Genomic DNA, 72089 nt, shown 5'->3' with positions numbered 1-72089 from the left:
AGGAGGCAGAAGAGCCGAAGACAAGAAGAACAGAAGACAAGAAGAACAGAAGAACAGAAGAACAGAAGACCGGAAGGAGAGAAGAAAGGAAGATCAGAAGACCTGAAGGAGAGAAGAAAGGAAGACCGGAAGAACACAGAAGAACACAGAAGAACACAGAAGAAGATACAGAAAACGAAGAACAGAGGGCAGAAGACCACAGAAGAAGATGAGGAAGAAGAGTGAAGATGGGGGAAAGAAGAGTACAGAAGATTACAGACGAGGAGCGAGGAGGAAGAACAGAAGAACAGAGAAGAAGAAAAGAAGAAAAGAAGCAGGAGCAGGAGAGAGGGTGAGTAGCGCGGGGCAGAGCGAGGGGCTGGGAGGGGGGGGTACTTACTGTGAGGTGGGTCTCAGGAACTCAGGAACCTGGAGGAGCTGCAGCGGCAGGGGGAGCGACCCACCCTTGGGTCAAGGGTCGCTACCACTGTCGCGCAGCGGCCGCCATATGAGGTAGGAGGGTGGGGGAGGGGTCAGGTGGGGGCGAATGGGAGCTGGGGGGCGGGGGCGTGCAGGAGGTCGCGGCGGGAAAGCGCGAGGGAGGGGGGGACAGGTAGAGTGAGAAGAGCTGGGGGAGGAGGGTTTAAGGGTGGAGGGGGGTGAGTGTTAGGAGGTTTAGGAGATAAGGGAGAAAGATAGGAGTAGGGTTGAGAAGATAGGGGAGGGGGGGTTGTAGAGGTGGGTGAGGGTGAGAGGTAGAGTGAGAGGATAGGAAGATAGGTAATAGAGGGGGTGAGGGAGGGGGGGAGAGATAGAGAAATAGATAGAGAAAATAGATAGGGAAATCGATAGATAGGGAAATAGATAGAGAGATAGGAAGATAGGAGGAGGTGGAGAGTGAGGGAGTTAGATAGTGGGATAGAGAGATAGAGAGATAGGTAGATAGGAGGAGTGAGGGAGGTAGATAGTGAACGGGTTAGATAGGAGAGATAGAGAGGGGGATGCGAGTGGGGGAGGGGGATGAGGCAGGAGCAGGAGGGCAGGCGCGGGGAGAAGAGGACGGAGGAGGCAGAAGAGCCGAAGACAAGAAGAACAGAAGACAAGAAGAACAGAAGAACAGAAGAACAGAAGACCGGACGGAGAGAAGAAAGGAAGATCAGAAGACCGGAAGGAGAGAAGAAAGGAAGACCGGAAGAACACAGAAGAACACAGAAGAAGATACAGAAAACGAAGAACAGAGGGCAGAAGACCACAGAAGAAGATGAGGAAGAAGAGAAGAAGAGTGAAGACGGGGGAAAGAAGAGTACAGAAGAAGATTACAGACGAGGAGCGAGGAGGAAGAACAGAAGAACAGAGAAGAAGAAAAGAAGAAAAGAAGCAGGAGCAGGAGAGAGGGTGAGTAGCGCGGGGCAGAGCGAGGGGCTGGGAGGGGGGGGTACTTACTGTGAGGTGGGTCTCAGGAACTCAGGAACCTGGAGGAGCTGCAGCGGCAGGGGGAGCAACCTACCCTTGGGTCAAGGGTCGCTACCACTGTCGCGCAGCGGCCGCCATATGAGGTAGGAGGGGGGGGAGGGGTCAGGTGGGGGCGAATGGGAGCTGGGGGGCGGGGGCGTGCAGGAGGTCGCGGCGGGAAAGCGCGAGGGAGGGGGGGACAGGTAGAGTGAGAAGAGCTGGGGGAGGGGGTTTTAAGGGTGGAGGGGGGTGAGTGTTAGGAGGTTTAGGAGATAAGGGAGAAAGATAGGAGTAGGGTTGAGAAGATAGGGGAGGGGGGGTTGTAGAGGTGGGTGAGGGTGAGAGGTAGAGTGAGAGGATAGGAAGATAGGTAATAGAGGGGGTGGGGGAGGGGGGGGGGGTGCCCTTACCACCCCAAAACTCATACCCACCCTAAAACCTAAAAATTCCCTTTCCACCCCAAATCCCATATCCACCCTAAAAACTAAAAATGCCCTTCCCACTCCAAAACCCATACCCGGCCTAAACCAAAAAATGCCCTTTCCACCCCAAAGCCCATTCCCACCCTAAAACCTAAAAATGCCCTTTACCACCCCAAAATACTGAGGGCCTGATTACGACCTTGGTGGAGGGGATCACTCTGTCCTAAATGTGAAGGATATCCCGTCCGCCGTATTACAAGTTGCATACGGAACTATATATATTGGATAGCCAAGGTCGTAATCAGGCCCTTAATCCACTTAATACTTACCTGTATTTCCCTGCAAAACCTTCACCACAAAACACCTTTACCATTCATGCCTTTATAAAATAAAAAAATAATATTTACTTTTAAAACCTTTACCACACATACACATTTACCAGTCATGCCTTTAGAATGAAATTTGTTGTAAAGGCATGCGTGATAAAGGTATAGTCCTAGTAAAGGCATGCATGTTAAAGGCATATTCGTAGTAATGGCATAATTGTTGATGCATTTCGTAGAAAATTCATCGTTGTAAACAATGATTCCCTTTCTGTTACTGTGTGTGTGTGCTTCTGTGTGAGTTTGCACCACGCCTGGTGTCTATATTCAGTGCTGGTGGCATCCCCATCTATGGCCTCTGTTTATGACACCCTCTATTTTGGGCCACCCATGAAATCTGTTGACCTATTCCCCTTGGACTGAAGACATCGCTTGCATGACAGGCTCATCTATTGCGACAGGCCCACCTTTGGCATATGATGTTAATTATTGGCATAATATGATCATCTTTGGTATAATCATGCCCATTCCTAGCATAATGCGTCCACTGGCGTTATGCTCGTAATGCTTGATATTCTAGAGACACCTTTGAGATGATGGTACCCTCTTCCTGTACAAGTCTGGTGCAGGTACAGTGGCAGTAATTTTTGTGTTAGGGTGGTAATTCTTTGCATAATGTGGGCAACCATGGCATAATGGTTCTCACTCTGAGCGTAATGCTCGCCTAAAAGTAAAAATTCCAGGCGTACTGTGGACGCTCATGGCTTGATGGTATCAGTGTTTCACATAATACTAGCCCTAGTTTAATGGTTGTAATTCTTGGCAAAATTTGGACGTCCATGGTTTGATGGTAGTCACTCGTGACCAATGCTGACCATAGCAAATCACAGTATTTTAAATGTTGTGGGCATCCTCAGCATAATGATTCTTATGGGTGCTGTCTCTCAGATAATCTACATGTTTGAAAAGTAGTACCCCATATCAGGGATGAGGACATGGTTATGCTCAAGAATAGATGAGGCAATGCATCCCTAAGATAAGATTCAAAACAGCATTTCAAAGTCAGTCAATAAATAAGGGCTGACTCATAAAGGCTTGAGATCAGTAATTTAGAAAAAAACATGAAGGTTTGATAAAATATTAAAATGCAACACAGAAGGCAAATATGTGGTTAGTTACAATAAATCAGTTATAAGGCTTAGAAAGCAATTGTCGTGAAGGCGCTTGGCATTTAAAATAGATGCAGCAATGAGCAAAATCTGAAAAATAGAAAAATAGGGCCTGATTTAGATATTGGTGGTTATGGTCCGCTGTCGGTTTTCCATCTGAAAACCCATCCACCGCCATGTCGGTATGCCTGCCCTATTTATATGCTAGCAGTAACATAGACAAAAGACTGCCAATGGTCCGCTGTCAATGCCAAGAACCTAAACCCATGTCGATGGCACCAAAGGCAAAAGCAGCTGGCAGCAGGTTTCTAACCCCTTTTACTGCCAATTCAGCTGTGGTGGCTAAATCTCCACACCTGAGTTGTCAGATTGGGAGAGAAAAAGGAATGAAGCACACCTTTTTTAATCTTTTCCCATTTTCTGACACCATGAACCTGGTCATACAAGTCCTGCCATTGCCGGTGCTCCTGGATCAAGAAGAAAATCAACACAGTGGAACAAAAGGAAGTCACTGGTATACCTGTCATCCTCGGAATTGTTGCTGTACATTATCACTGGACTCATGCATGGGTAAAACCGTTTTACAAACAACACTACAATGAAAAGCAGTGAATATGTGTGTAATGTTGTACTGAGAAATTTGTATCATAACACACCTTGAGATATTACAAGTACTCACCGATCTGATACGAACTACCTTCATGGCAATCAACACCTATAGTAAAGTCACAGCAATCACAAATAGAAATGTGTCCACACAAGTGTGTGCAATAATTTCCCAATAAATTCTAAATCATAACCTGAAACAGTATACCCAATAGGAAACACTCAATCCCATGATAATGTAGCAATTGCACTGACATACTAGAAGTTGGTGTACACAGTATGTACTACCAATCTTACCTCTAAACTGCAAACATGGCAAAGATGTATGAAGGTCACATGTCTCCATGGTGTGTGCAATATATGACAAACACTAGATGTCAACTAACTGTAAAGTGCCAGTCTCCCTGTGTAATGCATATGTGCATATCATTGACACATCATATCAGAATAAACACACATGTATTCTCCAGTCACAGTAACACAAACACATATCATTTATATGTAAGTGTCCAGTAACAAGATGAATGTTTGCACCACAGTTAACATATCCATCACAAATGTACAATACAAATGTATGCATTTAAAAACATCTAAAATATACAACCTGTGCTTGTCACTGTCACAAACGAGAGAAGGTACACAGCACACGCTTTAGCAGAAATAACATCATCAGTAAACAATTAGTGACAGTAATTAAATAAGGCCATGATTAAGGTATTCTAAAAAAATTGTTTATATAAATGAAATAACTCTGTCATAAGTAAATTAAATATGACTGTACAGGGTAAACAAAGGCATTAGGCAATTCGTTAATAGTGTGGGTGCATGCCCACAACTTGCCTCCTAATGTCTTTGCCAAAATAAACCTCCTCTGGAAGGGGCATCTATGGGGCAGGAAGCAGGAACCTCAATTATGTTACTTGGTGTGGTTCCTTGGGTTTGGGAGAGGTGGGTAGATTGGGTTTTGAAGGTGTGGGTTGGGATTTGAAAGGAGTGGGTTGGGATTTGGAAGGGATGGATCGGGATGGATCGGGATTTGGAAGGAGTACAAAGATGTTTGGGTAGAGCTTTGGGAGGAGTGGTCTGAGATTAAGAAGGGATCAGGGACAGGGCAAACATAAGGTCCTCTTTAGGGGAACAGGTAGGGTGTTCGAGAGGAAGTTGGGGTTGGGAAGTAGAAGGAGTGTCAGTGGATGTTGTGTATTTGTCTGTTTATGGTGGGGGTGCCTGAGGGTGTGGTGTATGTGGTATATGTTATGCTTTGTGTTTTTACTGGGTGTCTGCAGTATGAGTGAGTGTGGGCATTTGTGTTTAGTATGTGTGTGTGTGGATATGTGTGTTGTGGAGGTGCTGTGTATGGTTGTGGTGTCTGTGGGTGTGCTGGTGCATGTGTGTGTTTTGTCATGGGTGTGGCGACTGCTGGTGGTGTGTGTTGTGTTTGTGTAGTGGTGAGTGTGGTGTCTGCAGGTGTGGTGAGTGCAGATTGCTGTGTCATGGTGGGTGTGATGTCTGTGGGTCTGTTGGTGGCGAGTGTGTGTGTTTCTGTTATGATGGGTGTGGTTTCTGAGAGGATGCTTATGGTGGTGGTGTTGGTGGGGTGTGTGATGTTTGTATGTGTGTGTCTGTGTTTCTTGTGTCGGTGTGAAGATGTGCTCCGTGTGGGTGTTTTAGTGGGTGCATGTAAAGGTGTGTGTGTGTGTGCTTGGTATCGGGCTGGGAAGATGGACTTGAGGTGGGGAAGGGGTGGGAGTTGAGGCACGAGGTTGGGATGGGCGGGAGGTTGCGATCAATGAGGAGGCCAGACCCTGGAATGACCAGTGTATGCAAGACAGAGCACTGTGAATGCCATCCAGGTTAGCCAGCATCTGGGTATTCTGACCAGCAGGCTCCTGGATGGCATTCAATAGTGCGGTCTGGCCCACAGAGATAGTCCTCAAAAGAACTAAAGTTGCCTCATTGAGTGCAGCCTGTGAGATTGGGGTAGGGTAGGAGGTGCCAGTAGGGAAGGTGATGTCACCTCTTTTAGCAGAGCAGCTACGGCTGACTGGGGGTGAGCAGGAAAGAAGGTGGAGACGGGAACATGGGTGGCGCATAATGCAGATGGTGTAGTCACACTACGGTCCACCACTACTAGGGACTGGTCATCTGTGGAGGTCTCAGAAGAATAAAATGAGTTGCTTGTGGCCTCCGTACCACTCATCTCACCCTCAGTGGCACTGGGTCAATCAGTGTCGGTGGTGTCTGCACCAGGGGCACTGAGCCCACTTCTTCTCTGCCAACATGACCGCTGTCACCTTCATATTGCACAAATGATGCTGTCAAAACAGATATAACAGTTTGAGGGTATCTGTGTAATTGAATTTTTTTTGTTTTTTTGTTTTTTAAGTTTCAAAAGTTTTATTAAGAATATATAAGGCGGTACATACAGCATATAAACAAACTGTTTAGCTTTCAAAACATTGTTTTTGTTCGTTTACCACAATTATTTCCATTGTAAGCATATATACATGTACTGTCAGGTAAGTAAAAATTCCCAGTTGCATAGTTGAGTTGTGTACCCTTATTTTGAAGAAGAGTGGAAAACAGGTGGGGGGGGGTGGTAAGGGGAGGGGGAGCGAGGATAGGGTTGTGTAGGAGGGGTTGGTCTTGGTATAGGGGAGAGACAAAATAGTCATATGAAATGGGGAGGGGGAGAGAAGGGAAAGAAAGAGGGAGAAAGAGGAAGGGTAATCGCGGGGGAATGTAGAATGAAGAGACTCGAGGTAGGCAGGGGGTCTTTGTATCCTGAGACTAGCTTGTTCAGGCCTAAGAGTAGATCGTTCTGTACTTCTCCGTCTGTAGCAAGTTATTATCTAGGGGTAGATAATATGTATGATAGATATGGTAAGGTCGGTTAGAGAGTGTCTACGTCTTATATGAGTTGATTTCTCAGTCCTTGTTTGTGTTAGGAAGCGACTTGTATTACTATGTTGGGTAGTTCAGGGTCTCGGGCATGTGACAAAATTAGAGGCCTGTGGATTGATAGAGAGAGAGAAAAAAGAGAGAGAGAAGAGAGGATAGCGTAGCTAGGGAGAGAGAGAGGGGGCAGTAGGAGATTAAATGTGTTTCCGAAGTCTAGGATTCTCAGAGGGTGATTGGTAATTAATATTCCCTAATCATTGATCATTGAACATTGATCATCCGTTGGTCATCCACCAGCCGCTTCATGGTCTCTTCAAGAATGGGCGCCAGACCTCCTCAAATTGTTCTGCTTGGTCCTGTAGGTTATAAATCACTCGTTCATGGGTAGCCGTTTGATACATGGCCGTCATCCATTCCATGGGTGTGGGGGCAATGCTAGATCTCCAGTGCCGGAGTATGCATATTTTGGCCGTGGCTAGCGCCGTGTGGATTAATCGTTTATGTGCCCGCGATAGGGAGGGATACGGGCGAATGTCATGTAGAATGATAAATGCTGGTGGGGTCGGTTTTGGTATCTGTATGAAGTCCGATAAGGCGAGGCGTACCGCGTCCCATAGTGACTGTACCGTGGGGCAGTGGCATAAAATATGAAGTTGGTCGCAATATGGCTCTGTGCATCTCCATGCGTGAGGTATCAACCCTGCCCTGAAGAGTTTAACGGGGGTCCAGTACCATCCCTGAAGGATTTTAAATAGGCAAAATTTCAGGCGTGCTTCACGTACGCCCCTGTCGAGGGCTTCTAGTATGTCTGGCCATTCTTCGTCCGTGTAGGTTATCTCTAGTATGTCCTGCCACTTTAAGCGTAGTCGTTCAAGTAAAGGCTGAGAGTAAAGGTGGTTAGTTAATTCGGCATAGAGGCCAGCCAAGACGCCTTTTTGTCGGCCCCATTTCTGAAGATAGGTGACGATGGGTGAGGTTTTGAGCAGCCACGGGGGGGTTCCTAATGTTCTCCGCATACAGTGTTTGAGCTGTAGATATCGCCACTCCTGGTTACTTTGGATACCGAATTCTTCCTGGAGGGAGGCGAATGTGCGGAAGCTATCTCCATCTATTATGTGAGATATATTGTGGATACCTGCCTCGGACCATTGGGGCCATCTGAGAATAGTCCCTCCTATTTTAATGCTTTTATTCCCTGCTATGGGAGCCTGAGTATGCAGGGAGGGGTGTACTCCTAGTAGTCGATGGGCTCTGCACCACGCTGTGTTTGTAGCCTTGAGGATGGGGTTAGTTAAGGGAACGTGGTCGGCGTATGTTCCTCCCATCTCCGTATACTGTCCATATAGGAGTTTCTCTGTGATCACCCATTGCGGTGGATCGGCTATATCCGGAAGCGTATATATTAGCTGTGAGAGTTGTAGGGCCAGAGAGTATTGTTCTACCGAGGGTAGTCCTAATCCTCCGTAGAGCCGTCGTGCCAGTATTATTGCAGGTTTCAGTCTTGGGCGTGAGGAGCCCCAGACGAAGGCCCTTATGGATGCGTCTATTAATCGGAGTGAGGAAAGAGGTATCTGTAGGGGAAGCATGCCTAACACGTATGTGAAGCGTGGTAAGGTGACCATTCTGACCGCCTGTGTCCTGCCCCACATGGACAGGCCTAGTAGGGACCATTTGGCAAAGTCTTGTTTCATTTTAGATATAAGGGGGTCTATGTTGTCCCTGACCATATGTTCTAGACCTCTGTTAATAAACGTTCCTAAATATTTAAGGCGGGTCGGGGTCCATTTGAATTGAAGGCCATGTATCGCTGCCCTCGTCGTTATGCGGGATAATGGTAGTGCCTCACTTTTATCCCAGTTTACCCGATATCCGGATAGGGATGCAAAGTCTTCTATAGTGGAAAGTAGTGCTGGGAGCGAGGTTTCTAGATCGGACATTGTTAACAGAATGTCGTCTGCGTAGAGATATATTTTGGATATGCCCCCGGTGATATGGATCCCTTTTATTTGGTGAGAATTTCGTATGGTGGCAGCTAGGGGTTCCATGGCCAATAAAAATAGAAGTGGCGACAAGGGGCATCCCTGGCGTGTGCCCCTTCCGATAGGGAATGGGTCTGACATGATGCCCCCACAGTTAACCTGTGCTGTGGGGTGGTCATATAATAAACGTACTTTAGAGATAAATTGTTCCCCCAGGCCAAAATGCTTCATGGTTGTGAATAGGTAGGGCCACTCAATGCGGTCGAATGCTTTCTCCGCGTCTAGGGACAGGGCTAGGGTTTCGTCAGGTAATTGTATGGATTCTAACAGTGTATGGCAAAGAGTTCGCATATGATTTCTGGAGGTACGGCCTGGTACAAATCCTACTTGGGTATTGTGAATCAATGATGGTATCACCTTGCGGAGCCGCGCTGCTAGAACACTGGCTAGGAGTTTGACATCCCCATTCAAAAGGGAGATAGGACGGTAACTGCCGCAAAGAAGGGGGTCTCTCCCTGGCTTAGGCAAGATGACAACCGTGGCTTTATTGGATAGAGCGCCCAGGGAGCCTTCTTGACATGCTTCCGTCAGTGCTTCATGTACTGCGGTTATTGCCTCCTCCCCAGCCCATTTATAGAATTCCGCAGGGAATCCGTCCTCTCCTGGTGATTTATGGTAGGGGAGGCTTGTTATAACTTGGGTTATCTCTTCTTTGCTTATGTTACCGTCCAAGAGGGCCCTGCCTGCCTCAGACAGACGGGGTAGATTGGCCGCGGCAAGGAATGTCTCCATTTGTGTTTGATCTGTCGTTGTTTCAGGAGTGTACAAATGTCGGTAGTACTTGGCGAACTCGTTTACAATGTCTTGTGGGCGAGTTAGCACTGCTCCTGAAGAAGATGTTATGGCCGCAATGGCAGAGGCTGCCTCTCTTTGTCGGAGCTGCGCCGCTAGGAGGCGACCTGCTTTTTCCCCTTGTTCGTAATGGCGGCCTCGCAATTTTTGCAGTGCGTATTCCGCCTGAGATGTATAGAGTTCATTGTGTGCCATGCGGGCCTGTTCTAAGGCGTGTCGCAGCCTAGGGGATGGTTGGGCGGTATATTCTTTAGTGAGGTCCTGTATCGTGGTCTCTAAGGTGGTTTGGCGGGCTATTCTGTCTTTGTTGGCCAGTGCTGCATCTTGCATCATATTCCCTCTTAGGGTTGCTTTTGCTGCCGCCCATAGGATCCTTTTTGAGGATACAGTGCCTGAATTCTCGGCCATGTATGTGGTTACATGAGCTTTTAATTGTTCCTTCCCTTGTGGAGAGCGATATCTGTGTACAGCCAATCGCCATGGTTTACGACCAGAGAACGAGAGTCCAACCTGGATCCGGATTAGTATTGGGGAGTGGTCTGAGAGCCCGCTGTCTAGGATACAGGTGTCTTGTATATGAGGGATTACAGTGTGTGATACTAAGAAATAATCCAGACGCGATTGGGTGCCATGGACGGTGGATAAGAAAGTATATTCCTTATCTTTCGGGTGTTGTATTCTCCAGCAGTCCACCAGACCGATGTCAGTGGTCAGGTCTGTCAGAAGCGCTCTGTCGTGATTGTTACATACATCGACAGGGCCTGTCCTATCCATTATGGCGTCTTGGACGAGATTCCAGTCTCCCCCGATTATGTATCGAGTAGTTCCGATTTCTGTCAGGAGGCGATTTAGCTGTAGAAGGAATGGGCGTTTTGGGCCGGTTGGTGCGTAAACGGATCCCACGCATAAAACAGTGTCCCCTAGTTTTAATTTAGCAAATATATACCTTCCTTCCGTATCATTCCAGGTTTTAATGATAGTGACCGGGAGGGATTTACGCACTAGTATCGCCACTCCACATTTGCGGGGTCCGTTACTTCCAGATTCCCGACTCGTTGGACGGCAGCTGAAGGCAACCCTCCCTACCCAATCCTGTTTAAGTTTACTGGATTCCAGAGTGTCAAGGTGAGTCTCTTGAATCAGAGCTATATCTGTTTTTTTGGATTGAAGATAGGACAGTATCTTTTTCCGCTTAACATAGCTCGTCATGCCGTGTACATTCCAAGAGAGTATGCGTAATGGTCGCGTCGCTTGAGGGTGGGGCTTTGACATATTGGATAATTGTGAGTACGTAAGCACCCTCGATCCGGGGTTGGTGTTGGTGGGGGGGGAGGGAGGGTGGGAGATATTGACTTAGTAGTTAGAGTGGGAGTTGTGTTTCGATATGATACGGTGTTTTATTTTATTTTATTTTATACGGGGGTTAGTAGCTGGTGGAGGCCAAGGGAATCCTCTGGAGAAGAAAGAGAAGAGAGAGGAGAAGGTGAAGGAAGAGAGGTAATATAAGTAGGACGAGAGCCAGATGGAGGGGAAATATGAGGGAAAAAGAAGGCAAGGAGAAATGAGAGGGAGAAGAAAAGAGGGAGAAGGGGGGGAAGGGATGGATGCGTGTGCTGAAGTTGAGATTGAGAGTATAGCAAGAGAGCGTGCAATTTGGGGGAAGAAGTGGAGAAGGGTAGGGATGAGGGAGGTTAGGAGTCCAACCTCCTTCGTTCGTTAGGTCTGTAAACGGCGGGACCGATTTCTCTCGGAGCTCTCGTGCCGTCGGGCGGTCTCGATCGGGGGGGGGGGCGAAGGGGGGAAACAGCAGACAGCCAGTTATCGATATGTCGGTGATAAGGAGGGGTGGGGGGGGGGGCACACAGCAGTGCTTATGTTTATGTATCGGGAAGTGGGTCTGTTCATCGGTGGTTAGTGGCTAGTGTATTAGTTATATAACTAAAGTGTATATTGGCAGAAGTAATGATCGGTTAATAACTATAGTACCTGAGCGGCGCTGGAGAGGAGGGAGAGGGTGTCGGGTGTTGATGGGGTATGGTGTTTAGGATGTTGTGCCTAGTACTTGATGTTGTATGGTATCGTAGGGTGTTTAGGAGTTCATAAGATAGGGTCGTAAATTAAAGTAGGGACTGGGCAGACAGAAAGACCGAGACCGGCTGGCGAGGGGAGGGGGGGGCAGGTCAGAGGAGGGGGGGAGAGAGCTCAAACAGAGTATTATAGTTCTCGCGTATGCATGGGTACATAAAGATACCAATATACAGTATAATATAATACTTCCTGAGCATTTCTTTTCAACTATAACACTGCCTCGTCTCGTCTCGCCTTACAACTGTTCAATTACATATTAGGTTGATCAACATAACATATCCTGGCATCTTATCACATTATCATGTTAGGAGCCATTATGCCAAACGTCTCTCTATTAATCGTAGGATAGGTAATGAGTGTAGCTGAGCCCCGGGTTACGCGAGGATAGTGCGTATCTCATCCTATTACTAACTCCTTGCCATGTATTATTACATCATAATACTGACCTACTAAGGTCTTACTTGGTATGTGCCACCATCATAGTCGTTCTGTTGTTGATGATAGTTTAAGATAGTAATAATGATTAGGATGGGGGTAGGTACGAACATCTGGGGAAAAGAATAGCTAATAGTTTATAATTTACATTGTGATGTTATAATGTGGTGTGGAGTGGCAGTGTAGAATGTCATAATATTTCGCTTTGTTATGCGGTATTATGTTGTATTATGTCCTCGTGTTCTATTTTTTTTTTTTTTTTTCCAGTTTCTTATTGTAGAATAAGGTAAAGTCAAGTAGTGGGAGCTTTGATATGTTTCAGGTTATATCGTATTGTGTGTCCCTGTATTGGAATTAATTTATCTTTACGTGGTCTAGTCCCATCCCTTGGGGTGATAATGGGGGCTAAACGGTTCTAATGTCGGCGCTGGTCGAGTGTGGTGTGTATTAGGAAAGTTTCACATACTTTGTTGTTTACTACCATGAGATACTTTGTAGTGTGTGGAATGTAAGGTAAGTTCCATGATAGTTAATTAGTGTTTATTTTTTGTTATCTGTTTAATGCCCCTGTTACCTTGTTACCTTGTTATAGGGTTATAGGGTCGGGACCGGGCCCTTATTCAACATACAGTGAGTTGGTGGGGTCTGATCCCTGTTCTAGTAATCATCATCTGTTGTGTACTGAGGGCAAATAACGATTTACTGGTAGTTTCCATTATAGGGCCTCGGCTCTAGTCATAAAGAGCATAGATTTTTCATGTATCTGGTTTTAACATTGATACTAGCAGTCTTAGACAATTACAATAGTAATACACATATGATCTGGAAAGGTACTCATCCTTCCGCGGAGTCTATAGTTGTTATTTTTGACTCTCTGGCGATAGTCCCATAAGTCGTCTTGTCGCGTTACCTTCTCAAGAAGACCCAGTTGTAGGCTTTAAAGGGGAGCGGGATTTGTCTCTTTCCGATAATTGGGTGTGGGTTACTACTGCGTGTAAAATCTGACCCCTGTCATCATATGATCTAGTTAGTCTCTCCATGTCTCTACCTCTATGACTGGCTCCGGTGTCGTGTAGAGCCGTCTTCACCTTTTCTATTCCCGAGTGGGGGGTTTCGGGCCTATCACTGCCTCCTACAATGTCATGCTCACTGTCTGTGTTGTAAGAGTCCATAGGCTGGGATTGGAAAGAGTCAAGGAAGAGTCTCAATTCGTCGGGGTTATAAAAGTCCTTGGATATTCCATTTTTTGTAACCCACATTCTTGCAGGGTCAAAGAGACCGTATTTCATCTCTAGTTTGCGAAGCCGGGGTCGTAGGGCTAGGAAAGCCTTTCTACGTTCGTTGGTTTCCTTGGAGTAATCGGCGGTTATTCGGATCTCGTGCTGGTCTTTTCGGAAAGGGCCGTGGTTGCGTGCTACTTGGAGTATTTGTCGGGTTTGATTATGCCGCAGCAAGCATGCGATGATTGGGCGGGGCCTTGAAGAGTTGTCAGAGCGTTTTGGGCCTATCCTGTGTGCCCGTTGGAATTCTAGCGGCGGGTCAAAGTCCAATGAAATCATTTTTGGAAGAGTGGAGGTCAGAAAAGTCTGCATATCCGAGCCTTCTTCGTTTTCCGGGATCCCAAGTATGCGGATATTGTCTCTCCGGCTCCTGTCCTCCATGTCCGTTAGTTTGCTCCTGAGGTAGATGAAGTCTTGTTCTCGCACCTGAGACGTGTTGATCTGCGTCTCTAGTGATCCCATGCGTTGTTCTAGCCCTGTCACTCTAGATTGAAAGCCGGCAACGTCAGATCGCATGGATTTGGTTTCTAGTGTCAATGAAGTTATAGAGGCGTCCATCCCCTCTATGCGGCGGCTGACGGTGGTGATCTCTTGTAGTATCCTGTCCATAGTCGTGGATTGATTTTTATCAGGCATCGTGGTGGACTCGTTTAAAGGTGGCGATGTTTGAGGGTTTATCTTCGTGGGGTTAGGCGTTTGTGTTGTAGCGCTTCTGAGAATAATAGTTGTCGTGCAGGCTTGCTGACAGGTTTATGGTTCGGTTTGTTGCCGGGCATCGCCTCAATTGTCTACAGAGTCTGACCACGTGGGGCCCGAGATTCCCTCCGTAGATTCCGATAAGGATATAGATGTTCGGTGGCTTACACTGGTGTCAGTCCACTCCCTTCTCCTGTATCTCTGTTCTCTTGGCTCCCTCTGGCTCTCCTCATCTCCGGTGCCCCCCCAGTCGCTCACCCCTCTCGTCCCCTCGCCTCCACGTGCCTCCCGTCGTGCCCCTCTGCCCTCCTCAGTATTAGTTGTCTGGAGGGGGGGGGAGAAAGTTTATTATCTCAGCGGGAGGGTTTTTGTTGTCCCTCTGTGATGGAAAAGAGGGGAGAAGTCGTGCCTCTGCCTCCGGCGATGCCGTTCTTATTTTGAAGAGATTCGATCCTACCTCTCTTTGGGTTTCTCTCCCGGCTGTCGAAGGGGCCGCACCCCTTTGCTGCGTCTTCCCGTCTCCCTGTGGGGGGGGGAAGGTCCACGGGTGTTTGTTGGCGTTGTAGGGAGATGGATGCGGGTCGTCACGGCTCCCGCAGTCCCTGCGGCCTGTTCAGCTTGCTCCTTGCCGCTACGGGCACGCCGTCCGCGGTCTTCCGAAGACGCGACTCCGCCCCTTTTTCCAGGCCTTATCGGCCTGGGGCGAGTCGCGAGTTTCCTGCCTTGCGTCCCGCTCCTACGGGGTCCCCGGACATGGTTCCGTGTCGCCGCTGTTGTAGGGGTGGAGGGGCACCGAACCCGGTGTGTTGTCCGGCTGTCTTCTCGCCTCCGTCGCCCCTCCGGGACCGCCTCGGCGCGGAGCTCTCGCTCTAAGCGGCCATCTTGTTTTGTGGCCCGGCCACGCCCCTGTGTAATTGAAGTTTAACAAAAACTTTGCTCTGAAAACATTTGCCAAGTCTGCAGATTAAACCAGTTTCAAGGCACTCAAACTTGGCTTCTTTGTCATCAGTATCATATGCACGAGGGAAGAATTCCACAAACCATCTGCTCACAGTGTAGAGCAGAGGTCTTCAAACTGGGGGGCGGGCCCCCCTAGGGGGGCCTCAAGTGATCCCAGGGGGGGCGCCAAACTCTGGCCAAAAGAAATATTATACAAATAACATGCCTTTGTTTTAAGCAGAAGCATGTTATTGCAGTTTTAAAAAGGTAACATCAGTTAACTGCAATGTTTAAATAGGTTTAGACCTATTTAAATATTGCCATCTTTCTAAAATAATTGTGAAAAAGTCTGAGGGGGGGGCTCAATGATTTTTATTTTTCAACTGGGGGGGCGCAGCATTAAAAAGTTTGAAGACCACTGGTCTAGAGATTCCACAAGCTAGCTCCCTAGCAATGCTGCCTTTTGTCCCTTATCCACTTTTGTTTCTTTGGATGACAAATGGCTTTGACAGCATTAGTAAATACATAGGCCTGGATAGATTCCTAATCCACTGCAGTACAGAGCAAAAAGTTTTCAACATAACCAAAAGAGACATGTTTTGGGCCGAATATTGACTCATCAAGACGGGATAAACCAACATCTATGTGATGGAACCTTCCATCTGCATTTGTCATTTCAAGCATCACTTTGCTCACCATCATTGTTTTCCTATCAGGACAAACTAAGAACACTTACATTTCATTTGGGCTACGTGTAACTCTGTCTCCAATTTGTACACATTCCTGTCTGGTCAATCAATACCTTCTTGCATGAAAAGTCATGTTGGCTGACACAGACTGACTCACATGCACATTTAGGAAGGACTGAGTCTTCATGACAACCTGCTATTGTCTACATGAAATGAAGTGATTTTTGCTATTGAAACATTTCTCACACAGGTTTCAGGTATAGAACAATGCCGTTGTATGCATGTTTCCAGTCCTTTTGGTGCAGTTGCTCATGATCATATTTTCATTGTGCCAACGTACCAATCAGCAGCCTGAAACTGCAACTGTCTCACGAGTGCTTACTATGCCATGTCACTGGTAATTGGGCCACATTACCTACTCACATCGGTGATGGAGCATCACACCGGACTCAATACTCAAATGGGGCATGTTTGGTAAAAATGTTCCTCATAACATGGAGTAAATGCAAGTACAACTTTTTTGCATGCATCAGTGTGTCTGCTCTAGCTAGTACTTGGCTTATAATGAGTAATCTTGTGACAAACGTTGTCAGAAAAATACATTCCAAACACAGCATCAGACACCTTCTGATAAATTTACACCTCCAGATATCCTCATCTGCGTATGTGTGTCAACTGTCATGTTGATGCCAAACTACACTGCTGTAAATTAAAAATGTTAAACAACAAGAATAGCTACATACAATAACTCACCCCCTTAATGTTGTTATTGGGACGTTAACTGCCCATTGAGCTCTGGGTAGTCCACCACAAGGATGGGGCTATTAGGGCGGGTCAAGCTGCGGTGAACGCACTTGCTTCGATGGGAGGCCTTGCCAAGCTGGGCTTGCGCTAGCTTCTTGCTCCAGCCTCGGAGGTCCACTCACCTCTTCCTGCAATGCAGACTGCACCACTTGAAGTCGCTAGGGTCTGCGCCTTCTTCAATATGGCCTCCCAGATGTCCCGCTTCTGATGGGAGTTGAGCTGTATGGGTGAGAACACATGACAACAAAAGAGGTTTTGAAGGATTTTGGTTGTCTGTAGTGCAGTCACACAATTTAGTTGCAGCTGTCACAGGCATTTTCAGAACAGACAGTACAGATTATCTACAAAGTTCATTAGAAACACTACACTAATTTGCAGTGATCTGCAGAGTAGCCTCAACATTTCTTATCTCATGATAACAATACAGGACACAAACACCATCTAAGGCAGGGATAGGGAACTTGTCATGTAGTGAGACCCACTCTAGAATAGTCCAACTCATTGCGAACTACTAGAGGCTGAACAACCTGTACATTATGTGGACATAACCACAGGCACAGCTACATTGGCTTCATGCCTAGCATTCTAGGAGGTTGATACTATGGTTTGCACCATATGCAGTGACTAAGGGCAGTATGGTAGGGCTGCCATGTGTCGGTGAGAGCATGGTCCCGTGTGATGTATGAATAAATGTGTGTATTAATAGGACATACCTAGATGGCTGATTGTGAACCTATGTCAGCACAGGACGTACCTCTGCCCATATGTGGCACCAACAATTTAAAACAGAAAGTTATTCCAATTCTAAATTGTGGCCTGTACATTCACTTGACAGAACAGCATCAGACAACTCCAGAACTCTGAAAAATCTGCTTGGATTTCAGATTTCTAGCATTTTGACCTGGGCTATATGTTTCCACGTACATTAGTGGCACAGTGCCTACTAGCCACCAGGGGTAAAGGGCCTGCCTTTTATCCCATTGAAACTAGAATTGTGGGTAACATGCCATGAAAAGTCAGCTAATTCACACAGATCACTTTTCATTTAAATGTGTAGGCATTTCTAACATCCTCAAACAACACCCTGTAACTAGCTAAATCATTCAGTTCACTACCCTCCAATCACAATACATCAATCATGTACAAAAAAGGGACAAACTAGCCTGTGGACAAAAAGGAAACAAGTTACTTTGGCAAACATTTCACACTCAAACATGTACCTGCTCCTCTGGGGTCCTGTACAGCTGGCTGTAAAGGACAGGACCTCCCTGGTGAGGAGCTTTGGCTTCTCAGGAGAGAAGCAAAGCAAAACACAACGCTGTGGGATAGCGTAACTGGATGGACGGAATGCAGAACCAATCAAACATTCACCCCCAGTCACAGATCTGGGTTTAATCCATCCATTATTTTACTCACCATGCCACCCCAGTTTGAACCCAGCCATATGCAAATCAGTCTTGACCCTGTTCCTCATGGGTACAGTCCAGCCCGAACTGCCAGGCCAGGTTCTCCCTGGACCGGAAACAAGCATCCTGGGACCGGTTTTGGGGTTTCACCCCTCATCAGCCAGGCTAGCTTGAATCCAGTGGCACAGTGAGCCCGGGACCCACGTCTGGGTATACCCGGCACACTTAGGGCGGCAAAAGCAAAGCAAAACACAACGCTGTGGGATAGCGTAACTGGATGGACGGAATGCAGAACCAATCAAACATTCACCCCCAGTCACAGATCTGGGTTTAATCCATCCATTATTTTGCTCACCATGCCACCCCAGTTTGAACCCAGCCATATGCAAATCAGTCTTGACCCTGTTCCTCATGGGAACAGCCCAGCCCGAACTGCCAGGCCAGGTTCTCCCTGGACCGGAAACAAGCATCCTGGGACCGGTTTCGGGGTTTCACCCCTCATCAGCCAGGCTAGCTTGAATCCAGTGGCACAGGAGAGAAGACAGGGGCTCTGTCACCTGCTTTGACCAGCATCCTGGCTCCCAGAGGTCAGTAACAGCAGCCAAAAAATGAGGTGGTGATGTTGGTTGCAGTGTGAGGTGGCAAGTGAGCTTTTTTCAATAAGCCATGTACAAGTCCATGACGGACGCAAAATGTGATGAAGAAGGACACAGCCATTGGCTTTCGTGCATAGCCGTCACATTGTTAGCCTATGGGAGGGTCAGTCGTGGACTTTTTAAACTGTCAACTTTCGCTGACAGCTGTCGGGTTGCCAATGTCCTGACTGCAAGGTAAGGCAGCCACCATTTTAGGGTGTGAAGCTGTGTATTTTTAAATTGTTAGCACATCACAAACACTCAAAATGGAGACTAGTGTCCATACAAATGTCACATGCAAATTACACTGCTTTTGGCAAGATATGACACATTAAAAAGTGAACCGTGCCTGTGTTTGACATCGATAGTGCCGCAGGGGAAGTATTAATGTTATTTTGAAAACAAAAATTATGTGCCATTTCAAATGTATTATTGGCACATAATTTGGAGAAAAAAAATAAAAGTGAATTTTTAAAGTTCAAATAATTTGATAAAAATGTGTGTATATGTGTTTGACACAATGACATTCCTAATGTTACCAAGACCTCAGATATATGTAGATCATCAAAGTATGGTGTGAGTATTTAAGCTGATATTTTTGTTTCCATGCATGCAGACCTTTGAAGACAGGCTTGGGTAGGAGATGACGGCCTCAGGTCTTTAGACCATTTCCAGACCTTGCCAACGCGGAGGAAACAATGTCATTAAGAAGTTTTGGCTAAAAAGGCAAACTATCCTGGATTTTTGTCACCAGCTGGAGCCTGATCTCTTGCCTCACTATAGGAATACAACAGCAATAACACCAATAGTGAAACTCATGGCAGTACTTCATTTTGTGGCCATTGGCTCTTTTCAATACAATGTGGCAAAATCTGGAGGCATGTCCCAATCAACTTTCAGTTGTGTGCTACAAGAAGTCCTTTCTTCAATGCTGAGACACATCAACAGCTACATCCAGTACCCGCAACCACAAGATTTGGTCATGTGAAAGGACCATTTTATGCTTTGGGTGGAGAACCACATGTGGTTGGAGCAATAGATGGCATGCATTTTTCCTTGGTGCCACAACATGCAAGGAAGCAGGTCTACTGCAACCGGAAAAACTTCTATTCCATCAATGTGCAGTTGTCAGTCTACTTACTGGATGTACATCTAAAGTGTTTGTGTCTGCTTTCCTCGGTCAACACATGACTCATTCCTACTATGGAACAGCACCATACCCCTGCAAATGTCACAACTTGGACCTGAGAGGGCCTGCCTTGTTGGTAAGTACAATATGACTTGAGGATCATTTACTTGAATTCTAGTTTAGGAAGGTATGATGGCTTGATATGATATTAATCAATGAATATGTTGTTTCCATGTAGGAGACTCAGCTTACCCTAACAAACAATGGTTGTTAGCACCTTTGTGGAATCCAACAACGCCAGGGGAAGTCTGCTTCTATGAGGCCCATCGAAGGACACAGAGGCCAATATAGTGGGCTTTTGGGCTCCTCAGGGCCAGGTTTATGTGCCTGGACAAGACTGGTGGAGCATTCCTCGACTCACCCGATAAGGTGTGCCAAATCACGGTTGCCTACTGCATGCTCCACAACATTACACTGCAACAGAACATCCCAATAATTGTAGAGGATTGAGACTGTGAAGAGCCATGGGGTGAGAATGTTGAAATGCCCAATGAAGATGGCAGTGGTGAAGAAGAAGGAATTGACGTGCATCAAGATGTTAATAATAATGACCACTTCTTTACCTGAGTGTAAGTTTACCTTTACATATTGTAACCTCCAATGTCACAACAACGTGTTACATAGGGAACATATCAGTCTTCAATGGTAATTTGGTAGGAAAGGTCAGTTCAGGGATGTACAAAGGCAAAGATTTTAGTGGATCAGAGTTTCCCTACATTGACTACTGTGTCCATTGACAGAGGTTATCTTTGCTTTTGCTAAGTATATGTGTCCTCCTAACTTGTCAATTGAGTCATATTTAAAATGCTAAATCATTAATTATCCCTTGTTATTCTGTTTCTGGGTCCTTCACCATGTCATCTTCATTTGGACATTTGAAAGTTGTGACATTTGCATTGATATGTTGCTATTGAAAAGTATAACGTAAGCGAGTTGATCCTGGGACAGACACCCACTTGGGATGGACAGATCTTGTACAGAGACAACTTGCACTGTGATTGAATGGACGTTCAGGAGAAGTTGTTTTCTGTGTGATGTTGGCATCAAGGTAATATGTGCAACTTAACTTGCTCAAACCACATGTGCATGTCAAGCCATAGCATACTGTTCTTCCTTCATATTGGCTAAATCTTCATTTTTTGTTCTGTAGCTGTTGATGTCTCCTCATAGTTGATAGAACTTTTTTAGCATACCACTGAATGGTGGTTGTGACATTGCACCAGATACTGCCACAGTGTCCTGTAATGGCCATGTGGCCGAAAATTGTGTTACGGCCATAATGTAGGCTGTTGGTGTTATTGATGTAGCATTCCTCATGTAGGTGCAGGATGTATGGCTACAGCTGAGGTCATGCATCAATGATAGTCTGCCTATTTAATTTGATCCAATGTAATATTCACTTTCTTCCATGGTGTCAAGCCCATGCAAAGTCAACTTCTAAGTGGCACAGACTATTGTGGTAATGCATGATTTGTGAAACTCTGCTCTGACTTAATCTAAGGCTTATTACGTACATATGTATGTTACCAAAACATTAAGATTTTTATTTGTTTTGTTTGAATTAACTGGGTAGCACATTACCTCTTTATCATTTCCAATTTTCCTTTCCAAATAACTATTCAAAAGATTTGACAAAATGATGGTGGAAGACAGACACGAAAAGTGAAATGCCACAATAAATGCAAAAACAGTCTTATAGTTTGTGCCCATATCATTTATTTGCTTGACCAAAGGAACAGAAAGGTGTTTCAAACAATGAGAACATGAACTAAAAAATAAGTTGAGCATGATGGATGAAAGTATGGTAGTGGAGGCAAAAACAGTTTGGAGTCCAATGTACGAACTACAACTGTCCTCAGAAAAGGTAAATGTGTCTCTGAAATAGACCACAGAGTGAATGGCAGAAACACACTGGAGGACATTTGGAAATTAGGATCTGCGTCTCTTGGAGATGGAGATCTTGCCATCCTCTCCTGGTGGTCCAGATGACCATCCCCTCTGATGGAAGGGGGGGCACAGGTGCAGGGACTGGGGTAGGAGGAGCAGGCTCCTCATGTGACAGGGCTTCCCTGTCAGTGGATGGCAGTGGTATACTTGGTCCAGATGTAGAAGGACCACAGACAGAGGTAGATGGTATGGGAAAAGCCTTGCACATGTGGTGATACATGTTGATACTTGTTGAAAAGCACCCCAGTCAGGGACCTCATATTGTCATTGTGGTTGCGTATTTCTAACATGAGTTCCCTCTGCACCTCCTTGATCTGCCTGAGCTCAGGTATGATCTGGTCCATCACGTCTTGGGACTGTTGTACTGCTCCTAAGATTTGGTCAAAGGTGGTCTGGCTGATAAAGACACCAGTGCCCTTGCTTTTCTGGCCCACTGACTCCCTCCCATGATGCCTACCCTCACTACCCTTTGCCCTCGGGGCAGTGTGCCCCATCCCACTGGGTCCTAGCACAACTAGAGGCGGTGTTGGTGTTGTCTCAATAGCAACACCTCAAACTAAAATGATGGATGGAGTCTGGGTTTAATCCATTGTTATTTTGCATGCCATGTCACCCCAGTTTGGACCCAGCCATTTGCAAATTAGTCTTGCCCCTGCTCCCCATGGGAACAGTCTAGCCCAAACTGCCAACCCAGGTCCGCCCTTGACCAGAAACAATCATCCTGGGACCGGGGAGGCACAAGACTGGTGTGTAGTTCCTCTGTACACAAGAAGTGGTGGTATCCTGATGCTGAGATGTGGTGGGATCTGGAGTGGGAGGTGTAGGTGTGGGCTGAGTGCGACTCACGGAGCTGTCTGGACAGACAGACCAGATGGACCAGGCTGCTGCTGATCATCTGGACTTGCAGGAATGGAGTCCTCAATAAAGGCTTCATCCTGATCTGGAGCGGATGTGTGTTGAGTGGCAGACAGTAGTACACTGGCCCAAGGGGTTGGACCTGAGAAGAAAGCAGACAATATGAAATTAATATCTGGTTTGTGCCCCATATGTGTCTTTAGCTACAAATGGGCTAACCTAAAAAAGTACAATCAGACTGATAGAATTATTAGGCCTTTGTGTGATTGTCATTATTTTACACATGCAGGCTGATTTCCACAAATGCAAACTCCAGTGATAATGTTGTAGAGATGTTCTGAACTGCAAAATGTTATTTTTGAATGGTACATTACATGTATCAGACACTCAACCCAACATAGTGGTGAGTAGGTTAGAGTACTGGACCATTCCTTGGCCTAGCAGGCTGCAAAACATTAGACAAACTGTGGTTCAGCTTAATAGTAAAACTGAAATTGGTCATGATATGGACTGTGAAAAATAAATTGTGTGTGGATACTACTGCTATTCAGCATGCCACATTACATTGTAGGAAATCTTGGATTCAACAGGCAATGAATTATGTGAGCATTTACATCATTTCACTGTAGCTACAAGAAGGTGTCCACATGCTTGAGGTACATAACAACTGACATTTTCATCCATAGTATGAGATGGTGACTGTCAATGCACACGTTTTTGAGATATGTTTACATATGGAAGTAAAGGAAGGTAAAGTAACATTGCATTGCACAGATACAAAACAGGGCATCATGGTGGTTGTAGTCATCTGTTGACACCATAGACAATAGTTGTTGAAATGTGAGTTACATATATCTATTTAACTAACTGTAGTGGAGATGAATACACATTTACAACATGTACACACATATTGGTTTGATGTGAATCGGTGAAAATACCACTTACAAGCAATATACCTTCTTGTGCAAATGGATGGAGTTTTGGACATGTTTTGGGAGCAACATAAATTGATAGAAAGCAAGGGACTAAGCAAATGCAAGGGGTGATCCATGGGGAGCAACACACAATCTAACTAAACATATTGCACATATTTAAAAAAAGAGATACAGCCAAGATGATAGTATCTAGTATGGAGTCAATTTTAGTTATATCTGTTTTTTATTGAGAGTGTTGGATCATTCTAAATATCTAACGTAAGGGCAGAACTCCATTTGTGATTGTTGAGACATTGCTAAGTGCAACCTACCACTATTAACTCCAACAGGGATTCCAGTCAGGCCTTCAAGATGTAGAATGTGCAATTCCTTCTTCTCCTAGGGAAAGAGGTGTAAGAGGGGCTGGGAGAGCCACAACCTCTGGGCCTCCTGATGATGCTTGGAGTCCAGGGAATGCACTTTTCCCACAGGTCATTCCACCTCTTCCTAATCTCCTCCTGTGTGCGCAGGTTGTTTGATACAGCACACAATCTGTCAACTATCCAGGACCACATTTGCCTTTCTGAGTTATGGTTGTATTTTGTACTTGTGCCCCAAACAATTGTGACTCTAATCTAATGATTCCATCCACCATGACAGACAACTGTCCCTCTGTGAAATGTGGATTTCTCCTCCCTACCGTTGTGATTATTTGTTAAAGCAAATAGTGCCCAAACAGATGTGGAATAATAAAAAAATATTATTTTTTAAAAACAGAGGGAGAGAAACACAGAAAAAATAGTCTCCTGTGTGACGATTTCTGCTTGAAAAATGGTCTGCTAAAGTGTGATGGCAAAGGATCATGGTATGAAATGGGCTGTGTTTTATAGTGTGTTCTGCAGGTGTTCTCAATTGTCCAACATCCAACAGGTACGGCCTGCTAGCATCCATCCAACAGCCAAGCCCTGGTACTATACTGAACGGTTTCTCCAATGGACTCCCGCCATCATGGACTGCTGCTGATACATCATCAATGACTGTGTTATTTATATAGGCTCTGTGGGATCCCGCCGTTAAGACGGCGACACTGGTTTACTCGTCAGCATTAGAGTCTGGTGCACTGGCTGCAGGATGCAGCTGGCATGACTGAGTACACTCCATGATGGAGGTCTTCTGCTCAGATGTGATGAATCTAAATGCTGTGGGTGGAAACACCGTTGACTTAACAGTGTTTTCGGGTGTGCCGCCAATGGGGCTTGGCAGTAACACCATCAAAATCTAAATCAGGCCCTAAGTCCAGAGGGTGCAGCAAATCAACAGGTAAATGGACAACATCCCTAGAGGATCAGAAAAATATCACACAGAGCCCACAAATCAGGGGATTTTAGAGAAAAGTTTACCATAGAAAAGAAAGCAATGGAAATAGCACAGTCAACATAGTGTGAGCAAATGGATCAACACAATAGCAAATTAGAACACAGCCTAATACATCATCACCTAATACTACCATCCTAGTACTTTCCCCCAAGCCAATATTAATGAATCTCCTCTGAACTAATGTCATTGAAGGTGTCAGAGCAAATCAGGTTTAAAAAAACAACAGAGATTCTCTCAGTTGAATACCGTACATTAAACAGGCAGGAAGGACCTTGAACATCTGTTTGAGAAAAGCATGTCAACACATAATAAATATTATGAAGCAGCCATACTTATATACAATGGACTTAGGGCCTAGTTATCATAGGTCATCAAGACACAGTTCTGTACAACACAGCATTATCATTTTACTTGCAAACAAATGTCATGTTACTAGACAAATCAGAAAACAGCTTCATCATGTCCATTCATGGAATTGTACTGGTAATTTTAAATAAAATATTGACACATTTTTCATGATAGTACAGATCATCCTAGCATCATCTTCCAACCTTCAGCCTTCATCCCACTTTCTCTAGAGCACCCGTATGGGTGGATCACCTGTTGATGGTGGGTGAATTCTATATAGTACTCACTGGGTGGGTTCTCTGTCACTCATGTGCAAACTGAACATAGCACTCTCTTTGTGGCATAACAGTTCCTCCAGTTAGCTGGTTCTCTGGCAGTCCTGGTTAGTCCCCATATCATACTGTATGACTACCTTATTCATTAAAAACACCTCCAATGAGTCAGCTCCTATTCTACTGAATGGACTCCAGTGGACTCTAGTGGACCTAGTTGATGCACATCAGAGGCAGACTCTACATATCCCATGAGACCTGACCAAATTTGTCATCAATTCCTAGGTGACATGTGTAAGGACAGACAATTGCCCTGAGCTTACCTTTCCATACAGATTCATATTTTCTTTTGCAACTGAAACATGTCTGTCTTTTAATGAACATTGGAAGCTTTAAAAAAGTTAAGAATGCACAGTCACCTATGTAGTGAAACCAACTATGATATATTTGCTCCTTACCTGTACTTGCCATTAAAAATAAATGGAATGACAAGAACCCAGATTAATTATCAGTGGTACAGATTAAATGACTCCCAATACAGCTGAATCACGTCTGGAATTACTTCTTCTACTGCTAATGGGAGTGTGGCATAGCAGTTTCCGAAAGGGACTTTTAGGACATCATTAGTGATTTGCACATTACTTGTATGTCACTGTAATCACAGCAGATAAAATGATAAATGGCAAAGAATGAACCTCTAATAATTACCAGTGTATCAGATCTTTTCAAGAACTTCCATCCACAACGTAGGAGGCATCCAGAAAGAAAATAGAAATATCTTAATGTATACTTAAGGACTTCCCCTTTATTGTTGAGTACCCTAGTTGTAGTTAATAAGATACTTACTAGGAATACGATGAGGTATAATGGCTCATCTACCCATTCAGTTCTGCCAACATGTTCCAGCCTTCCTTGACAGCCCCAGAGTTGTTATAATCCCTGCCTCACCACAGATTTGTAACATGCGATTGGAAATGAGTCTTACTGCTCTCACCTAAACGTAATCTCTTCTTGGAGAGGTAAACCTAAAATTAAAGTTTGCACAAAGGGAGAGAAACACATGTGAACTATCGGAATGTATGTATTCAGATATGTAGGTCACTCACCCAACATACCTAGATGTTGCTTTATTCAAACTTGCTGGTTATGCTTGAGCAGTAAAATAACCTTCTCAATCTTTGTGGAATCTACTATGCAAAACATGTGAATAAAGTGCACAGCAGTGCAAATCCACTACAAGCACATTTCAAACGTGGACATGCAAAAGTGTTTCATTCCCTCTAAAAAAAGAGGTGTATCTATTCACAACACTTACCTTAAACTCAGGGTTGTTCAGGATGTCTCGGGTCATATCAGGGCGGTACTTCCCTGTAGTCACACACTTCGAGATTGAATAGCATGGGAAAATAGGAGATAGCAAAAAAAGTGTCTATTTTCTTATTTTATGTAGTATCGTCATTCTAAAGGAGGTTGGGTCAAAAAAACAAGAGTTGATTTTTTCTAGTGTGGAGCAAGGCAACTCTTGGAATGTCACCCATTTTTATGTAATGCCTGCTCTGATGCTTCCTTTGCTATTTCGTAGACAGTGGACACATAAAAAACAAACGAAGTAGTGACGTAAAATGTATTTTTGACACACAACATATATAATGGGTATGTTCATCATCGATGTGATGTCTGCGGTGGTGCTCCGGTATTAAGGGTCAGCAAATTCTCTGTAAGTACCTCTTTGGATTATAACAACGCACTATTCGTGACTCTGTTGCATTGTCAGTTGTTTTGCTATTATCGTAAATGATTGAAATGCCATGGGCACGCGGGCATAGCTTAGACCCCAAGCCAGGATACGGAAAGCACCACTCCAGCTCCCTACGTTTTTCGTCAAGATGGATGTGCCTGGGTGCACACCTAAAATATTCCTTGTCTTCCGGTCGCAGAAAAGAAAATGTTTAGGCGGCGGGTGTTTTGAAAGATAATGGCCCACTGACTTCGCAACATAGGCGTTTGATGCAATGGCATGCCCCAACTTCATTCGCCCCTTACACTCTGTTGGAGATGATGGGAATTGAAGTCACTAGAAATGATTCTATTTTTAGAAAGTGGTGGAAAAGCCGGATATTGTGGTGGCATCATAATTGTATGTTTAAAAAGTATATATTGTGGGAGAACATGAAAAAGGAGAAATATAGGCCAGCCTACACATTTTTGGTGTAGATGTAACTATTAAAAGTCTTCTACAGCATTTTTTTAAATAATAGCCATGAGTATTACAGTAATCACAAAAAATGCAAACGGAAACATGTCAATCTTAGTATTTTCTTATGTCTGGTACACAGTAGAAGAATATGAATTCTTCTAACGAAAAAAATCAAACATTGGTCAACTTGTGTATTTATAATGTACTTTGCTTTTACAATGGAAAGGTTTTTGCATCAAAAAGAGTGAGATAAAAGATTACTGATTCTGACGGAAAAGATACAAAAGGTCATAAATATTTGTATCCGCCTAATAACTGGGACAATTAGACAGTGTTAAGGCATTCCACTGAACAATTTAGTCGGTATACCCAGTCTTGTTCCAATTGGAACAATTTTCGATCAAGGTTGTTTACATCTTGCAGTAATTTATCAATCACATATTATACTAAATCATTCTCAGAGTGTGCTTTTTCAATGAAATGTCACATTACTTTAGTTAATGTCTGCTTACATCTAATGGTACTTCTATGCTCTTTTATTGTACAGATTTTTTTCATTGTCATTCCTATACATCTTAAACCGCATAGACAGACTCATGTAAGTGATGTTTTTGAGTCACTATTAGTATGGTGTCTCAGAATAAACTTCAGTCAATAGCGCTAGATGGTTATTTAAGGTCAAGCTAGACCGGGGCGGATCCAAAGTTCAGGCCGACCACAATGGAGGGCAGGACGGCTACAGGACTCATGCAGAGCCCCCTGAAAAAGTACCTTGGATGGAGCAAACGTCACTGAGTGATGCAAAGCAAAGTGTTAGTTCTGAACCATGCAGTCGGGTAGATGCATCGATGTCAAGCCTTGCAGTTAGGTCCCGAGTCGGTATTGGACTCTGTTGAGATGTATGCAATGCATCATCTAAACACCCAGCAATATCCTTTGAGTGGCATTGTGTTGTCGCCAAACTTTGCTGTTGAGTCCTGCAGTGTTGTTGAATCAGCAAAGCTTTGGAAGGCACTGCATTGGTTCTGAAATGTAAGGTGCAATGCCTCGGATGTATCGATTCTTGCAGAGGGACAGCTGCAAAACTCACTTGTTAGGGCCAGGACTGGATTGGCCCCTCGGGCGACGGTAGGACTCACAAATGGCAGAGTCCAGCAACAGGAGCAGCATTGCATGTAGCCTTTGATGTCCCTGAGACTGCAAGAACAGGATGCAAACCAGCAAGTCCTTGGAGAAACTTGGGTTCCAGGATGTAGAGCGCAGGTCCAGTCTTTCTTAATTCCAGGTACGAAGCAGCAGGCCAACACAGCAAAGCAGGTAGCAAAGTGGCAGTCCCTCCCACAGCACAGCAATCAGCAGGCAGCAGGTCAACAGAGCAAAGCAGTTAGCGAAAAAGGTAATCCCTCCTACAGCACAGCAGCTCTTCTTACAGGTAAAATGCCCTTGGTTCCAGCAAATTTCTGATTTGTTGGAGTTTGCGGTCCAATACTTATACCCAGTTGTACCTTTGAAGTGGGAAGCCTTCAAAGAGAGGCCTTTAAAGCATAAGGTCCCTGCATTTCCTTCCCTGGCTCCAGACATTCTACAAGTGGTTATGCAGCATCTGTGTGGGTAGAGACATGGTCCTAATCAGGTGTGTCAGCTCCTCATTTCCATCTAGCACAGGAAGACCCATCAGCCTGGTGATGGGCCATCAGGATACAAATGTCACACTCCAGCTCCTTTTGTATGTGACGGTCTAGAGGGAATACACAAATCCTAGCTGTCTCCTACCCCAGGTGTAGATTCAGAGACAGGCAGAGGCACAGAATGGTTAACGTAAGAAAATGGCAACTTTTGGCAACATTTTCAGACTTGCGATTTCAAAACCGACCTCGCCATAAGTTGTGATTTTAAATTGTGAGTCCCGAGACACCAAACTCCAAATTTCTATCTTTTCCCAATTGGAAGTTACAATTAAAGTGTGCTTCAAGGTAACCCCATTGTTAACCTGTACATGAAATAGGCCTTGCAGTAGAGAAAAACAAATTCAATAGTTTTTCACTACCAGGACATGCTAAACTTAAAAGTACATGTGCAACTTTTTAAATGCCTTGCACCTAGCCCTTGGGCTACCCAGGGCCTACCTTATGGGTGACTTGTATGTAATAAAAAGGAAGGTTTGGGCCTGGCAGCTGGGTGTACACGCCAGGTCAAAATGACAGTTAAAACCTGCACACACAGGCTCTGCAGTGGCACACCTGAGACATATTTAAAGGGCTGCTGTAGTGGGCTGTAGTTGTAGGTACACCGGTAGCATTTAAATCACAGGCCCTGGGTGCATACAGAGCAGTCTACTAGGGACTTACAGGTACATTAAATATGCCAATTGTGGATAAGTCAATATCACCATGTTTCAGAGTACAGAGCACTGGAATTTAGCACTGGTCAGCAGTGGTAAAGCGCACAGAATCCTAAAGCCAGCAAAAATGGAATCAGAAAAACAGGAGGTCAGAAGGCAGAAAGATAGGGGAAACCACACCAAGGATGCCAGGTCTAGCAACAACTGACTGTAACAATTTGTTACGATATGACAGTTTTCATCCAAAGTAACTAAAAGATAATCACTGGTAGGTACGTTCCTCAGACTTAGAAACAACTGCGCTGACAAGAAAGATTATCAACGTTATGCTGACCTACTAGCAAACAAATTGAAGGCAAGGGAATGTACAAACATATTAATAAATGAAGCTATGAAAAACACTCTAAATTGAGAACAAATTCTCCAATCCTTTGTGAAGCCCACAACTCATCATCTGCTTTGTGAGATGACTTATGGTACTCACTCTAACCAACTAAAAAAGATTATACAAAACCATTGGAAGACCTTAACATCAGGACCTCTAAACGTATCACAATGGATGTTTTCATTTAAACGCAGCAGATCGCTGAAATTTAGTCTGAAAATTCCACTTTTAGAAAGTTGTCATTTTCTTACTTTAACCATTCTGTGCCTCTGCCTGTCTCTGAATCTACACCTGGGGTAGGTGACAGCTGGGAGTTGTGTATTCCCTCTAGACAGTCACATACAAAAGGAGCTGGAGTGTGACATTTGCATCCTGATGGCCCATCACCAGGCTGATGGGTCTTCCTGTGCTAGATGGGAACGAGGAGCTGACACACCTGATTAGGACCATGTCTCTACCCACACAGAAGGCTGCATAACCACTTGTAGAGTGTCTGGTTCGAGGGAAGGAAATGCAGGGACCTTATGCTTTAAAAAAAACTCTCTGGTCCATGCATGGCCTATGACTGTGCAACCAAAAAATCACCTTTGAATCAGTTTGGAATTTACGAGTGTTGTAATATCTGCCCACTCATGAAGCAAGCCAATGAGTTGGTTTTAGGCCTACAAATGCCTTGAGCATTGAGGCACCACACTGATTGAGACTCAGAATACGTAATTTCCATCATAATCTGTCCATGTGGTTTAACGTATATATAGTAATTGCGAGTCATACAAGAATAAATTAGTATAGAAGGGCCATTAGATGTAAGAAGACAGTAACTAAACTGTGACATTTAATTGAAAACACACTCCGAGAAAGTATGGTACTTGATTGATAAATTACCACAAGATGCAAATGGCCTTGATCGAAAACTCTTCCAATTGAACAACACACAGCATTCTGACTAAATTGTTCAGATGAAGACCTTAACAATGATATCCAATGGCCCCAGCTGTTGGGAGGATACAAATAATTATGACCTCTTGTATCTTTTCTGTCTGAATCAGTAATCCTTCACCTCAGTCATTTAGATATAATAACATTTCCACTGTAAAAGCAAACAATTGTATAAATACACAAGTTGACAACGTTTTAATCCTTCTCGTTAGAAAAATTAATATTCCTATATTGTGCCCCAGGCACAAGGAAACACTAAGATTGGCATGCAGTATCCTTTGGCATCCATTTTTTGTAATTACCATAATGATTGTGGCTGCTGTTTTTAAAAAATGCTGTAGAAATTACATCTGCACCAATTACTTATTGACTGGCCTCTTTTTTCAGATTGCTCCACATTGTATGTTTTTGTTAACATATACTATTGTGATACCACCACATTATCTTGCTTATTCCTCGGTTTTCCAAAAATAGAATAATTTCTAGTTGAAGTATTATCAGGGGAACTTAAATTCCCATCATCCCCCACAGAGTGCAAGGGGTGAATGACATCAGCATGTACGGTTGCATCATCACCACCACAATATCCTGCTTTGCCATTGTTTTCTAAAAAGAGAATAAATTCCAAGTGAAGTGTATCAGGGGGACTTCAATTCCTATTGTTTCCGACAGATTATAAGGAGCAAATGGCGTCAGCACGTACAGTCATGTCATCAGGCCTAAGTTGTAGAGTCAGCACACCCTGTAACATTCAAAACACCAGCTGCATAAACATTTTATTTTTGGCAACCGGCAGACAGGGACTATTTAAGTCTGCATGCAGGCACATTCACCTTGACAAAGTAAGTGGTGAGTGGGGATGGTGATCTCTGTTTCCTGGCTTGGGGTCTATGTTATGTCGGCACGGCCATGGCATTTGAGTCATTTACGATAATAACACAACAACTGACAATGTAAGAGAGACATGCATAGTGCATGGGTGTAATCCTGTGAGGACCTGCACAGGAAATTGGCTGACCCTTTCTACCGGAGCACCACCACAGACAGTAATGATAAACATGCCCATTATGTATGCCGTATGGCAAAAAATGAATAGTACATCAGTATTTCATTTATGTGTTTTATAGTTCTGCTGCCTAACAAATATAAAAAGAAACATTAGAACAGACATAACATATCAATGGGGTAATATACCATGAGTTGCCTCGCTCCACAATAAAATCAACAATAGTTTTTCTAAAAAAAGGGCATATTTTTTGGCCCATCCTCCTTTATAATGACCATCCTACATAATATGAGGAAATAGACAAAGTATTTTTCTAGCTTCTATTTTCCCATGCTATTCAGCCTCGGGGTGTGTGACTACAGGGGAGTGTCACCCTGATCTGACCCGAGACATCCTGAACCGCCTTGCGTTGATGGTAAACTGTGTGAGTGAATACACCTTTTTCAAAGGTATTAGAAATAGGGCCTCTAGTTATCAGATGTATGCACCCTGTTCAAGTAGGGACCACAGTCCTCATCAGGGTAAGTCACAACACAACCTAAATTATCCTGTGCTGACCCTCCGGTAGCTTGGCACAGAGAAGGCAGCCTTAACTCAGAAGGCAATGTGTAAAGTATTTGTGCAAAAACTCAAACTTTAACACAGTGTATGCATCTCAAGAGGTACTCCTCATCAGTTTGGAAAAATAGCTAATATTTATCTGAATAAAATAAGACCACAATGACAAAAATCCAATATGCACAAGTCAAAATATTACTTTTTAAAGATTGAAATGCATCTCAATCCTTAAGAATCAGTGGTTGTAACTTTTTAACACACAGTACCTGTGATGCGTCAAAAAGAACAATGCAGAGTTGTAGCAGAGGAGGAGTTGCATCTATTTTTCCAGTGTGGCAGAGGTAAAACAATGTTTTTTTCCATGCTGCAAAGGATGCATCCGTTTCCAGGAATGCAGCCTTGGTTCCTCACTGCGATGCAGGAATATTTTGATGCCCAGAAACGATGTGTGGAAACCCCAGAATGCGTTGAGCAGAGGCAACAGGTGCTCTGTCAATCTGGCAGGCGATTAAATGATTTTTCAGCCACGAGGCAGGCACGACCTTGATCCGGCAGTGTTGCATCAAATTTTGCAGACATTGCATCAGTTTTCTGATGGGCTGGATTTCCTTTTCTTGTGGAGATGTCTTTGATAGCCCTGAGACCTCAGAGCATGAGGCAAGCTCAATCCAGCTCTTGGAGAGCACTTGAGGAGGAAGACAGTAATTTCAGCAGAGTGAGCAGGCAGCAGGGCAACAAGCAGGCCAGCAGTTCTTCCAGCAAAGCAGTCCAGTTGTAGGTCCAGAAGTTTCTGATTTGGTGGGGTCACAGACTCAGTATATATATTCCAGGGTGCCTTTGAAGGGAGGAAAATTCAAGGAGTGGTTTTGAAGTGCATAAGTTCCCCTTTCAACCCAACCCTGACTACCAGGAGCCCTGTGGGGGGTTATCAGTCCTTTGTGTGAAGGCAGGCCACTGGCCTTTGAAGTGTAAGAGAGAGCCCCTCTACCCTCCCTGCCCATAGGAAACCCATCTGTATGTAGATGAATGCAGATGCAGCTGTGTTTATTGCTGTCTGTCAACCAGCACAGTCATGGAGTGGAGACAGGCTGTAAGACACAGATTGCAGTGAGTGCAGAAAAATGCCTACTTTCTAAAAGTGGCATTTCTAAAATAGTAATGTTCACCAGTAAGTAGGGGTTTCTCATTGCCATTCCAACCATACCAACTATGACAAGGCTACTCCGCTTAGATCAGAAATTACCATTTAAAAGCATACAAGGGAATGTCTAATGATAGCCTATGAGAGAAACAGGCTTCACAGTACTGAAGAACGACTTTGGGAATTCCTCACTGCCAGGACATGTACAACGTACAAGTACATGTCCTGACTTTTACTTATATAGTACCCTGCTCTATAGGTTACCTAGGGCCTACCTCAGGAGTGACTAACATGGAAGAAAGGGGTAATTTAAGGTTTGGCAAGTAGTTTTAAATGCCAAGTCGAAGTGGCAGTGAAACTGCACCATAGGCTTAGCAATGGCAGACCTGAGACATGGTTAAGGGGCTACTTATGTGGGTGGCACAATCAGTGCAGCAGACCCACTAATAACATTTAATTTACAGACCCTGGAAACATCTAGTGCAATTTACTAGGGAATTAGTAGTAAATTAAACATGTCAATTGGTTTTGAACCAATGTTACCATGTTTTAGGGAGAGAGTACATGCACTATAGCACTGGTTAACAGTGGTAAAGTTCCCAGAGTCCTAAAGCCAACAAAAACGAGGTCAGAGAAAGAGGGTGAGGAAGGCAAAAAGTTTGGGGTGACCCCTCAGAGAGGGCCATCTTCTAACAAGAGGGAATTAAACACTTTTGCATGTCCACTTTCGAAGTGTGTTTGCAGTGGATTTTCAGTGCTGTGCACTTAATTCACACATTTCTCATAGCTGATGCCACATAAATTAAGAAGGTTTATTATACTGCTCAAGGATAAACAACAAGTGTGACTCAAACGGCTTCTACCTATGTTGGGTGAGTGGCCTATACATTTGCAAAAATCATGTTTGATGATTCCTGTGTGTTTCTCTCTCTCTGTGCAAACTTTACTTTTAGGTTTTTCTCTTCAAGAAGAGACTATGATTAGATTAGAGCATTAGGCCTCATTTTCAAATGCCTGATACGAACATTCCCAGAAGACTAACTTTGGGGGTTCTCTGATAGGTGCACATATGGGTAGAACAAAGTTCTTTGAAGATGTAAAATTTTTAGAAATCGATTGTTCTACATGTTGCCAGTTGGACTGCCTTGTTGAGGATGGCTTAGGTATTGAGGGGCATATTTATACTCCGTTTGCACCGAATTTGCGTCGTTTTTTTCGACGCAAATTCGACGCAAAACTAACTCCATATTTATACTTTGGCGTTAGACGCGTCTAGCGCCAAAGTTCATGGAGTTAGCGTCCTTTTTTTGCGTGAACACGTTCCTTGCGTTAATGATATGCAAGGTAGGCGTTCCCGTCTTAAAAAATGACTGCGATGCATATGCGTCGTATTTATACTCCCGGGCAAAAATGACGCCCGGGAGTGGGCGGGACTAAAAAACCCGCATTTGTGCCGGATTTTAGCGCCTGGGTCAGGGCAGGCGTTAAGGGACCTGTGGGCTCAGAATGAGCCCAGAGGTGCCCTCCCCTGCCCCCAGGGACACCCCCTGCCACCCTTGCCCACCCCAGGAGGACACCCAAGGATGGAGGGACCCACCCCAGGGACATTAAGGTAAGTCCAGGTAAGTATATTTTTTTGTTTTTTTTTGTGGCATAGTGGGGCCTGATTTGTGCCCCCCTACATGCCACTATGCCCAATGACCATGCCCAGGGGACAGAAGTCCCCTGGGCATGGCCATTGGGCAAGGGGGCATGACTCCTGTCTTTACTAAGACAGGAGTCATTTCAATGGGGGATGGGTGTCGTAAAAAAATGGCGCAAATCGGGTTGTGGCGATTTTTTTGCCTCAGCCTGACTTGCACCATTTGTGGACACCCATACGCCATTTTCCCCCTACGCCGGCGCTGCCTGGTGTACGTCGTTTTTTTTAACGCACACCAGACAGTGCCGGCGGCTAACGCCGGCTAACGTCATTCAATAAATACGGCGCCCGCATGGCGCTTCAGAATGTCGTTAGCCGGCGCTAATTTTTTTGACGCAAAACTGCGTTGGCGCATTTTTGCGTCAAAAAGTATAAATATGGGCCTGAATTTGTTCAATTGTGGCATTTTTAGTCACATCAGACCTGATAAAGTACCCATGAATACAGATTAAAACTAAGAGGCAGAAGACTGAAAGAGATTTGTATGTAAATATAAGGAATTACAGAAATATTGACCACTAATAACATAGAATGCAAGATATTTACTTGCACCATATGATTAGGACAACCTATTATACGGTAGGTTATGTTTAGTACGCTAAATCTACATCTACTTAACTTGACAATGTTGCGTGAATTGATTTTTTTATTTTGTTGCAGGTCGATATTTAAAAAGTTGATATTGCAGCACCACACCGGTAAGTGGGAAGTCAGGGTGTGTCGATAGTAGTACAACACAGACCACTGAAGCAATGTGAGCAATTGTGACTCCTACATAACTGATAGAGTTCAGTCCTTGGAGCTGGGAATGACTGATTTGAAATCGGTGTGGGAATATGAGCAGTGAGAAGGTCGATGAAGTGTTTAACGTTTGGGGAAAGTAAGTATGTCTTAGAAGACTTTCCCTAAGGAGAACAATTCCATAATGCCAAAGTTGACAGGAAATATTCAATGGTGTGTCTTTTATTTTTAAGGCTCGGGAAGTTAGAAAATGTTGCACCTCTTGCTACTTGCAGAAGTTATATAGAAATTTCCCACAAAAAATGTCTGCGGTAGAACATTTTCTAGTGAAAACGAAATGTACATGCTAATTCTCTCCTTGACAGTGTTTTAACCCTACCAATCTACTTTTAACATACGTTTTTGCCTTCTTTTCTTTTACATTTTAACGTTACAAGCTCATTAAGACCACAACAATGTTTTAAAACCTTGATGAAGTCGCAGAGGAGAAGCCTTTTCAACTTTGCACGCAGCTGGTTTTGCTTGCCAGTGACTTGACAGTGACATGAATGTACATTAATGAGTGGACAAAAAAGGTAATGGTAAGCGGTGGTCGGCAGCAGGTGAAAGGAAAGGGTGAAGCGGAATGCTATGGTTAGTGCTTAAGGGCGCTCTGACATCACGACACACATGGATGTCTCCCCCACACTCGTTAATTCCATCGAGGGCATTTGTATTCATTAAACTGATAAAGGAGGATCGGTTTTTTTCAGGAAAAATATATCCAGATTATTCAGTTGAGTTATGTATGAAAGGGTTTCCAGTTAGGATGTAAACCATATTTTGGACAAAACACCAGAAGTGGGCTAGGCTCTATGGTAATCTAAAACTTTTCTGACTGTTCCATGATTCAGAATTTTGGTTAGGCAGTGGCAGACTCGACCACAATTTCCTATAGGCCAGTTAGCCTTTTGCAACATACCACATGAAGTAAAGCATCGATGGCCAAACTAACACCCATTGCGATTAAAGAGAGACTTAAACCACAAACCCACGGTGGAATGCATTGTTGGAATATTTACATAGGGAAATGGCTGCCATGCCCACGCTAAGTTTACACAAACGCAAGTGGGTTCAGAGACGCAGCTTCAGGGGCAGGCATTAATCGCATGGAAAATAGGTCATGAATCAATGCCCTACTCAGGAACTAATGGTGAGTTGCCTAATGTCTGTTGTCTTAAAAAATATGGTTTCTGCAATACTTGTTTTCATACACCTGCGTATGCCCTTTGATATTACCTTGTGGTTTTGCAAGGTGATCTGCCGCACCCTCAGTGTTGTTATTGAAGCACAGTAGTGGGAGGCCAGAAACATACCAAAAACACTGGAAACGATCTAGTGCAAGACAGCGTGCAATTCAACAATCATACTCACTAACACAATGCATATCCTATTTCCACACCTCGTGCCTTTAACTCCGCATTACCACTTGTTGCTGCACTGCCTGTATCGGGCTTAAACCTTACAAACACTTTACATTTGTTCAATTCCAGTAGCTTGCCTTCCTTATTTACTTTTCCTAAACCTCTCGAAACTTCCCCAGTTCTGCAATCCTTTCCTTACACCCTGCACATCAGTAGTATTTTTTTCCATTGTCATATTGGAAGACACTGACCAAAGTAAATAATGTACATCGCCGCGATTAATGAAGAGGAGACTTGCCCGGTAAATCCCCCACATGCCAGATTTCTGAATCTACCTAGGGTGGAAAAGTGTCTTACAAATGTTTCTGAAAACCTACAAACTTGAAAATGTGTGAGTGTTCATTAACTTTTCAATCTCCTGCCCCCCCTTTAAAAGCCCACACCCAATCCTGTTAGCTTTGCTCGCACATAGAATAACACCACGCATATGTAGTTCCATTTAAGAGCATGAAATCAAGCTTTTTAATATAAAATGTGAACTTACACCCATAAAACAGATTATTTGTACACATTGCCTAGACACACCTCCCCTCATTTCTAACTGTAGTATAAATCACATTTCAAGGCAGGTGACATATTGGAGGGAGAGCAGTGCCAAAATGTAATGTGGTTTCATGCAACGAGTCTTAAGCCATAGAGAGACGTGCTTATATAAAGGAAGAGCAGAAGCTCAAGTGACTACCTAGGATAGTACATCAATAGGTGATGTACTATAATTCTTCTCCTCCATAATTCCCCTTGAAGTGCTGCAATTTGGATCTGTGATTCATTGATGCTGTGACAGTGATTTTAACGCATCCTTTAGAGCAGTGGTTCTTAACCATTTCACTTCTGTGCACCCCTACTTAATCATTACTGGAGCCTAGGGACACCTACTGAATCATTATTTTAATCTGAGGACCCCTAATGATTCTTTACTGAAAGCACAAAATTCCAGCATAAGCATTCTCAATGATGAAAACACAAAACAATGTGAAAAAATTACAGAAGCAAGCATTCATCAAAAAATCATTTTTAATAAAATATTTTATTTAATTGAGAACTGTTAGAAATGGGGTTTTTGGTTGGCAGTCAGGTTGCCCTCTGTCCAAGCAAGAACCCTCACTCCAGTCAGGGTAAGTCACACACAATCCAAAATCAGCCTGTGCTCACCCTCCGGTAGCTTGGCACGAGCAGTCAGGCTTAACTTAGAAGGCAATGTGTAAAGCATTTGTGCAATAAATCATACAATACCATAATATCACACCACAAAAGTACACCACACAGTGTTTAGAAAAATACTTAATATTTATCTGGGTATTTGCAGGTCAAAACGATCAAAGTTGCAATATGAATTTGTAAAGATATCACTGAAAAGTGATATAAAGTGTCTTAAGTCTTTAAAGAGTAAATAAAGTGTCTTTCAAGCACAGAGTACCTGGTTTCTGGTGGGAAATCTCCTCAGAGGGCCACAGGAGAAGAGATACGTGGAAAAAAAGGGTGTGTGCGTCGATTTTTCCTCAGCACACACAGACTTGCGTCGTTATTTTTCACGTGGGGAAGTCGGGCGTAGTTTTCCGGTGCGCGGACAGTCTCTTTCTGTGGATCGCGGGGATTACCAGATGGCCCGGGTCTGTGCGTGGATTTTCCGGCTTGTTTACCGGCTGCGCGTCGTCCTGCGGGGTGGCGCGTCGAAGTTTCGATCTCACGGCAGGCGTCGCGTCGATTTCTCCTTGGAAGTCGGGCGGCGTTGTCCTTGCGAGGCCGTGCGTCAAAGTTTCGAGCTCACGGTAGGCGTCGCGTCGATTTCTCCTTAGAAGTCGGGCGGCGTTGTCCTTGCGAGGCCGTGAGTCAAAGTTTCGGTCGTCCCGAAGGCGTCGCGTCGATCAGCGTCGGTGTGCGGCGTTTTTCTTGCCACGGAGCAAGCTGTGTGTCGAAAATTTCGGCACACGGAGCGTCCAAGTGAAAGCGAGAAGTCTTTTTGGTCCTGAGACATCAGGGAACAGGAGGCAAGCTCTATCCAAGCCCTTGGAGAGCACTTTTACAGCCAGACAAGAGTTCAGCAAGGCAGCAGGCCAACAGCAAGGCAGCAGTCCTTTGTAGAAAAGCAGAGAGGTGAGTCCTTTGAGCAGCCAGGCAGTTCTTCTTGGCAGGATGTAGTTTCTGGTTCAGGTTTCTTCTCCAGCAAGTGTCTGCTGAGGTAGGGCAGAGGCCCTGTTTTATACTAAGTTGTGCCTTTGAAGTGGGGGTGACTTCAAAGAGTGTCTAAGAAATGCACCAAGCCCCCTTTCAGTTCAATCCTGTCTGCCAGAGTCCCAGTAGGGGGTGTGGCAGTCCTTTGTGTGAGGGCAGGCCCTCCACCCTCCCAGCCCAGGAAGACCCATTCAAAATGCAGATGTATGCAAGTGAGGCTGAGTACCCTGTGTTTGGGGTGTGTCTGAGTGAATGCACAAGGAGCTGTCAACTAAACCTAGCCAGACGTGGATTGAAGGGCACAACAAGATTTTAGTGCAACGAAATGCTCACTTTCTAAAAGTGGCATTTCTAGAATAGTAATATTAAATCCGACTTCACCAGTCAGCAGGACTTTATATTACCATTCTGGCCATACTAAATATGACCTTCCTGCTCCTTCCAGATCAGCAGCTGCCACTTCAACAGTGTATGAGGGCAGCCCCAATGTTAGCCTATGAAGGGAGCAGGCCTCACAGTAGTGTAAAAACGAATTTAGGAGTTTTACACTACCAGGACATATAACTACACAGGTACATGTCCTGCCTTTTACCTACACAGCACCCTGCTCTAGGGGTTACCTAGGGCACACATTAGGGATGACTGATATGTAGAAAAAGGGGAGTTCTAGGCTTGGCAAGTACTTTTAAATGCCAAGTCGAAGTGGCAGTGAAACTGCACACACGGGCCTTGCAATGGCAGGCCTGAGACAGGGTTAAGGGGCTACTGAAGTGGGTGGCACAACCAGTGCTGCAGGCCCACTAGTAGCATTTAATCTACCTGCCCTAGGCACATGTAGTGCGCTCTACCAGGGACTTACAAGTAAATTAAATAGTCAATCATGGATAAACCAATCAGTAGTACAATTTACACAGAGAGCATATGCACTTTAGCACTGGTTAGCAGTGGTAAAGTGCCCAGAGGTCAAAAGCCAACAACATCAGGTCAGAAAAAATAGGAGGAAGGAGGCAAAAAGTTTGGGGATGCCCCTGTCAAAAAGCCAGGTCCAACAAGAACCAAATATAAATATTGTCTAAATTCAATTTAGGCCACTCATCGAACATGCTATGGTCTGTTTGATGAACTTGCACTGCTCCCACAAATCAATCTGAGGATGCTAACTTAATTTTTAACATCTGATTTAAAATTCCTTCACATTAACAGAACATTTTAAACTTTTGAACTTTAAATTGTGCTTCTTCATGTACATACACTGTATTACTCTGTTAATATTATTTCATTTACTAAGCAGTCGCAGACCCCCTGAGTAGGCTTGGTGGACCCCCACAGCTCCACGGATCACAGGTTTAGAGCCACTGCCTTTTAATGAAATGTTAATGATGTAGAAACAGAAGCATATCCAATATCTAACAAGACCTTAGGATCGGACAGCAAAAAACTCTTCACTGTGATACTGATGGGGTAATGCTGTTCAGCCTTGTGAATGTGTAGTGTAGGAGAGTTCAACAGTTGACAGCACTGGATAGACGTTGGCACAAGCTCTCTTTCTGCAATTAGTCTTTCATTGAATAGTCTCAAGGTACATCAAGAAACATATCTAAGAAAATTGAGAATCATATAGATGGACTATTTCAGTTGCTGTGTAGTAATCTTATTGCGCTTGATTTGTCTTCCTTGTGCCAACCCTAAGATAATGACAAGTCATCTGGCATTACTGTCCCACTTGCGCATCCAGTAAGAATTGGACAAGTCCAGAGACAAAAAGGAAGGGACCAATCCTAGAATCTCAATGAAGTCCCAAGGGCCAAAGCAACTGATAAGCAAACAAAACCCAAAAAGCAAACTGCACACCCAGTTTGATCATAGGGGCAGACACGGGAATGCACAGGTCACAGTGAGCCAAAAGGAAAACCAAGGAAACCAAACCCAGCTGTCATCCCTGGTATCCCCTGGGCATAGAATGTGTATGGGGAAGAGATGACAGTAAGGATCACGAGTCAGCAAAATGAAGACCATAGGCAGTGGCCATCAGTGCTCGTCAGGAAAGCAATAACAACCATGTGCAAACAAAAATGAGAACAGAAGGGAGAGACCAACACTAGCTCCCATCCAGGTGAAGGTGAGGGTTGAAGTGTCAAGGACCCCAGGAATGAATCTCGTCTTGTTGAGGTGTATTAATTTGGTCATCAATGGCAGTAACCTGGTACCTAGTATTTTACTTAGTGTCTTAATATTTCACCCGCTTAAGTAAGGGTACAATTATTGCTTCTCTAGTAGTCTGCGGCAAACTCTGAGACCCTGGCAGCGCTGTAGCGGTCAACTAGTCTGGGAGCTAGTTTCTTAGCATACGTAACATAAAACTCTGCTGGAAAGCTATTGAATCACAGGGTTTCCTCCCAGCTAGTCCCTTGATTGCCACCTTGACAACTTGCAAGATAATATCTCCTTCCAACCCCTATGCGTCCTCTTTAATTAGTTGCGGGACAGGGATTGATGTGAGAAATGCCTGGATCTCCAGCTCTTCTCATGACGTATTACTTGTGGTTAATTAACAATAGTTCTCAAGGAAACGGCCATTATTGTTGTTTTGGGTGTAGAGGGTAATACCCTCATAAGAAGCCATTACTACTATGACTGAACTCCTCTTCTTTGAGTTTGTAATCCTGGCCAATAGACGACTGTGCTCCCTCCATATAGACCTTATGATCAAAACATCTTAACTTCTCTGTATGTGTTGGTACTTTTTCGTTCACCTTTAGTAAAGCCTGGTGTTGGTCCGGATGACGCGGCCTTTGCTGATCTACCTCTCTTAGTTCTTGCTCCGAGAGAGAGACCTCCCAGAGTAACGTGCTCTGGAAACCCATAGATTCAGCTAAGCAATAGCCCTGAAGTACTGACTTGAGTGTAGCCCATTCCACTGGGGGGAAAAGGCTGTTTCAGCATTGTCAGCAAAAATTGCCCCACGTTCTTTGTGATCACCTCCCTGAACAACTGATCATCTAGAGATTCCAGCTTTAGTGTCCAAGTAGGGATTATGGAAGATGGTCTCTGCTACTGTAGTTGTAACAGCCCCTGGTTATGATCAGATATGGTGAGGGCAGGATATTCTATGATGTGTATTAGGCTGTGGATGTCAGGTGTGCTTAAGAAGGTGCCCAGTCATATTTGTACATCATGCATGATGGAAAAAGGAGTAAAACCAGGCTTGGAGATTCCTACATCTGCAGGAGTCTGAGACCACATCTCTCCTTCTAGTTCACATACGCAGAAGCCGTTCAGTATGACGGGGATTCGCGCAGCAGGGTGTTGGAGAGATCTATGGAAGAATCCACTACACAGTTAAAATCTCCCCCAATGATAGTGCAGTGAGCCAAGAATGGGGCTATTGGGGCTAATAGCCCTGCAAGGAAGGTGCTGTGGTCTATGTTAGATCTGTATACAATCACTATGGCTATGTCCCTGCCATTGAGTCGACCTGCCACTACCACATATCAGTCCTCAGGGTCCACTACAGTCCTGACATTTTGGAAAGGAACTCCGATACACATAAGGACTCCCCCAGCAAAGGCCAAATATGTTGCATAATAGGCTGGTCCCCTCCACCTATGCTGTAGGGCCACTCTCTCCTTGGCTGTCAGGTGTGTCAGCTATACACTCCTCCTCCATAGGTGAGACACTGACCTCAGGCTGAAATGAACACTATACTAGTTCCCGACTCAATAAAACCCCCAAAACAACAACAAAACCCTTGTAAAACAAACACCAACTACCACTCCCCAGGTAAAGAAGATGTTTTCCCCTGTCCAAACACTGAACAAGTTCTAAAGTTTCTCAGGAATACCTGGGATATGTATTGGAGTAGGTGTGACAGCTGAGAGCAGTGCCAGGGGTGATGGCACCCACCCAGTTTCTGAAAACGATGTAAATTCATACATATTCAAGAGCACTAGTTTGTTTCACTCCCTTTTCTCGAGAACCCAGAGGCCTGATTGTCATCCAAGCAGTCAATAACTATGCAAAGAAAATGGGCATTCTAGATAATACCATCAGCTGTTATGGGAGTCACATCAGGCAAGATGATGCTCGACTCGTCAGACACATGGGACCCCAGTCCAAATCTGAGCTCCTCCGCTCCTTGTCATGGCATGGCGACTGTGGTCCAGACCCAGTGCCACTCGTTGAGGCCACTACCTCCACCACCCTCCTTTGCTCTTGTTGTGCTTCTGCTCTTTTTGGGGCTAAAGGTTTTTGCAAAGGTCTTCTTTAGCGGGATGCAGTCTGCATGGTTAGCTGTTTTTTGGGTTCCCCACTGAGTCCAGCTTGAGGATGTTGGTCAATCCAATTCCAGATCTCTTGAGGGGTCTGAAAAAATCTGTGCCCTTTGGGGTCACCAATCGCAGAAGCACTGGTAACCTCAGGGAGTATGAGATTACCATGTCTTGTTACCTCTTCTTCGCTGCTGAGTAACCAGAGCGTTGGCGTTGGAACTGCCATGAAAAATATGGGAATCTAATGATCCTGCTGTTCTCAATAGTTAGATCATCGCACAGCCGGGCTTGTCACAGGATATGATTGCAGTCCTTGTAATATAGTAAGCAGGCCACAACTGGTCATGGGCTGCCCCAGTAGGAGGAGGTCTTGATGGGGCTCTGTGTACACATTCTAGTGCGAAGAGCATGGAGAGACCCTCAGGGGGCACTTCATTGTAGAGCTATCTCTCCAGGTAGGTCACCATGTTGTTGCCCTCAACCATCTTGAGAAGTCCCACTACAGGTATATTAGAGCAGCATGATCTACTTTCAGCATCTTCTGTCATGGCTTCTAATAGTCATATCTTTGATTCCATGGTCACAAGCCATGTGTTCATGGCAATCAGAGTGGGAGGCATCTCTGCTAGTTCCCTTTCTGTTGCGGTCACTCTTTCTGCCAGGCGTCAGTGGTTGTTTCTGAGAAGCCCCAAGTCAGTACCCAGAGTGTCCTTCTTTGTCTCAAGCACTTCATGGGAGGCAGCAGTGGCCTGCAAAATGTCCTGCAAATGGGAACCTCACTAGACCATGAGTGTAGGCTCTGACCGACATCATCAGCCAGGGAGTCCCAAACCTCTGCCAGTTCAGTGCTGCCCATATCCTGATGTCTTTTGTGCGTACTCTTCCCCATGAGGATTTGAAAGAGAGGAGGCTTGTGGACAGACAGATAGAATGAGTTCCCTATCCTTTGGGGGAGGTCCACAAATAACAAGAGGGTTCCCTTTTACGGTGTTCTTCTGTTGCTGGAGGGTAGCCTCAAACATGCTGGGGCCAGAATTGCAATAGTTCTGGCACAGTTCATCACTGCATCTAATAGCGCCTGTGGGATAGTGTACTGTCTTACACGAAGAGCATCCATTCATTCGTTCCGCAACAGATCAGGCAAGAACCCTCAGCTTGAAGCTGTGAATTGTACCGACTTGTAAGCATGTGTAGCCTCAGAGCCTCTGAGCAGCCACTGTCTGCTCCACCTGTTCGTCTTATGCTTGATTTTGGGCCCTTTTTCTCGATTATTTCAACACATCCAAGCACGGGGTCGCTCAGATATGGAGGGATGATCATTAGATGCTCCTCAGCTCAAGGTCATTTGGTTGGCACCATTAGGCAGGCTCAACTGAGGCTCTATTTCTGTTTAGTGAAGGTCCAAGCTCACTGTATCCAAGTCAGGGCTTTCTATAGGCTGATTCCCCAGCCAGGCACAATGTCAGGTGAGAATGGGGACAATTCTTAGAAGGGAAGCTCAGATAGCCTCACACTGATAAGTCCCTGAGGTGGCAAGTTAACCCAGCAGGGCCCAGATCTCGTGTTCGTTCAGGCCAAGTGAAGCCTTACATAGGGTCCTTCCTCACCCCGCCTCGAGTCAGGGCTGCATTCTCATCATCATTGTGATCCTTTTCCTGAAGGGAGGAAGGCCGTACAGAAGGGCCCGTTCCCCCTTGAGTGGCTGACAATGGGGAGTGGCAAAGAGTCTGGTCACCACCCGGCAGCACCGACAGCCACCGGCATGGTCGCATGGAGTTACTCCTTTACCACAGCATTGTGGCTGCTATTCTAGGCAAGTGGTATTGTCAGGAAGACTCTCTCTCAATCTCTCTCGATGGCCTCTTTAGCAGCATCCCCTTACTATTGTGGGGTCCCACATTGTTGAGGGAGACTGCTGGCGACTGTCAGCGTCTCCGTGGCTCATTATGGTGTTGGATGGGGCCTCGCACGCCGGAGCCTCTACCAGTGCTGCCTACTCCATTAGCTGTTGGCCACACCCCTATGAAGCATGAAAGGCAATTAACAACAATAATGCATTTCAAATCGTGTGAAGCTCATTTGATCCCTCCATAAGGACCAGGAATCAGTGAATGAAGTTAAAAGATGTATTTCAAATTATTAATCAGTCCAGTAAAGCATATTAATAATATATTCAAAATTTACAATAATACAGATGGCAAGCCTTTCACAATAGGTCCTGTCTCCGAAGAATTAAATACAAAACAGTAAAAGCCAGTGCAATACAGAAACTAAGAATTAGAAATAGGTGTTCCATAAAGAAAATCAGAGTCTTTCTCCTAAACATGAACTAATTCTAAAGTAATCTACTTGAGGCTCTAAATTCGAAATAAGAATGGTTTGCAAAAGGGTCTCAAGGAATTTCTGGAATGTGTAATGGTGCCAGCATAGTGAACACCGCAGTAGAAGTCTTCCAGGAGAAAAGGAATAAGTGTTTAACATAAAGCTTCACACTTGCAAGAAAAAAAGAAGCAGAGGTCTGTGCCTGTAAAAGTCTAAGGGAATCTGCTCTAACTCCTTACAGTGTGAATATTAGTTACAACAAACACAAACTTCAGCAACATTCATAGTTCTTTCCACCCCACCAGGAACCAACCAATTCACGTCTTGTGGTGTGCATTTGCAACATTACTTGAATTTCCTATCCCACAGAAGCATAGACAGTTACTTTAACCTTGAGCATCTCTTGTTCCTGGTACATGATGAATAGGAGGCTTCATTTGCTCTTTAGGTCTCCACAGTCCTTGCCAAGATTGCTCTTCTCAGGCCTTACTATCAGCAGACTACTACATCCAACAATACTCCTTTCTCTAGCTAATAGAATCATGAGAACAAAGAAAGAACATGCTGACTAAGCTAAGAATATTCCAAAATGAGGCCTTTAGTCAGGCTAACTTTAAATAAATATTTATTGTGCATTTCGAATACGTGATCATACATGCACACATATAATTTTCAAAATAAATGTGAAACGTGAAGTAAAGAATGCATGTTTACTTAAACTTGAAGTGTAAATATAAGAGTGAATACTGAATACAGCTAAGGATTTAAATGAACATTAGTGCACCCTCTTAGAATTCTTTAGGCCTTGCAATGGTTACACTTCATTAAATATTTCACACGTTAGTATTATGAGGGCACACAGTAACTATAGTGTCAAATATAAATATGTAATTGTGCAATAACAACGTGTGAAGCCTGGAGTCTAAATTGAGCTACTCATTTTTATGGTATGTGGTTTAATGTCTTTAATTGTTTTTTTCCTAATTTTGTTTTTGGAAACCCATTCCTAGCGATTTGGGTGGAACTGTTTTCAACAGTAGAGGCAGGCTTTATATAATTAATATAACGAATTGCAGGAGTGATTAAAATAACCTATGTCCAGTGAAAATGAATTTCATTGTGTGTCATATGTACTTTAATTAGTCCCTACATTACTCAGTCCTTTAGTTTGTTATTGTTGTCTAGTTGGGCAGGTGCCATGTAGTCTATTGTGCACTTTCCACCCTTTTTAGGTGGGCAAGTACTATGTACTCTACTTTGCACTTTTCACTGTTTTCTAGGTGGGCAGGTGTCATTTTCTCTGCTATGCACGTTTCACTGTTTTCTAGTTGGCCAGGTGCCATGCAATGTGCTGTGCACTTTATTTAGGCATGTTACGTACTTCAGTTTGAGTGCAGTGTTTCAAGATCTTTTTATCAAGTAATCAAGTTTATTTCCAGTGTGCATGGTTGATTAAAACTAACTGTTGCACTTTTGTACAACAAGAAAATGAATGATAAAAATAACCAATGTACTAAAGAAAATACTTCAATACTATTCACTAAAATTACAGAAGAACAATAAAATACATCTTGTGAAACAAGACTGTGCTTATAAAATAATAAAAGCATTAACAATGAGCCAAACGTCCAATCCTCTCTATGACATCCTGTGCAGACTGCAATATCATATTCCGCCACTCATTTCAAAAGTGCATATACATAAATTACTAGAGTGACAGTGCTTCTTGTGGTGTCTGATGTCTCACCTTTAGCCAATGCAGTCATTGCAGCAGTCATCCCTCCCACTGAGCTTTATTCTAGCATTGAATATTTCTATTAACTTTACCGATCAAATGTTTAGGCACATGTTTTCTAGATTGACGGCAGTGATCACAGCCTGCCTGCAACTAACCACTGAAACTTGATTAAAGGTTCTATGTAGTAACCTGTTACGCTTGTGTAGCATCGCTGGACAAATACAGAGTATGCATATTAAGGTCTCATTTCCAGTGCCACACAGTCTCCATTCTGAGACTCAGCTTTTTTTTACCAAAAGGGGGATACGCTCCAAAGTTGGATGAATTCCTAGGTATAGATGCATAAACTTGAGCTTAATATAAAATGGATGACCGAAATTGAAATAGTATTGCATTTTTGAGTGATCATAATAAGGTATCACTTACCAGGCACAAGATCGCCTCGCAAGCATCACTTTATCTTCATGCATTTAAAGTGATATTATTATTTTATTTAGTAGCCATTTAAACTGGCCAGCTGCTACCTGTGTGGACCTTAGATTAGCGGCTTGAGGCAACATTAAGGCATCATGTAAAAAGCAGCTACATGAGGAGTGTGAATTCTGCTCATTATTTCATGCCATATGTATAAAGCAAGCGTATTTTCCACAGCTGATTTATATCTATGGCATCCTTATGAAAGAACTTTTTCGAGGCCAAAGTCTGTTTTGTTAGGACTAGCTCTAATCGTAGTTGCGTTGGTGAGGACATTTTTGAGAGCTTGAAGACTGTTCAATATGCTTTTGCTTTTAGATGACCTGATAAGCTTGCCACCTTAACAACAGTTACATCACACCCGTACGCAATTGGGGGGGACCAGTTATACTGCCAGGACCTTCAGTAAGGGCTCTAAAATGGGACCTTCAGTGATCCTGTGAGTGTACAGAAACCTGGTATTAGGAGCCAGTCTTGGATTTCAATAAATCTATGTGCAGGTAGAGGGTACCTCTTAGATCGAAAAACATCCCCAGGTATTCGTATTTTCCTTTGTTAGTTGGATCCCTTCTATTCTCCACAATCCCAATGTTTTTCTTTTTCTTTTTTTCTGAATTTCACTATTTTCATTTTCTTATACCTGATTTCAAGTTTACACCATTTTGTAAAGCAGAGGAGCACATCCAGAAGATTTTGTACCCCCACAAGTGTCATCCTCATCAGGAGTAGATCATCCACGTATAGGGTGTAGGTAAGAGGACATCCTCTTAATCTAGGGGAAATGCACATTTATGAGATCTAGTTTTAGGGACAAACTAGACATAAATGTTAAATCGAATTGGGGCTAAAACACACCCTTGATTTAGGCCAACCTTGGTATGTATTTTCGTGGACAGCTTAGTGTCATCTCCAAGCTTAAGACAAAGTCAAGATCCAGTGTAAAGTAGTTGGATGGCTCCTTTAATTTTCCTAGGGATCCCCATGATGGGTAGGTTCTACCAAAAAAGCTAAGATCTCATGCAACCTTGTCGAATGCTGCCTTAAAGTAAATAAAACATGCATAGAGTGATGATTTTCCTTCAAGTCGTTTTCCATGCAGTGTTAGGGCTGCCAAGTTTGAAAGTGGACCACTTCAATATCCACCTTTAAAGATCAGATGAATTATTTATCCTTGCCGTGAGTATAGCCTGTTGAAGCCAGACTGTGCTGTAAAGTAGGTTTCACTTTTTTTGCCCAGAGCTCTGGGGATGCCTTCATTAGGGCTGCTGATAGCCCACTGGGTCCAGGCATGCCATCTCTACTATTCCTTATAATAGATACAATGAGGCTTGATTTTTGCTCTGCTATCGTTTGGGTTTTGCCAGTTGTGTGGCTCACATATGGTCTTTTCCACCCCAGATATTGTGCTGGGTGAATTTGATCTTCCCCCCTTCTATATTTTCACCCTGTTTATCTGATTATTTTAGGGGCAGCATTTGTCTAAACAGCAGTCTCTTTGGACGGACCCTTCAATAATGTTATAATTTGACCATGCCATGTCCTGGGATACAGCTGCACTGGAGATAGGTTGCTTTGCCAAAACCTGTTTTCCCTGCTTCTGTTGGCTTTATAGGATGATGATTACATTGGTTACATATTTCCGTTTTCTTTGAATCCATTTGTGTGACAGAATAACGACTGTGCAGGAAATGTGCCTAAGCCTCCTCACTTATATTTGCATTCTAAGTAACAGTTGAGTCCTTGTTTACCTCTGTGATTATTGTCCAAAAAGCTCTAACATTTCTGGACTTGCTTGTATGGAGCATGGTTACCCAAAATCCGTCAAAGTGCTGCTTTTAACCAACCAAACTGCTCTCTTAAATTCACGATGCAGCGTTCTCAGTATGTGCTGTTGCATTTTATTGAATGTTGTTCTGTAGTCAGCAAAGCTCATTTTTAAGTGCTCGAGTCAATTAGGATATTAGCGACTGATTTGGTTGAGGTACAAGGTGACGGTTTGCAGGTTATGATCGCTCATTTCCTGTACTTCAATTATGAAATTACCAATGAATTCAAAAAGGACCAGGAAAACAGTTGTATAATCTATTATAGTGACAGCCTTTTGGTAGATACGCGTTAATGCAATGGATTTGTCCCCTGCAAACCTCCCATTCAGGATTCGTAAACCTGGGGCGTTCAGCAGGGACACTAGCCGAGAGCCGAGCGTGTTCATTTATTCAATGGTGGGGTTGCTTGTTCTGGAATATTCCACACTGCTTTTGCGCTATGACATTTTCATTGTGCCCTTGTGACATGAATACAATAGAATTAAAGCCCTCTCTAATTATTATGTAATGTGCATCATGGACTGTTAGCAAATTATTCCATCGGGACATACCTCAGTGACGCCAGTCGTTAGTGTAAAAGGTCATTTATTGGGACAGGATTGTAACAATAATACATGTTTTAACTTTAAATGTATACACCCCAACTTTAACAGAGCCCACCCTTTAACATTTCCCCGCTCATCTTTTTACTTCAAAACCCTCGCCTTTTTCGCTAACACTCCCCTTTTCCTTTCATGCCCTACTTGCTTCGTGCATCCCCCACACTCTGAACCTTCGCCTGTTTGTTTTTCTCCTGGAAGGGTGGCCAAGCCCGCATCTGACTCTCCACCCTCCCTTATCTACTGCCATCCAGCATAAACCCACTTGGCGTTTTGCTGCCCCACCCCGTTTTTTTTTTAACGCTGTTCCACTCTTATTCCTTCACACTTTTCACACTTGCTCTCTGAGCCACATCTTTCCCTCCACAAATCTCATACCAGCAGCCTCAACTCCGTCAAATAATATGCATTCCCCAACTGTGACAGATGCACTCCATCTGCCTGGAAAAGTGCCTGGTCCTGTTCCCTGATGTCCTCATGTTTTAAAACCTTTATCCCTTGCGACCAGCAGAAGACCCTCATAGCCCGATTGAGTTTTTTGCGAGCCCTCTCTATGGCTCCGTGCCTAACTGCCCCTCTCCATGCTCGCTGAGGCACAAATTAAGTCCAAACCAAACAAGTACCATGTAACTTTTGCTTAAGGAGTCCCAGATCTCTCTGCATGTGTTGCAGCAAAGTGAGGCCTGACAGTTTCACAAGGTCATTTTCCCCAAGGTGAATCAACAATAAGTCTGGGCAGCCCCAGTTCAGCATGCTCAAAGTAAAAAATGGAAGCAGACTTCCCCACCTCATGCCGCTTTTACCCCACCAGAGGACTTTGTGTTGATCGCTAGGGAGTCCCAAAGCCCGTCCGTAAATCTGCTTTTCTGCGAACTTTGCCGCCCAATGGATAAAAGAATGGCTGAGTAGCCAAGTGGTCATCTTGTCCTTCTGTGGTCCATATACGCATCCTGCAAAGAAAAATAACTGTAACAACGGTCTCAAATTTTGAACCTAATCCCCAAACCACTGCCGCAAATTGGCTATCCTCCATGGATCCTGACTCAAACAACTTGTTATGGCCTCACATAACGCTCACAGCATCTAGACTTCAATCTACCTATAGCCTTAATCTTCGCCCAGTCCCAACCCAAATGCGCCGCAGCAGTAGCTGTCCCAATCCTAAAGGAGTGAGTGCCAAAATCCAGGGCTTGGCGCCCCGTCTGCCTCAAAGCCATATGTAAAACCTGTAACAACTGAAAACTAGTAAGCTTTGCCCCTGACTTGTGCACAAAAACTCCGCTTTCCCCTGCCAAGCACCTCACCCTTTGAAAGCTCATCCATTCCAATACTGGACAGGCCGCCGCATTACCACCTCAGTCCACCCACACCCATTTCCCTGTCCCCAACCGATCTGTCTTTGAGCGCCTGAGCCAAATCCCCAAACGATACCCATGCAGGCAAACTTCCTTAACCTTTACCCCAACCCCTTTTCCAACCCATAACACTTCTGATACCCGAAAAGCCCCAAAGAACATCCACATCATGCACAGCCGAAATAAAGCCAGCTCACATTCGTCAATGCAGCAAACTGGCAAAACATGCAAAAGCTCCAGTAACAATTCAAAAGTGAGGGGCTCTCTCGCTGCCCTTGCTGAACTCGACCTAACCCTGCCCAAGCCTTTTAGCATCTTTCCTAGCAAGTCATTGCGCACTGGGTCACAACCCAAAAAAGAGTTTCCCGTAAAAGGATACCCCTTCCAGCTTGCCACCGATGGTTGCGGGCGACAAACCTTTCTCAATCAGGAATAGCACAAAGTGCAACGCGCGTAACTCTAATGCCTCAGTTCCTTGCGACCAAAATTTGCCCTGACAAGACTCAAAGGATTGAAAATCCAACCATGTCAGACTGTAACTCTGCTGTGTGGATTCCGCGAAGGACATCTCCACCAGCCCAGTGATCATCACAGCCCCCACTCCCAAACGTCTGCCGGGACCATGGTCTTGTTCCGCTCCGCTCCTGGCGCCAAAGTGTGAAAACGTTGCAACTGTGAACGAGACAGGGAATCTGCAATCTCATTGTACTCCCCAGGTATGTGTGCAGCTTTGAAAATAACATTCAATGGTAGACAGCGAAGCATAAATTGGCGCAACAAGGGTAAAACCCTGAGATACCTCGCTCTCTGTCTGTTAACTAGGTCAACTACTGTCATGTTGTCCACATGAAAAACCACTGTCCTGTTCGCTAACTCATGCCCCCACACTGCCAAGGCCACCAATAGGGGAAAAAACTCAAGGAACGCAATGCTCCTCCCTTGCTGCAGCCACCGTGATGGCCATGTTTCAGCACACCATCTCCCGTCCCAGAAGAGTCCGAAACCTGCGGCTCCTGCTGCATCTGAAAACATTTGCACTTGCTAAACTGTATTGGCTTCGCAGAAAAACATGGACACACCATTGAAATCTGCCCAAAAAGTTTCCCACACCTTGATATCCTCCCTCATACCTACTGAAACACGTATCCTATGGTGTGGCAGCACAGCTCCCGACATGGCTAGACCTAAAAGCCTACAGAAAGTCCTACCTCCCCTTATGACCCTGCATGTGAAATTTAGATAGCCTAAAAGCTTCTGCGCTGACCGCAGGTCAATCTTGCAGAGTACCCTCACTGTGCCCAAGAATTCCAGCATCTCTTTCACCTTAGGTCCCGGCAATCTAGCCACCATGGTGTTTGAGTCCAGTTCTATGCCTAAAAAGGTTAAGACTGACTGTGGCCCTTCTGTCTTTTCTGGAGCCAAAGGCACCCCAAAACTCTGGGCTAGATCCTGAAACAACATCACCGCCCTTCCGCAGTCTTCAGAAGAGGCGTTCCCTACGAGAAGGAAATCATCCAAATAGTGTGTCACCGTCCGATGACCACTCTGTTTGACAAAAAACCACTGGAGGAAGGTACTGAAAGCTTTGAAAAGTGCACATGAAATGGCGCAGCCCAGAGGAAGCACCCTGTCGACATAAATTACACCATCGAATTGCATACCTAGCAGATCAAAATCATCCGGGTGTATTGGCAGCAGCCTGAAAGCCGATTAAATGTCGCACTTTGCCAGCTCAGCATGCTTGCCGCACCCCCTGACCAGCTTGATGACATCATCTACAGATGCGTAAACCACCCTAGTGTCCTCGGGTGCAATGAAGTCGTTAACCGAGGTACTCTCCGGCCAGGACAAATGATGAATCAAGCGAAATTCCCCGGGGGCCTTTTTAGGCAATACCCCCAAAAGTGATATCATCAATAGCGCACTTGGCCACTCATAGTAAGGCCCCGCAATTCTGCCCAGCGACACCTCCTTATCTACCTTTGCTCGCACCACTTGTGGCATTTCCCTGGTGGACCGTAGGTTGTCTGCCCATCTCCTTATTCGCGGACCCTGGTAACCAACCCGAAAACCCTCCCTAAAACCCCACTCCAACTTGCAAGCTGTGTCACTATCCGGATAGCTACGTCACCAGGGCAGAAGGGTCCTCAACCTAATTGGCGTAGAAGCCTTTTGGCGCAGGAGTGCCCTGCATGCCTCGCCCTTTGGACGTTCTTCATTGTTCAGCTGGGCTGGAGAGAGTAAAACATTGTGTGACTGGATGACGACCCCCGCACTTGGAGCAGTCATGGTTGAATTTGCAGGGCTGTCTGGAACAGAAACCTTTATTAAAGTTCCAACATGCTCCTGTTGTGGACACCGGGGTCCGCTGTCCCCCACCCACCCCTCCTTGGGTGGGACGTGCCTGAAAAGGCTTTTAGATTACAGGCAAACCACATGCGGTGTGCGTAGATGCCGTGGACTGCGCTGACGCCATCCACTGCATCCACAATTCAGGGTCTACGTCCCCCAGGGTTTGTCAGGATTGACGCTCACCCTAGCCCTGAATTCTTCATCATAACTCAGCCAAGCGAACCCCCCAAAATGCATCCTGGCTTTCCTTATGATATCCATATACTTAAAAAGCGTTATGGCCCTGTCCGGGAGCTTCTCGCAATATATGCTAGCAAAAATCAAAAAGGCTGACGGTTATCCATCGTGATCGGCACCCTAGGTCTGCGCACTAGCTCCCATTTCTCCTCCTTGGATCCCTCTTTAGCCTGTATGTCTCTATGTAACAGCTTAAAAACGTCCATGAATTCATGTTTCCAAATCCTGGCTTTGGTTTTTTCCGCTATGTGTGATCCCAAGGGCATGGCCAGACCCATGTATGGGAGCTGCTTCTTGTGCCCCCCCCACCCTCCTTGTCTTCCGACCCAGTGACCTCCCCTGCAGTCTGATTACCTATGTTAGTCGTTGCTGTTGTCAGAGTTGCTTTAGCCTGACCCGCTTCGCCCCCGTGTATCACTCCTTCGGTAGCTGGGTCGTGCACTGAAAAATCCCCTACCCCTATGGACTTGCGAGTGCATGTCCCACTAGGACCAGAATTATCTACCCAAACTGTCCACCATTGCCCCTTACCTCTGCCCTGGCCCGCCAGGGGCCGTGCCACTTTCTTTGCCCCACGACTTCGTGCTGGGCCATGCCGCACCTCCAGCAGCCCGCAAACGGACATAGGATCCTGCAAAACAAAAGCTGAAGAAGGGGTTGCGCCGCACTTGTGCCCCTGCCCCCTCCCCTGTACACTGCTCACCTCCGCTTCACGGATCTCTCCCTCTTCCCATTCATCCATTTCTTCCTCATAATCGAGGTCAAGCACCTCCTCTTCAATCATCTCACCTACATTGCCCGCACTTCCCTTCATTCGCATCTTGTTTGCCAAAGCTTCCTCCTGGCCCTCATGGCGCATACCATCTCTGCATGCCTCTCACTCCAGCGGTGTAGAGAAGGCCACCGAAGACCCCTCTAGTGCTTCGGACCAACGTGCTAGGGCCGTGTTGCGCTCCGTTGCCATCACATTCTTTCTGCCAGCCTCTGCCGCTGGCATTGAATGTCCTTGCCCAACGTGACCGTGTGCGCCACTGGGACTTTCCGCGCCATAACGCCTCCTGGCCGCACAAGCCTCCTGACCCCTCCCTTCCTCTACCTGAGGCACCTAGACCCAACTACCGGGCCCCATACCTGTAGGTGGGTGGCCCATCCCTTCCATAACTTCAGCTGCCCTCCCACCCTGCCAACCTCGTGTCCCTGCCTCCTCCCTATCTCTGCACAATTGGGCCCACCTTTCCTCCGTCTCTGCCACAACGTGGTGCTGCTCCTTAATCCTAGCCTCTAAATCATCCACTTAGCTCTGGTCCCACCTGCCCTACCTGGCCCATCCTTTTTGCCCCTGCCCTGCCAGCCCATGCCTGACCCCAACCTTAATCCTCTTGGCCTGCCTGCCCCCAATTTTTGCCTTACTCTGCCCCCCTTTCGCCCTGATTGTAACCTTGGCCCCTTTTTTAACTAGGGGCCCGGGGACCAGATTGTGTGCTGTCCCCCCTTTCTGGCAAGAAAGGTCCAAAGGGGCCCAGTCATGACTGGGCCCAGGCCGTATCTGCTCCCCCTTGTTAAGAGCCATAACAGGCCCCTTGATATTCAAAAACTCCTGGGAGTCCCCAGGTGCCTGCTCCCCCAGATTCACTATTTCTGCCCTTTCTGCAGCCTCATTGCCTGTCTGATCCTTGTTATCTTCCTCTGGCCTGTGCGACAGGCTGGACGCGCTTCGCGCCCGCCCTCCCATCGCTTTTTAAATTCTTTCCCCCCCCCCCTGTCTGGGGATGTCCCTGGTGATGTGCAAGCGGCGACTACTGCCGCTACCCTGCTCGAAGCAATGCACGTCGGCCACACCATGCCGACCCAGGCCTGGTCGAGCCAGCCAGGCCTGAGGAGATCGACACGGTCGGCTTTGCCGAGAAGGCAAAGCGCGGCCTTGACAGCCTCAGCGTCATGGCTCGTTGCCATGGTGCTGACGCGTTAGCGGTAAAATCGCTAAATTCCTTATTTAAAACAAATACCAAGAGCCTGCACGACACGCTTGCAAAGCGCTCCCTTACCACCAAGCGCAGTCCCGCTTAAAAAACCCTTCGGCCAAATTCCGTACAGCTACTTGTTTGGCGCGGAAAGAGGGTGATCCCTCCCCGCGCCCCTTTTATCCCCCAAACCTAGACCCTCCCCCGCTTATCTAACGTCCTGTCCTGACTCCCTATATCACTTCCCCTGTCCCGAATATGCTTGCGGAGACTAGAGCGCGTCTCATCGCCGCTGGACCCTCCAGAATAGATATGGCTTCTTTTTTGTCCTCAGAGCAGGGTTTAAGTACACATTTAGTAGCAATAATGGGCAGTCCTTGATTATCACAGCCCATAACAAGTTCTTTAGGTAATTTTGTTGCTCTATCTTTTATATGAGGTGCTTCGAAGTGGACATTGCTATGCTCTTTTTTGGACATCCTTTAGTACTTTTCCGGGCTGGCTTATTTGCAGTTTCCACATACCCAATCAGGGGTGCTGGCTCTTCAGCCCATGTCTCCTGTAACAATATAATTTGGAACATCCACAGAAAATCAATCACTTCTAATTTGTTAACTCTGGGATATTTCACTAACAAATGCGGAATAAGGCGTTCTCTGGCACGTTTATAGTGGTTTTTGGCTCGCTAAAAACTGGAGGTTGAGATAGGTTCCCTATTCATAATTCCCTTTTCTCTGCTCGGACTGAAGGTAACCATGACCAGTCTGAATTGACGTGAATTGCGGGATGAATTAGACCTTCTGGTGCAGAATTTTCCAACTCGTAGTCTTTCCACGTTTGTATATATTGGCTGAGGTTTTCAGAACCAATTGGGTGTTTAAGAATAGAAAAGTGGCTATGCATCAATTTCTTCTTTTCTATCTGATGATCCCTCATTATTGTTCTTCTAAATAATGTGCAGCTCTGGGCATGTTTGCGTATGATTGATACAGACTGATATGAAGTTCTCTCTGGATATATTGACTCGTGTTTCCTAGACGAAGCAGCAAGAAGAATTAGGTAGCTCGTAGTAGAATGTGATCTTTATGCCCCATTCTCAAAATTATACCTTTTCACACTATACTCTTTTTGCTAGTTCAGAAGATTGAAAGGTTACAAGGGTTAGTTTTGTCACTTGCACACCACATGCTATTGAAGAAATATCCACAGAGTTAAGATCTTCAAGGTTTCTGCTATATTTTAACAAGTTTTATCAAGTTACCCTTGTTTAGTATGTGACGGGACCCCAGCGATAAATATTGTGGAACAAAAAGGACTTTGTTGGTGGTGGGCTCGGTCAGTCTCCCTTTATAGGCTATTTCACCATTTATTTTGATTGACTCAGTTTGTGGTGCTTGTTTCTTACTTGAACAGTGCACCGTTCTTACCAGCACTGGCATCTGGTAGGATGAAAATGATATAGTTTGTCTAGGTGGCCAGTCTCTGTCAGGGCTAGATCTTATGGAATCATGCTTGTCCTCATCATTGATTGCTTTAACTAGGCTCGTAGAAGGATCTTCACGGTTTGATGGTGTTTCTTTGGATGGGGGCCGATTTTTGGTGTAGATAGGAAATAATTCCCTGTTTGTGTCCTTCGGTGCTTGAGCGGCATGTTTCCTCCCTTTCCAAAACCAAAACCTTTTGGCCTATCTTGGACTTCAGACCTAAGGGTCTCCTGGCTTTACATTTGTTGGCAGCCTTAAAATCGTCTTTACACTGTGTTCAAACCACAGGACTTTTGTTTTCCTCTGCCAGGCCACCAGGCATCATTAATGCAGCATTCACTTCCTCAGCTATTGCCACTTGAAGAACTGTTTGAAAGCTGTTATTGCTGGTGGCTGTCTGGCATGGGACTGCTAGAGAAGACTGGGCAGACTCTTGTTTAAAATCAACCACCCGTGCATCCTGTGCATTGGCACTGAGTTAGTTGTGCCCTAAGGGGTGTGTTGTATTTAATGAGGCACTTCTTGACTTAGACTGTAGTCAGTTGCGTAGGGACAGGTAAAGGGCACTTGTGCCAGTTGCAGTTACTTCACCATAAGTCAGTGTGTTTGCTGGCTGGGTAACAATATCCATTTCACTGTCCGTAACATTATCATCCAGCACCATTTTTGGTTGTGATGGAGCCTCATTGTATGTTGTGTAGGACTGCCTTTCATGGGTGTTCAATGCAAGCGCCAAGTTTTTTTTTTTATTTTAATTCTGTCACCAAACCATTTAGGAATTGTGACAGCGTGGCCAACTTTTCCAATATAATCGAGAAATGACAAATTGTGTATGTAGTTGCTGTGTCTTGATGAGCTCTTACAATTAATTTATTTAATGTTTTCAGCTTGGAATCTATCCTTGAGATAAATACCACCAGTGAATTCAAAAGAGCGACCTGTATCTCTAAGTTTGTTGAGTGGAAGTTCATTGCTGTAGCGTGTCAAGAAGGGTATTTCAGTACTCTGCATTATACAGCTCTTTCTCTGGTATTGCAAAGCACTTGGGAGAGATGGCTGCATGGTCTGTCTGACTAGCCAAAGGGGACAAAGGAGACCTAATTTGACCAGGGAGTTGCAAGCCTCCTGGTGGTTGGAGTTTGGGATTTTGGGGGGTAGCTTTCTTCGTTTTTACTTCCAGGCCACCATTTGATCAGGTCATGTTATGCTTGGATGGGGATGGAGATAATCCTCACCATAAACACAATTTGGCTTCACAAGATCATGGTCGTGCTTGTGATCACGGTCTTCGCCATAATCTAAATCTGAGTCTTTGCATTGGTCAGACTCTTATGATATAAAAGAGTCCATCAGGACTTTGGATATAGCCTTAGATTTGTGGTTGTTTGCAAATGCCCTCTTTGTCCCCATTGGATCTGCTGGCGATACGGAGGTTTCACAACAACACTGGCCTCATCTTTGAGCGCCTTAAAAAGGCAAACACTCAAGGTGTGGAAGTGCTGTGCCTAAGCCTCTGAATCTGCTTTTGTATTGCTCTGGTATTGACTGTCACAATCTTGGGATGTTTGCTAGGGGTATCCTTTTTTAATCTCCTTCCTGTTGTCAGTGGGGCAGACCCTAACCTCCCAGATCTCATGGTTGAGTCTTTTATCTCCCTTAGACTTATTGCTTCTAGCTTGGTACATTATGCTTGCTCAAGTGCAGTGCTACTGGAGTTCCAGCTTTATAAACGGGTTGCTATGCAAAAACAAAAATGCAACTAACAATTATGTGATGCAGATACTGGCTACTACCTCAATTAATTTGGTTAAGAGATGGAGAAACATCAGGAGCAGCAGGAGCAATGAAGCAGTGATATCCATTTCAGGAAAGACAAAGGCTGAGAAAATAATCAGTACAGTTCAGATAAGGCAGTGTTGCGGCAATTGAGACAGGATGGCAATCAAGGCACGATGGCAAGATAGCAAACCAACCCAATTGATCAGGCCACAATTTCAGATAAGAGTGGTGATGACTGGTTAGAGCTTGTAGGCTCAATAGGTCCAGAACTGAGGTCATAGAAGTCCTCTGAAGCACGCAAGCCTCACCTGCTCACCTATGAGCCTCAAACTCCTCTGAGAGGGCACTAATGCCACTCACCTCAGAGACCTCAGAAGCCAACAGGTCCACAAAGTCCACAGCAGACAGGCCCCCTCCTGTTCTTGCTGCCCTCACATGCTCCCTGCTCATAACACCACCACCAGCAGCACGTGTATGCACCCCTCCTCACTGTCAAACCGGCTCACCTTTCCTTCTCCACACCATCCCTCTGTGATGGTTGTGGATGAGGAGGGTGTGGTCATTCGAAGAGCAGCAATCCAAGGAGCCTGAAAGCCTGGCAGGGGAGCGGGGTAGGTGATTTTCATTAAAGTTTGGTGGGTAGGGTGGACAGTTGGGGCACTGTGTAGGCAACATGAAGGATTCCCAAATCTTGGGCTCCTCTGCCCAACTCTCATGGTGCTCACTGGCTCACTGATTCCCAGCAGGTTCTCAGCACCCATGATGCATGCCCCCCTGGACGGTCCCAGGGCATTGCCCCCAATGCCCTCAAAGAAGTTTAGGCACTTTAAGGACTGCCGATCCCCACAGGCCACAAGCATAGTGTGCAGCTCTTGGCCCTCAGCCCCACATCCCGAAAGGTCTGGTGATGGCGTCTGCAATCATGCAATCATGTGACCTGGGCTTTCTTTCATCATCTCTGGGTGGCTAATAGTTAGCAGTGTTGTGTTTGCACTCAATCAGATCTGTTTATCTGAGTGCTAGTGCTAATAGGTGGTGATGATAAGTTAAAAGCCTCTTTTTCCTGCTGACCTCAAGTTCACCTGATTTTTGTTCAGTTGCCCTAACATATGGTGCTAATGATTAAAAGCCTCTGTTTCCTGTTGACCCAAGGTTGCCCGATGCTTGTCTGTTGTTTGTTTGTTCAACTGCCCTAACAGGTGGTGCTGATAGTTAAAAGCCTCAGTCTCCTGATGACATCAAGGTTGCCCGGTATGCTTGCTTGTTGTTTATTTGTTCAGCTGCCCTTCAATCTAATTACAGACCTCTACTCCCTGCCTCAGTTTCCTGCCCGAGACATTGTTCTAATTGACAAGAAACACTCTATAGTCTTCAGGAAGACTCCAGTGGTCCGTTGTTTGTTTAATTAACCTTCAATTTCCTGTCCTAGTCTTCCACTGGAGACAGCCTTCTAAATGAAAGGGAACACTCAGTAATCTTCTAGAAGGCTCCAGATAAACATTTGTTGGACAGGCTATAAATATAGCTTTCAAACTCAGCCCTTTGCTTGGCTTTGGTCTATCCATTTTGATAGAGATCTGTGTCTCCTATCAGTATGATCCTTGTGTTCAGAGCCCCGCTGCCTGTGACAATAAAAACCTGGACATCTTTCCATGGAAACGGGAGGCCAGCAACCCTTCTTGGAACTCTGGCCCTTTGGGACAGCTTCCAGCAATCTTGAACCCTCGAGCCTGGTCAATCAAGTGGCACCACCCTGCCCTATTTCCTAACTGCGACCATATTTTCGCCATTCATCACTCCAGCTATTCTAGCCCATTACACGGACCTGAGGGTAGTCCACTAACTGGGCCCTTCTAGTATTTGCATTACCTTTTTCTTCAAGGACATCCTAGCAATTTGAGTACAAATAACCAAACCTAGGCTAAAGGAAACGAACGAGATGTGTGAAGCAACACAGTGTTATGGACAGATAAAGATTTTGGAATCATTTGAGCAGAGGCTGAAGGGTACGTGCTCAGGATTCAGTGCAGGGGTCAGTGCCCTTGCTGCAGAGTACCAGAGTGACCGGAGGAGTGTGCCTTGCCACTAGAACTGGAGGGTTTCTTCTCAGAAGGATTAACACCCACCCGTTATTCTTTAATGAAAGTTCCAGGTACACCTGAACCATCTATCACTCTCTTCACCACATTCCCTCACCTGAATGGGTAGTCACCAGCACCAATATTAGTCATCTCTTCTGATGCTAATCAACAAAGGGAAGTGGTAGAAGATCTTTGCTTTTACAGAAGTCCTGGAAATGTGTATGAGTAACCCTTGGTGTGACAATCATTACCAGATGAATCAATATTAAGGTCCAGTGTATTTTGTTTACTGTGTGCCATTTCGCTTTCCAGATACTTAAGAGCCTGATGTTGCCATATTTTGTCCAAGTCTGTGAACATTGAGATATCTCTACCAGTGAGGTCTCTTGCAGGAAAAGTTTTGACCCCTGACAATTTGTGAATTACCGTGTAAGCAATGCAAACCTCTGCTTTGGATCAATAAGCATGGCATTGCCAATACTGGATACAGATGTACACTGTGTAATCTGTGTAAAGCGACAGCACTTTTGTGTAATTCTCAATATGTATTTGTGTAGTTCCCAATATGTATATCCCAATTCTGCTCTTTGATCCTGAGCATGACCTCCAGCAGCTTTGTCTCCAAAAAACAACAGGGGCAACAGTAGGTACTCTTTCTAGTAACCTTCCCTAGTGCCCAATGTGAGAAACTTCCATTTGCTGTTCTCACACCTGCCACAGGCAGAACACAGAGCAGTATAATCCATGATATAATGGAGGAATCAAAGTTATGGCAGTATAGTGTAGTAAACACAAATGGTGATCCCACTGTGTCAAATGATGTTTCAGGTTCAACAGAGACAATCACATAATCATCCGGATTTCCTTCCTGTCTCATTACCTATGTAGCACCTAACTCTTCAAGCTCATCAGAACCACCTTCAGTAATTCTCTTACATTATTTCTTGTCAATACTCTCTTTTCTCTAATACAAATTGACCCTGTGAACATGTCTTTGCACAGGCCATGCTTGTTTGGCTGTGTTTTTGGAAAGGGGTTCTTGGTGCCATCAGGCTTTCTGTTGTCAGATCTCTGCAACCCGATGACTATCTTTAAGATGAACTGAATTGGGATGCTCTGCAGACAGGTGAATAAGTATAATAATATAAAGCCTGACTATCCGCTCTTCCTTCCAAGCATGATTGAGCCAAGTGCGGTGAAGATGATGTGGGGTTGTGTGTGCGTGTGTGCCTCACATTTATCATTCAATGCTGCTCTCTGCATCAGCGCCACAGCCCTTGGTGTGCTACCCTTTTCAGGCCGGGGACACGTGCCTTGCTTCAGCTCTACACCTGTGATTTACGTGATGTCCTGTGTGGATGTTTGTCCTCCTGCTAGCCAAGCTGTAATTGTTCTGCTTGTGTAAGAGAGGGAGTTTGTACTGCTCTCCCCCGGGCGAATTTGCTCCTCACCTAGGACCCCTTGAGTGATAGAGAGCGAGAGAGCAACCAAGAGAAAGTAAGAGAGAGCGCGACCTCAGCATCAGTAATACTTGCATTTGCTGTACTTGTTCTCTGTGCCTAGTGGAAACTGGCAAAATTGCTGTGAATTCTGAATCTGCTCTATATGTGTGCTCCTGCATGTGACGCCTTTGTTCTGCGTCTGAAGCTCACTGGCATTGCTAAAGCTGCTAACGCCCATGGTGGGCCTGTTTTGTGAGTGAGTGAAGCTCATGGAGAGCTGATAACTTTTCTTTTGTGACAGAAGCTTGCACTGCTAAAGCAAGTGCTGTAGATGTTTTGTGTGTGTGCGTGTGTTTGTGTGCGCGTGTGTGCGCGTGTGCGAGAGAAAGAGAGAAGCTTGCATTGTGCCATCTGTATCTCACCTGTTCTGTGTGTTTATGTTGGCAGCATGCCTTACAGCTGCTTGTGCTGTACATATAGATATTCAATGACAATGATCTAAATTTACACATTTCAGTAAATCTAGATTCAACAAGGGCCCCCTGCTCACCATGAAAGGGCCAATGTATGTAATTCCGTGTCATTTCCCTCAAACTACAAACTACAAACGAATGTAATAACTTTTCACACACTTAATAAGGCCCTTATCACACTTACAGGGCCAGTCCTGTTTGGGGTGCAATATCGAATTTGCTCCTGAAACAGGATTCCAAGTTAGTCGGAATTTTCCCATGCTCTAACGGTCTGCGCGTTGTTTGTCTTTGTGCAAATTGCATACCCTGGGCAATTTGCCCACAGCAGTTAAAACCTGGAAAGAATCTCGTTTCTAAATTATATTAATTTTCGACTTTAGTAAACTGGAACATGTTCCACGCCTTGTAAAACATTCCTGAGTGAGCACATGGTAACTTCGCACTATTTGCACCAATATTGTTTTAGCAAATAGCATGAAGTGCAGAATTAGCATATATGCAACTTCGTGTGTATAGGCAATTAGAGCCAGACGAAACATTTCTATGCAAGCACATTCTTGCATAATTCCCAATTTTTGTGTTTGTTTTGTGTAGTTTTTCTTCCCTCCAGTTATGCGTTTTGTATGATTTCATCCACAGTATAGTGGTTTAAGCACAAAATATCTTTATATAATTGGGAAACTTATGTGTGTTGCAGCCGCAACAAAAAAAAAAAATCCGTTCGAACCAGTCTCCGATCGGTATGTCACCTGAGTTATGTACACACTCACATACGATATTCATGCAAATGGTCTGCAAAGTGTATTTTGATTAAACTTTCGTAAGAATCAAAAGCACTAGACAAGTCAGAATTTTACGATTTCGCCCAGTTCTACTTCACATCCCGTGCCGGGCTCATCCTCTGTTTGCACTCACACCTTTATATAATCTGAAGTTGTAATCAGGTCCTAGGGCCAATTCAAGTTTTTTCACTGCTTCCTGCACGAAGTTCTTTATTTGCCGCGTTCATTTCACCTTACAGGAGTCTTAGACTCTCCCACAGATGCTCTCTCGGTTACACTTTGGCAAGCAGCCCTGGTCGTTCTGGGAGGTTCCACCGTCTCAATGAATCGGGTTCTTTGTAACCTTGCCAGTAGCCGCCATTCGGTTTAGACCTGCGTGATTCACATACTGTTTCCATTCATATCAGAACGCCTGGGGCCTCTTCTGCAGAAGATGACAAAACCTGGAAAATCCACTCTCCGGAACCAGCTTCAGCATGATTTGTCTCTTCACAACTACAAAGATCTCTCCAGGATCTCAGAAGGGCTGGGATTTCCCACTTTTTATTAAGCCATGCCACGAGAACAAAATATATTTTTGAGGTAAAGTTATCAAACTGTCTGAAATCCTACATATAACTTTTTCGAAGAATGGGCTTTTGTGCTCTGCATACAAGTGCAGAAAACATGAATTATGTGGAGCAATGGATCACGAAATTTTGCTTTCAGTAAATCACTGAATTTTTCTTTTATGGTCTTCTTCAAGTACTGTTTTGTATTGCAACATTTGTATAGGGCTTATTACCCCTATGTGAGGAGCTTAAGCACTTGCCTGCATGCTTTTCAAGCTACACCGTGTAGGGTGTGTGGTTGAAAGTGAGTTGTCTTTGTTTTGATTCTATGCAGAGAGTGTTTCCTTGTCCGGTGTAATGACCACCAAGGTGCAGTTTTTATGTTTGGAGGCACCGCTTTGCAGTTTGATGAATAAAGAGGTGCCAGAGAAGTGCACTCTCTATGATGTTCAGTAAGCTGACAGCATTTAGTAGCTCTGCATGTCCCTTTATGCTATTTCTTATGACCACAGTTTACTTAGCTGGCAACTTCATTGGGATGTCCATTCTGAAATATTTTGTTTAACATTTAAGGTCCTGAGCAGGCATGGAGTGGAGGAAGAAATGGTGGATGCATTTGTTGCAAAATGAAAGGCTTTTGCTTATCATATAATAAAATCACATTTTCCATGGTTATAAAATTCGGTTGTTGCACATCTTTTGCTGTTAAACTACAAAAATTTCTGAATCAAGCATAACTCATGTAAAAACCCAAGTGCTCAGCCATCTTCTTGTTAGTGAAGTGTAACTGCTTCAACAAATTAAAATTATGCTTAACACCCAAAATAATTTTTTATTGTCTACAGTATGCTGGTTCATATTTGCAATATGGGAACAGCTGTGTGCACATGCTCAAAACTTTACTTTGCTCTTCAATGTAATGATTACCCAGAGTTGTTGAGGTCGTTTTCAAACTATGCAATCACAACTAGGGTGTCTGTATCAATCAGCCTGCATGCTCCTTTGGAAGCAGTATACACAAAAAGACACAGTGAAATTGAACCTCTACCGCATTAGGATAGAAAATTGGTGTAACTATTTTTGTCACAAACCCATCTAACCACCTTCTGGTCAGTAGCTGAAGCAAGACCATTCTCGAAACTAAACTCCAGTTTATCACAAGAAACAGAGTAGGACCCATATCTTTCTAACAAAAGATGGTTGCACTGACAACCACTCCAAAGATGAATCAACAATAAGTTAATTGCCATTTTACACAAAATCCTCAACAGAAATGCTGCCTGTATATATACATATATATAAGACAGACGGACTCAAACCCCATAGATCAAAAATCATACTGTGATACATTACCCCCTCATCTCGTCCTCCTCGTACCAGTCCTTACTGTAGGTGGCGTCCCCGTCTCAGACAGAGCTTTTCAGCACTCTCTGAGATCTCAGATTAAAGTCTTCTATTTACGCTAGTTGGAGTAATAAAACGTCCCTCCTGCTTACTTTGTTTCCGGTGTTTCTCTGTCTCTGACAGAGGTAAACCACGCAAATTTATGTGTACTTTTGTTTAGATTTAATGTGGTTTTGGGTATTGATGTGAACAGAAGACGGTATGGTCCACAGCAAAGGTAAGTTAAAACACAACTTTATTCGTTAGCGCGACCTAGCGTCCAGCCACTCCGTAGAAACCAGATTCAACTGTCATCTCCAGAATGCTTAGACCACTTGCGTTCTGAGGAATGCACTAAGAACCCACACATAACATACCCTCTTGCCTTCACATAAAGCAACTAATAGAAAATGCTAAAATAACAACATTGTAATAAAGAAAATAAATAACTTAAAACAGAGAACATCTATAGCTAACAAGTTGTTACTTCATAATACAGTCTTTCAAATAATTAGAACACTTGCGAGTCGTTGTTACTTCATAATATAGTCCTTCAAATAACTAGGACACTTGCGAGTCCTCATCGATTGTTCACGAATAACTACCTTTGTTTGAGGATTCTCTCTCTCTTGAGTTGCACTAGTACCTTGTGACTCACACTCTCCAGCTTCAGGACCGGTACCATGACTTACAGCAGAAGTAGATGCTCCTTCATCACCCCAGAAGAAAGAGCTAGAACATTCATCCTCTACCTAACTTGAAGCACACTCTCCACCCCTCTGATACAAGGCCACATTCCTCACATTCCACTTCTCTCCTCCTTCAATCTCAACTTGAAATTTTTCCACCTTCTTCACGCAAAAAGGGCCTCTAAATTTTGAAACCCCCCCCCTTACTCTACCTGACTTGACCTTGACCCAGTCTCCCACCATCAATCCATGTTCGTGCTGAGAGGGCACCCCCATCTTGTCTCCACCAGATGCAACCCACTCTTGAAGCCAAGAGGGAATCAATTTCGACCCCATCGATCGCCCTCTCATCACTCGAAAAGGAGACCTACCAGTAGCACTATGAATCGTGGAACGATAGGCTCGTACTACATCAATTATCATTTTCTGCACACAACAATGATTAGCCAAAGCTAATTGTACTGTTCCTTTGATTAATCTGTTGATTCTCTCAACAATTCCATTACCCTGTGGATAATATAGGGACGTCCTGGTGTGTCGCACTCCACAATTCTTCAAAAATAAACACATTTCATTCGAAGTTAATTGAGTGCCATTGTCTGTGATAAGAACCCTGGGGATACCTTCCTCCATGAAAATATCCTCTAAAACATTTATGGTTGTGGTTGTGGTGACATCACGTACAAACCTAACCACTAACCATCTTGAGTGTACATCAACTACCACTACTGCGAAACACATTTGAAATGGAACCTCCAATAGTGGACCAATGAAATCTAAACAAATTGTGTGCCAAGGTTTCCCAGGATTTCAATATGTCCTTCCACCTTGCCCACTCCTACTTTCAACCTCTTCTCACTCTCTTTGCATAGTCTACACTGTTCCACCCAACACTTAACCTGTCCATCTAACCCTGGCCACCAAAAATACTCTTTCAGTCTCCTACTCGTCATTCCTTGACCCAAATGACCCTCATGAGCTAAGGAAAATAATAACAGACAATGGAAGAGTACTCTCTCCTCGAGTCCCTAAAGAGACTAGTTTAAAAATGCATTTCAGACAATCATCAGCTGCCATCTCATTCTTCCATTCCTCCAGTGTAAATGTACCTAAACCCCATTCAACAGCATCACAGATAGAAGCCACAGCATCATCCGTATCACAAGACTTTACCGACAGAGAGTCTACCTTTTCCCAGTCAAGGGACAACATAGACAAACAATAAGCCTGAACATTTTTCCAACCCTGAACATACTCAACGCGATACAGATACTCGTGCAATCTTGCAGACAGTCTAGCCAACCTCGCTGACCCCTTCCCCGCACCACCAGCAGATAATATTCTCAATAACGGTTTGTGATCATTCCTCAAAGTAAACTCTAACCCCCACAAATACGTTCTGAAATATTCCGTACCCCAGACAGCAGCTAAAGCCTCGCGCTCAATGACAGAATAGTTTCGCTCCGTCTGTGTCAACGTACGAGAAGCAAACACAACTGTCTTCTCTTGATTTCCATGTACTTGTGATAATACTGCTCCTAAACCAGTACCACTGGCATCTACAGTCAAGATAGAGCGTAACTTAATGTCAAAAGCTGTCAAAATACCTGCGTCACAAAGCTCATCCTTAATTCGATCAAAGCAACTCACCTGATCATCAGACCAACAAAACTTACTCCCCTTCCTCAACAATTTCCTTAAATCCTCAGTCTTGCTTGCAAATTTATCCACGAACTTGGAGTGGTACTCCACCAGTCCTAAAAAGGACCTCAATTGATCTTTGTCAGCTGGTGCAGGTGCAAATTTGATGGCATCTAAAATACTTTTCTTTGGTTTAATTCTCCCTTTAGTAATAGAATACCCTAGGTAGTCAATTTCCTCAACCAATAAAATAAATTTTCCTTATTCAAACTTAGACCAGATTCTCCAATGATCTTGAGTACTTTCTTGAGCGTGACATTATGGTCATCAACTGTTTCACCCATCACAAGTATATCATCTTGAAAAAATAATACTTCCTTCATGCCACCAAACATCTGACCCATCAATCGCTGAAACACACTCGCAGAGGATGCCAGACCAAAAGGCATACGAATAAATTGGAAAGTACCTTCCGGAGTGACAAATGCTGTGACATGCTTGGACTCTGGATGAAGTCTAATCTGATGATAAGCACTCCTCAAATCTAATTTCGAGAAAAACCTACAATTTTTGACCGCAGATAACAACCAATTTATATTTGTCAAAGGGTAGGTATCAACCACAATGTTCTGATTTACAGATCTCAAGTCTACACACAACCGCACCTTCCCATCACACAACCGGAGAAATCCATGGAGAAACTTCAATAGGTTCAATGGTACCCTCCACCAACATGTTGTTAATCACTTTCTTGACTTCCTCCCTTACCACAAATGGTATCTTGCGAACTTTATCCTGAATAGGGTGGGCATCCTCTCTCAACACTATCTTATGCACATAACCTTTCAAACATCCTAATTCTTTCTTAAATACATCCCCAGCCCCCTCCAAAATGTCTTCCAAATGTATGTTATCCACCAACAAAACTTGATTGGGTGCTCTAGGACTGATGACAATGTTGAGCTCATATTGATGCATCCAACCCAGTATAGGTGGGCCCTCAACAGACACATAGATTTTTCCAAGAACTTTCCTTCCTCCAAACTGAATTTCCTTCAACATATAACCCAACAAATGAATTTCCACTCCTTGGTACCCACCCGGGGATATATATTTTGGTAAAAACTCTCCCTTCCCCCAATGACATTTAAAAAGACTCTCAGGGATTATGGTGTACAACGAACCAGAGTCCACCATGAGATTTAACTGAACTCCCCCAATAAAGAAAGAAGCCAAAGGCCTAGAGCATCGGCGACCACTCCCACACACTCTCATGGTTGTATCATTTTCAACTAAAAGTACCCTGTCCTCACAGGGAGATTCACAGCATTCCTCAACTAAATTTATGCTTGATCTAGATTCTTTAGTAAAACGGTTATTTTCTCTGCACACACAGGCATAATGTCCTCTGCGGCCACACTTACGACACTCCTTATTGACAGCAAAACATTTCTTGGAGTCCCCTAAGTGCGAAGTACTACCACACTTAAAGCACTCTCTCCCCTTACTACTGACAAACCCGCCCTTCTTTTGCGCAGTTCCAGTTTCTGGCCGTAATATTGTAGAATCATTTGATAAAGCCATAACTTCCACAGCTTTCTCTTTCCTTTCCAATTCCTTAATACAGCGTCTCGATTCCTCCATCACTTTTGCCAAGTCAATTGCTTTTTGCAGCGTGGGATTCTTCGCCGCCCATAACCTCTCCTGAATCTTTTTATCACGGCACTGCACAATGAGTTGATCTCGTATTAGTTCATCCGTCATGGTCCCAAACCTGCACTTAACAGACAATTCCCTCAACTGCGACACAAAATCATCAATAGACTCATGATGATCTTGGGGTTGAGTATAAAATTTATACCTAGCTAAAACTAAATTAGTCTCTTTTACTAACCTTTTCTCCAACCTTTTAATCGCTTCTTTATAAACATCATCCATAGGTTGACCATTGGGCCCCATATAAGGGGGAAGATATTTAAAAATTCTCTGGCCCTCACACCACAAAGTACTTAAAAGGATAGCTTTTTTTCTTTGAGGTGAGTAACCCTGACCATCTAAGGCAACAATATAATTCTCAAGCATTTCTATCCAATCCTCCCAAGGCAGAATTGGCATGCCTGGAATTGGTAGAAATAAAGGTGGTGGAGAGATATTGGAGTGAGTAGCCATCACACCAATACTCTAACTAGTACTAAAACAGAATGAACAATGCAATACGGTGAAAAGTGAAACTGTAGCACAATACAAAACTCTCACAGTGTCTATCTGCTCTTAAATGTTGATGCACAGCATTTCTTCGTCAGCACCTTCAAAGTAATTTCTTCGTCAGCACCTTCAAACTGCCAATATGCTTCTTTAAACCAATACACTTTTCACAATACAGCAATTACATGCACATTGTCGGAGTACAGTACAAAATTCTCACAGTATCTGTCTTTTTTTTTTCTCTT

This window comes from Pleurodeles waltl, chromosome 6, assembly GCF_031143425.1.
Source record: "Pleurodeles waltl isolate 20211129_DDA chromosome 6, aPleWal1.hap1.20221129, whole genome shotgun sequence".
NCBI classification, from domain to species: domain Eukaryota; kingdom Metazoa; phylum Chordata; class Amphibia; order Caudata; family Salamandridae; genus Pleurodeles; species Pleurodeles waltl.
Note: the sequence above shows the minus strand (reverse complement) of the source record.